This window comes from Ranitomeya imitator, chromosome 4 (assembly GCF_032444005.1).
Source record: "Ranitomeya imitator isolate aRanImi1 chromosome 4, aRanImi1.pri, whole genome shotgun sequence".
NCBI lineage: Eukaryota > Metazoa > Chordata > Amphibia > Anura > Dendrobatidae > Ranitomeya > Ranitomeya imitator.
Window position 1 is genome coordinate 585,881,014 of NC_091285.1, and position 72,089 is coordinate 585,953,102.

The window sequence follows — 72,089 nt, forward strand, 5'->3', positions numbered from 1 at the left end:
AAACACATTCCTTGCCTGGCTCACACCTTAAACCTGGTGGTGCAGTGCTTCCTGAAAAGTTATCCGGGGTTATCCGACCTGCTCCTCAAAGTGCGTGGACTTTGCTCACATATCCGCCGTTCGCCCGTACACTCCAGCCGTATGCAGACCTATCAGCGTTCTTTGAACCTTCCCCAGCATCGCCTAATCATAGACGTTGCAACAAGGTGGAACTCAACACTGCACATGCTTCAGAGACTGTGCGAACAGAGGCGGGCTGTTATGTTTTTGTGGGAGGATACACATACACGGGCAGGCAGTAGGATGGCAGACATGGAGTTGTCAGGTGTGCAGTGGTCGAAGATTCAAGACATGTGTCAAGTCCTTCAGTGTTTTGAGGAATGCACACGGCTGGTTAGTGCAGACAACGCCATAATAAGCATGAGCATCCCCCTAATGCGTCTGCTGATGCAAAGTTTGACGCACATAAAGGATCAGGCGTCTGCAGCTGAGGAAGAGGAAAGCCTTGATGACAGTCAGCCATTGTCTGGCCAGGGCAGTGTACAGGACGAGGTAGCGGGCGAAGAGGAGGAGGAGGACGAGGAGGATGATGGGGATGATTATATTTTTAATGAGGAAGCTTTTCCGGGGCCACTGGAAATTGTTGGCGCGGCAAGGCCGGGTTCTGGTTTTTGGAGGGACACAAGTGACGTGGATTTGCCTGAAACTGCCCCTCAACCAAGCACAAACGCAGATTTGAGAACTGGAACTTTGGCCCACATGGCGGATTATGCCTTACGTATCCTCAAAAGGGACACACGCATTACTAAAATGATGAACGATGACGATTACTGGTTGGCCTGCCTCCTTGATCCTCGCTATAAAGGCAAATTGCAAAATATAATGCCACATGACAACTTGGAAATAATATTAGCAACCAAACAATCAACTCTTGTTGACCGTTTGCTTCTGGCATTCCCTGCACACAGCGCCCGTGATCGTTCTCACACGAGCTGCAGGGGCCAGCAGACCAGAGGTGTTAGAGGGGCAGAAATCAGAAGTGGCGTTGGCCAGAGGGGTTTTCTGACCAGGTTGTGGAGTGATTTTGCTATGACCGCAGACAGGACAGGTACTGCAGCATCAATTCAAAGAGACAGGAGACAACATTTGTCCAGTATGGTTACTAACTATTTTTCATCCCTTATCGACGTTCTCCCTCAACCGTCATTCCCATTTGATTACTGGGCATCCAAATTAGACACCTGGCCAGAATTGGCAGAATATGCATTGTAGGAGCTTGCTTGCCCGGCAGCTAGTGTCCTATCAGAAAGAGTATTCAGTGCTGCAGGTTCAATACTAACAGAAAAAAGGACTCGTCTGGCTACCCAAAATGTAGATGATCTAACCTTCATTAAAATGAACCACAACTGGATTTCGAAATCTTTTGCCCCACCTTGCCCGGCTGACACCTAGCTTTCCTATGAAAAGGTCTTGCCTGTGGACTATTCTGAATGACTTTTCCAATCTCGTAATTTTCTGCACCTGATTGTCCAGCATACAACATGTTTACACCTCACCAAATGGCCAAACTCCCCACACGGGGCCATGGTATCGCCACTTGGCGCCAGCACCCGTGAGAGTGCTGTTTGTCTGAAGAGGTGGGTGTGCCCGCTTTTGGTCGACGGCACTGCCACTGGGTCCCTCATAGTACAATAAAGTGTCTCTGGCGGTGGTGGTGCGCACCCAACGTCAGACACACCGTTGTAATGTGATGGGCCCTGAGCTTGTACCGCCGGCCACAAGACAGTCCCCCCCCCCCCAGCTGAAACAGTGCTCTACCACTTGCAAAATTATCTCTCACAGCTCCACCAATGTTTAGTCTATGCGCTGACATCCTTCAATGCCTGGCACTGACAATACCATTGTATTGACATTTTTGTTATGTTAGGCCTTCGAAGCCTGTCTGCGGTCCCTCCTTCCACTAGGTCTCCACTGACCATTGTACTGCTGCCCGTGTACCCCTGGAACCAATTTTAAATTGCCAACAGCCCTATTTTTTTATGTTAGGCCTTCGAAGCCTGTCTGCGGTCCCTCCTTCCACTAGGCCTCCACTGACCATTGTACTGCTGCCCTTGTACCACTGGAACCAATTTTAAATTGCCAACAGCCCTATTTTTTATGTTAGGCCTTCGAAGCCTGTCTGCGGTCCCTCCTTCCACTAGGCCTCCACTGACCATTGTACTGCTGCCCTTGTACCACTGGAACCAATTTTAAATTGCCAACAGCCCTATTTTTTTATGTTAGGCCTTCGAAGCCTGTCTGCGGTCCCTCCTTCCACTAGGCCTCCACTGACCATTGTACTGCTGCCCGTGTACCCCTGGAACCAATTTTAAATTGCCAACAGCCCTATTTTTTTATGTTAGGCCTTCGAAGCCTGTCTGCGGTCCCTCCTTCCAGTAGGCCTCCACTGACCATTGTACTGCTGCCCTTGTACCACTGGAACCAATTTTAAATTGCAAACAGCCCTATTTTTTTATGTTAGGCCTTCGAAGCCTGTCTGCGGTCCCTCCTTCCACTAGGCCTCCACTGACCACACCACTGCTGCCCGTGTACCCCTGGAACCAATTTAAAATTGCCGACAGCCAGCCCAATTTTATTATGTTAGGCCTTCGAAGCCTGTCTGCGGTCCGTTCTTTCTACTACTACTACACTGACCAGGCCACTGCTGCCCGTGTTCCCCTGTGTGGAGACCAGACTGAACCAAAGGATCCATTTTGTCTCCCAGATGAAATCTGCTTCTGCACAGCAAACTTGACATTTCCTTTTATAGAAGTAATCACGCGTGCATTTCTCCTTGATATTGTAGCCTTTCACCCACATACCAGATATTGTAACTTTTCACTAGTATAGATTTGCTTTGTAAGTGATTATGAAATATGAGCGCTTGTGCGCATGTCTGTAAATGCCTAACTTCTTACTATATAAAGAAGGGGCAGCGCCCAGTGAGGCAGGCGTGCTCCGGGGCTACCCCTGTTTATGAACACACAACCTTTGTGCTGCGTGTCATTTACTTGGATTCCTCAATCCAGGAAGCCAGGGACGGAAGAGGACTCAACATTTCTTGGCGCCCGAAACAGGGACCCGAGGCGAGAGTGTCTACTCGAGATTCACCTGCGGATACGGACAACGGAGATCTGGGATAATGGACGGCAAATGAACTGAAAAACCTGGCCAGGTAAGAGACATTATTAGTTCTCTTTTATCTGCCCTGTATTATCCGAAAGATCTCTACGAGCCGTGTCACGCTGGGTTAGTCTAGTAGTGAGTAGATACCTATAAATCTCGGGTTACCATATTGTATAGATTTATGAGTCCTGTCCCTGGCAGTGTGTGAACAAGTGTGAAGGTTGTGGCATGTTATGAAAGAAGGATAAAAGTACGTAGAACAATAAATTGTTAGGACAAGTCTTATTAGTGAAGTCAGCCTAACTGGGTCATGTGGTTGCGTCCTTTCGGGGAGACCTCCGCCCATGCTTGACTCTCTTTGAGAAACTTGTTCCTTCATTTTTGGATAAGAGTTTGATAGAATGAGCCCAGGACACGAGTCCATGAGCCTGGGACAAGTATGATAACAGAGACGGAGAGTTTGGTGATCTGTTTGGTGTTGCTGATCCTGTTTGCGTGCATTGTAGGAATCAAGTTTATTCTGCACATTAGAAAGAACGGAGCAGATCAGCCCTTCAATATCTTAGCTCCCTAGGAGAGAAGGCAACGAGACATCACTCCAGAGAGGTGGTTGTCCAAACGTCACCTAGGGTAGATACAGCTATTATTGAAAAGAAAAATGGGAAATAAACAGACAAAAACCGTCTTAGGACAAGTAGAAGCAAAAGATATCATACAGGAAAGATGTGGAAAGACAGTCAGAAGGCAGATCAGAAGGGTAAGAGAAAAATTGGGAATTTCAGAAGCACTTATGTTTAGCACTGAATGGGAAAGACTGAGTAAAGAACGAGGTGGAATTATCAAAGACAATGGGTGGGAAGAAATCATACACTGTATGATAAAGGTCTCAAAAACAGCTAAAGAGGAGAATTGGAAGTATGATCCAGACACTTCCAAATGGAGTATGGGTACGGGAAAATGTTGTGCCACGACTCATTCAGTTCCTCCTCCTTACCTAGATCCGAATGTTCAACCATTTGTACCTTCTGAAGGAGGACAAACCAAACCAAATTTATATCCTGGGTTAAATGGGGTGGAAGGATGGGTGTGCAAAAATTGTGGCCAGCAGAATCCAGACTGGAGAACTGAATGTTCTGCCTGTGGGGCCCCCAGAGGTCATCAATTGTTAGCTCCTGTTAGGATAGTACCGAAACCCTTCAGAGAAACTGGTGTAGATGGAGCAATGGCAACTAGATATCACCAAACCCGACAATACTTCCCTTGGTCCCCCGCTGAAGGAATGTCTCTTCTACATAATGCACCAGATCCTACCCAGTACCCAGTTAGATTCGCACAGTATATACAGCAAATTATGCAGACTCATGCAGGAGTCTGGGCAGATGGAGAGGAATTATGTAGAATGAAAATGACTCCTGGTCTCTTCCAGGAACTGCTAACACATCTACAGGGACACAGGCCACAGGTGGGACAGGAGCTACAAGAGGGACAAGCGGGACAAGGTGCCTTACAAACGATAGAATCAGGAACACAATTTGTAGACCATTTAATAGTTTTCATGAGGCAGAAACAGAGGCAGAGAGGAACAACGGGAGTGGTGGCTCAGAGACCTGGACAATCGGTAGATGAATATTATCTAGGGGTAGAGAATAATTTTAGAGATGAAGGAATAGATCTAACCGCTCCAGGAATGATGAGGTTAATTACAAAAACCTTTATAGATGGATTGTCTCCAAAAGTAAAGGAAAAACTTAAGGCTGCAACTCCTGATTGGAGAACCTTGGAAGACCCACACTTGGCCAGGCAAAAAGCCGTAGGGATAGAGTTGGATTTAAGAGAAAATCATAAACCTGTCAGAATAGCGCAAGCAAACACAACAGGTGGAAGGGCAAGACATAATTTTCCCTGTCATTACTGCAAGAAACCAGGACATTTCCAGAGAGAATGTAGAAAGAAGCAGGCAGACATAAAATCAGGAAAATTTGTACCAAAGAATAAGCCCTCAGACATCCAACAGACATCCATAGTGGATGGTCCCATACCAGACTCAGATTGACTCAATGTGTTACAAACTTCCCTACCAGCTAGAAGACCTATAATACAGGTGAATGTAGGGGGGAGAGAGATTCCATTCTTGATAGATACAGGTGCAACTTCCTCAATTTTGAATCAAGATTTTCTTCCAAACCCGGAAGATATTTCACAACAAACAACTTTTGCTGAGGGTTATGATGGGGTAATTCGAACACTACCATATACTGTGCCCCTAGAGGTCTCCTTAGGACCTAAATGTTTTGCATCCAGATTTTTGTATGCCAGAGGTGCCCCAACATGTTTGTTGGGAACTGATGTCTTGAAGAAATTAGAAGCTAACATCAATTTTAGGGAAGATGGCACAGTCATGCTGACTATCCCTGATGATGCAGAAACATTAGAACAATATGTCAGAATTCAGGCTTTTGAGGATTATACTGAAGAAAAAGAGTACACCACAGATCTAGACCTCTCAACGGTCCCAGAAACACTGTGGGCACAGGGTGACACTGATGTGGGATTATTGCATATCTCTCCTGTAAAACTATCTGTGCAACCAGGAACTGTTCTCCCACAGCTCAGACAATACCCTGTGAGTGCCCAGCAGGAACTAGCGATTACAAAACAGATAGAGGGATATAGAGAGAAAGGGGTTTTGGTAGAGATACAATCACCTGCTAACACTCCTCTGTATCCAGTCAAGAAGAGAACTCTTGATAAGGGTTCTATGCCCAAATATCGTATGGTACATGATCTAAGAGAAATAAACAAAGTTCTAGATCCAATCACCCCAGTTGTACCCAATCCTCATACGTTACTATCACAGATACCAGCCAGTTCTCAAGTGTTTACTGTAATAGATCTTTCAAATGCATTTTTCTCGGTTCCTTTACACCAAGACAGTTGGCATTTGTTTGCATTTACATTTAAGGGCAAACAGTTGGCGTGGACACGCCTTCCACAGGGATTGATACACTCCCCTACTCTTTATTCAAATGCCCTACAAACAGTCCTCCAGAGGTTTGAACCCGAACCACAGGTAGTAATTTTGTAGTATGTGGATGACCTACTACTTTGCTGCCCAGATCTAGAAACTGCAGAAAGGTCCACTGTGAGTTTACTATGTTTCCTAGAAAAAGAAGGGTGTAAAGTGAATAGACAAAAGCTACAAGTTTGTCAGACCAAAGTGGTCTTTCTAGGTCATTGCATTTCTCAAGGTAAAAAGCATCTTACACCTCAAAGAACTGAAGCAATAAGACAGATGAATGAGCCTAGAAATCATAAACAGCTACGAGCATTTTTAGGAATAGTGTCTCATTGTAGACAATGGATTATACATGCCAGTCAACTAATGCAACCACTGTATGACTGTGTAAAAAGTGAACCTTATTTGTTGACAAAAGAAGGTCAGATTTCGTTCCAACAATTAAAAGATGCCCTTGTTTCAGCTCCAGCGTTAGGGCTACCAGACTACACCAAACCATTTCAGCTTATGGCTGCAGAAGTTGATTCCCATGCTACAGGAGTTCTTACCCAGAAGCATGCAGGGAAACAAAGACCAATTGCATATCTTTCAGCAAGGTTAGATCCCGTAGCTAGAGCAGCGCCAACCTGTGTACGTGTAGTTGTTGCTGTCTCACTATTGTTGGACAAAGCATCAGAAATTGTCCTAGAGCATCCACTCACAGTTCAAACTACACATGATGTTTATGGGATATTAAACCAGGTTCAACCAAAACACATTTCCATGGCCAGACATTTGCGGCTGCAGTGTTCTTTGCTGCTCCCCTCTACTATCACATTTGCAAGGCTTCAGACTCTCAATTTAGCTACACTGCTACCTCTCGAGTCTAAAGGGGGGAATAAGGACACTGATACACACACAAATTTTTTCCCTACAGATACACATGATTGTACAGAGCTCATTTTACAAGAAACGGTAGGCTTACCCAATGTATCCGAAACACCACTTCAAAATCCAGATTTAGAGCTGTTTATAGATGGTAGTAGGTTTGCAGATGACACAGGTAACTTCCATACAGGGTATGCAGTTGTGTCAGAATCTGAAACTCTCAAAGCAGAACCGCTTCCACCGAAACAATCTGCACAAGAAGCAGAACTAACAGCATTGATTGAAGCTCTAAAAATAGCTGAGAATCAGACAGCTAATATATACACTGATTCTAGGTATGCACATGGTATTGTGTTTGATTTTGGAGTAATCTGGAGAGCTAGAGGTTACATGACAGCGTCAGGACAACCTGTAAAACATGCTTCTCTGATCAAACAGATCTTAGAGGCTGCACAAGAAACAAAAGAAGTAGCAGTAATCAAGGTAGCTGCACATGTGAGACTCGACACTAGGGAATCTAGGGGAAATGATAGGGCTGATAAAGCAGCCAAAGCAGCAGCAGTCAAACCCTTACAACAGGTCCATACTGTAAACCTCACAGAAAATACTGAAGATAGACTGAGACAAGCACAGGAAGATGCAGGAGAAGAGGAGAGGGACAGGTGGAAAAAGGAAGGGGCAGAAGAACAAGAGGGAATTTGGAAGAAAAATGGACTAATATGTCTACCTAGAGCCTGGTACCCGATAGTAGTTGGTGGATTACATCACCCTACGCATGTGTCTGCAAATGCAATGACACTACTGGCAAAGCAAGTCTGGTTGGCTCCAGGTTTTGGCAACTACGCAAGAGACTATTGTGCTGCATGCGCTATATGCCTGACACATAATCCCGGACAGACAGCAAAGACCCCTATGAAGCACCACGTCCGACCTCTCTACCCGTTTCAACGGTTGCAGATAGACTTTATCCAGCTGCCAAAGAGTAATGGGTATGAGTATGTGTTGGTGTGTGTGGACATGTTCTCGGGGTGGCCAGAGGCCTATCCAGTTCGGAAGGCTTCAGCTAAAAACACTGCTGTAAAGCTAGTTACCGAACTGGTGCCCCGTTATGGTCTCCCTGAAGTGATCGAGTCAGATAGGGGTACTCATTTCACTGGAGAAATATTTCAAAATGTACTAAAAATGTTGGGTGTTGAAAGTCAGTTACACACTCCGTATCATCCTCAAAGTTCTGGTAAGGTAGAACGCATGAATGGATCCTTTGGTTCAGTCTGGTCTCCACAATTCCCCCCTTTGACATATTCTTTTATAATTTGTCATAAATTTTTGCATGAAGCTTGTGCATTTTCTTCTTTATGCGGCAGTATACTGAAATATAAAAGAAAATTAGTACGGCAATAATAAACTTTATACTCTTGCATCTATTACACAAAATTTATTTGTGCATACTGAGATACCCTTGAGTACAATCTTGAATAACACATATATGATTACAATAATCATAACTATATGTATTATGCTCTGCATAATCCCGGCAACCCAGCCAACTGGTTCAGAGGGATCGGTGGGTGGGTTGCCGGGATTATGCAGAGCATAATACATATAGTTATGATTATTGTAATCATATATGTGTTATTCAAGATTGTACTCAAGGGTATCTCAGTATGCACAAATAAATTTTGTGTAATAGATGCAAGAGTATAAAGTTTATTATTGCCGTACTAATTTTCTTTTATATTTTAGTATACTGCCGCATAAAGAAGAAAATGCACAAGCTTCATGCAAAAATTTATGACAAATTATAAAAGAATATGTCAAAGGGGGGAATTGTGGAGACCAGACTGAACCAAAGGATCCATTTTGTCTCCCAGATGAAATCTGCTTCTGCACAGCAAACTTGACATTTCCTTTTATAGAAGTAATCACGCGTGCATTTCTCCTTGATATTGTAGCCTTTCACCCACATACCAGATATTGTAACTTTTCACTAGTATAGATTTGCTTTGTAAGTGATTATGAAATATGAGCGCTTGTGCGCATGTCTGTAAATGCCTAACTTCTTACTATATAAAGAAGGGGCAGCGCCCAGTGAGGCAGGCGTGCTCCGGGGCTACCCCTGTTTATGAACACACAACCTTTGTGCTGCGTGTCATTTACTTGGATTCCTCAATCCAGGAAGCCAGGGACGGAAGAGGACTCAACACCTGGAACCAATTTAAAATTGCCTACAGCCATCAGTTATTATGTTAGGCCTTCGATGCCTGTTTGCGGTCACTCCTTCCTCTAGGCCTCCACTGACCACACCACTGCTGCCCGTGAACCCCTGGAACCAATTTAAAATTGCCTACAGCCAGCCCAATTTTTTTATTTTAGGCCTTCGATGCCTGTCTGCGGTCCGTTCTTTCTACTACTACTACACTGACCAGGCCACTGCTGCCCATGTTCCCCTGGAACCAATTTAAAATTGCCTACAGCCATGTGTTATTATGTTAGGCCTTCGATGCCTGTCTGCGGTCACTCCTTCCACTAGGCCTCCACTGACCACACCACTGCTGCCCGTGTACCCCTGGAACCAATTTAAAATTGCCTACAGCCAGCCCAATTTTTTTATGTTAGGCCTTCGAAGCCTGTCTGCGGTCCATTCTTTCTACTACTACTACACTGACCAGGCCACTGCTGCCCGTGTTCCCCTGGAACCAATTTAAAATTGCCTACAGCCATCTGTTATTATGTTAGGCCTTCGATGCCTGTTTGCGGTCACTCCTTCCACTAGGCCTCCACTGACCACACCACTGCTGCCCGTGTACCCCTGGAACCAATTTAAAATTGCCTACAGCCATCTGTTATTATGTTAGGCCTTCGAAGCCTGTCTGCGGTCCTTCCTTCCAATAGTTCTCCACTGACCAGACCAATGCTGGCCGTGTACCCCTGGAACCCAGCTGAAAGTGCATGTAGCCTCCTTTTTTTCTTTGTTTTATATTTAGAAAGCCCAGATGAACTACGCTGTGCAACGGTTCAAGCTACCCAGTCGACATTTCTTTTGCGAGAAAAGCCATCCCAGCCCTCCAGCGGCATGAAAAAGTCTGCATTGTCATAGCACTCAGGCAATCAAACAGTAGAAAGGTGCACCTGACAAGAGACGCATGGACCAGTAGGCATGTCCACAAAAAGTTACGTGTCCATTACGGCGCACTGGGTTAATGTTGGATGCATGGTCCACAGGGGACAGCCTACAAAGTCTGTCTGCAGTCCCTAATTCCAATTTTCCTCCGCTGACCACACCACTGCTGCCCGTGTACCCCTGGAACCAATTTTACAGTGTCTACTGCCTAATTTTGTTATGTTAGGCCTACTACGCCTGTCTGCGGTCCCTCCTTCCAATACTCGTCCACTGACCACACCACTGCTGCCCGTGGACCCCTGGAACCTATTTTTAATTGCATAGAGCATCCTTTTTTTAATAGTAGGCGTACAAAGTCTGTCTGCGGTCCACTATTGAAATTGTCCTCCACTGCCCAGAGCACTGCTGCTTGTGTACCCCTGTAACTTTTTTAAGCTGCAGTGAGCCACATTTTTGGTTTAAGTCCTACTACCTGTGTCTGTCTGCGCCACTCAATTCAGCTGTGTTCCTTTGAAAAAAGCTGAGCGTCAATAGTCTTGTTTTCAGCCTCTAGGAATTTTAAAACTGCATTGGGGGTACAACTTTGGTAGGGCCTACTAACGGTGTCTGCCTCCCCAAGGTGTGCCCCAGGTTTCCTCGCCATTGCTTCGATCTTAATGCTCTCGTTTAGTAGTTGTTGGAAACTACACTGCATTAGGCCTACAAATTGGGTATGGGGTGTAGAGAGATGGTGTGTTCCACTCCAAGGTGTTCCCCAGGTTTCCTCTCCATTGCTTCGATCTTCATTCTCTCGTTTAGTAGTTGTTGGAAACTACACTGCATTAGGCCTACAAATTGGGTATGGGGTGTAGAGAGATGGTGTGTTCCACTCCAAGGTGTTCCCCAGGTTTCCTCTCCATTGCTTCGATCTTCATGCTCTCGTTTAGTAGTTGTTGGAAACTACACTGCATTAGGCCTACAAATTGGGTATGGGGTGTAGAGAGATGGTGTGTTCCACTCCAAGGTGTTCCCCAGGTTTCCTCGCCAATGCTTCGATCTTCATGCTCTCGTTTAGTAGTTGTTGGAAACTACACTGCATTAGGCCTACAAATTGGGTATGGGGTGTAGAGAGATGGTGTGTTCCACTCCAAGGTGTTCCCCAGGTTTCCTCTCCATTGCTTTGATCTTCATACTCTCGTTTAGTAGTTGTTGGAAACTACACTGCATTAGGCCTACAAATTGGGTATGGGGTGTAGAGAGATGGTGTGTTACACTCCAAGGTGTTCCCCAGGTTTCCTCTCCATTGCTTCGATCTTCATGCTCTCGTTTACTAGTTGTGGGAAACTACACTGCATTAGGCCTACAAATTGGGTATGGGGTGTAGAGAGATGGTGTGTTCCACTCCAAGGTGTTCCCCAGGTTTCCTCGCCAATGCTTCGATCTTCATGCTCTCGTTTAGTAGTTGTTGGAAACTACACTGCATTAGGCCTACAAATTGGGTATGGAGTGTAGAGAGATGGTGTGTTCCACTCCAAGGTGTTCCCCAGGTTTCCTCGCCAATGCTTCGATCTTCATGCTCTCGTTTAGTAGTTGTTGGAAACTACACTGCATTAGGCCTACAAATTGGGTATGGGGTGTAGAGAGATGGTGTGTTCCACTCCAAGGTTTTCTCCAGGTTGCCTTTCCTGAGCTTCGATGTTCCGGCTCTCGTTTAGTAGTTGTTGGAAACTACACTGCATTAGGCCTACAAATTGGGCATGGGGTGTAGATAGATGGTGTGTTACACTCCAAGGTGTTCCCCAGGTTTCCTCTCCATTGCTTCGATCTTCATGCTCTCATTTAGTAGTTGTTGGAAACTACGCTGCATTAGGCATACAAATTGGGTATGGGGTGTAGAGAGATGGTGTGTTCCACTCCAAGGTGTTCTCCAGGTTGCCTTTCCTGAGCTTCGATCTTCCGGCTCTCGTTTAGTAGTTGTTGGAAACTACACTGCATTAGGCCTACAAATTGGGTATGGGGTGTAGAGAGATGGTGTGTTACACTCCAAGGTGTTCCCCAGGTTTCCTCTCCATTGCTTCGATCTTCATGCTCTCGTTTAGTAGTTGTTGGAAACTACGCTGCATTAGGCCTACAAATTGGGTATGGGGTGTAGAGAGATGGTGTGTTCCACTCCAAGGTGTTCTCCAGGTTGCCTTTCCTGAGCTTCGATCTTCCGACTCTCGTTTAGTAGTTGTTGGAAACTACACTGCATTAGGCCTGCAAATTGGGTATGGGGTGTAGAGAGATGGTGTGTTCCACTCCAAGGTGTTCCCCAGGTTTCCTCTCCATTGCTTCGATCTTCATGCTCTCGTTTAGTAGTTGTTGGAAACTACGCTGCATTAGGCCTACAAATTGGGTATGGCATGTAGATAGATGGTGTGTTCCACTCCAAGGTGTTCTCCAGGTTGCCTTTCCTGAGCTTCGATCTTCTGGCTCTCGTTTAGTAGTTGTTGAAAACTACACTGCATTAGGCCTACAAATTGGGTATGGGGTGTAGAGAGATGGTGTGTTCCACTCCAAGGTGTTCCCCAGGTTTCCTCTCCATTGCTTCGATCTTCATGCTCTCGTTTAGTAGTTGTTGGAAACTACGCTGCATTAGGCCTACAAATTGGGTATGGGGTGTAGAGAGATGGTGTGTTCCACTCCAAGGTGTTCTCCAGGTTGCCTTTCCTGAGCTTCGATGTTCCGTCTCGTTTAGTAGTTGTTGGAAACTACACTGCATTAGGCCTACAAATTGGGTATGGGGTGTAGAGAGATGGTGTGTTACACTCCAAGGTGTTCCCCAGGTTTCCTCTCCATTGCTTCGATCTTCATGCTCTCGTTTAGTAGTTGTTGGAAACTACGCTGCATTAGGCATACAAATTGGGTATGGGGTGTAGAGAGATGGTGTGTTCCACTCCAAGGTGTTCTCCAGGTTGCCTTTCCTGAGCTTCGATCTTCCGGCTCTCGTTTAGTAGTTGTTGGAAACTACACTGCATTAGGCCTACAAATTGGGTATGGGGTGTAGAGAGATGGTGTGTTACACTCCAAGGTGTTCCCCAGGTTTCATCTCCATTGCTTCGATCTTCATGCTCTCATTTAGTAGTTGTTGGAAACTACGCTGCATTAGGCCTACAAATTGGGTATGGGGTGTAGAGAGATGGTGTGTTCCACTCCAAGGTGTTCTCCAGGTTGCCTTTCCTGAGCTTCTATCTTCCGGCTCTCGTTTAGTAGTTGTTGGAAACTACACTGCATTAGGCCTGCAAATTGGGTATGGGGTGTAGAGAGATGGTGTGTTCCACTCCAAGGTGTTCCCCAGGTTTCCTCTCCATTGCTTCGATCTTCATGCTCTCGTTTAGTAGTTGTTGGAAACTACGCTGCATTAGGCCTACAAATTGGGTATGGCGTGTAGAGAGATGGTGTGTTCCACTCCAAGGTGTTCTCCAGGTTGCCTTTCCTGAGCTTCGATCTTCTGGCTCTCGTTTAGTAGTTGTTGGAAACTACGCTGCATTAGGCCTACAAATTGGGTATGGGGTGTAGAGAGATGGTGTGTTCCACTCCAAGGTGTTCCCCAGGTTTCCTCTCCATTGCTTCGATCTTCATGCTCTCGTTTAGTAGTTGTTGGAAACTACACTGCATTAGGCCTACAAATTGGGTATGGGGTGTAGAGAGATGGTGTGTTCCACTCCAAGGTGTTCCCCAGGTTTCGTCCACATTGCTTCGGTCTTCCGACTCTCGTTTAGTAGTTGTAGAAAACTACACTGCATTATGCCTACAAATTGGGTATGGGGTGTAGAGAGACGGTGTGTTACACTCCAAGGTGTTCCCCAGGTTTCGTCCACATTGCTTCGATCTTCCGACTCTCGTTTAGTAGTTGTTGAAAACTACACTGCATTAGGCCTACAAATTGGGTATGGGGTGTAGAGAGATGGTGTGTTACACTCCAAGGTGTTCTCCAGGTTGCCTTTCCTGAACTTCTATCTTCAGGCTCTCATTAAATTGTGGTTAAATGGAACAACTGCATTTGGCGTACTAGTTGGTTTGGGGCCTACTATCGGTGTCTGCCACTCCTTGCTGTTCTCCTGGTTTCCTGTCCTGAAATTCCATTTTCAGGCTCTCGTTAAGTAGTTGTTAATGTTAGACTGCATTTGGCCTACTAGTTGGGTTGGGGCCTACTATCGGTGTCTGCCACTCCTTGCTGTTCTCCTCCACTGAACAAAGCTGTGCCGCCTGTTTACTACGGTTGCCAATTTTGAACTGCATTTCGTCTACTTACTGATTTGGGCCTACTCTCTGTGTCAGCCTCTCATTCCAGTTGTCCTCCACTGCAATGCCCCCTGGTTAGTCCTGTGTTACCAATTTTGAACTGCATTTAGCCAACTTTATTCTTTGGGCCTATATCTGTGTTTCCTCCTCATCCTGCCCATTGCCCAGCCAGTGATAGATGAGTCTGCTGGTACATTGACCCATAACGCAAAATTCCCCGTGCACGCTACACAGCAAGATTGTGACCCTGCTGAAAGTCAGGTTCCTCTTCCCGCATACCATACCACCTTACACGGGGACAAAGAGGAAGGTGCAGATGAAAGTGCAGGTTCCTTCATCAGGTGGGGGGAGGAATACTAGATGGCGACGTCACTGGCACAGGGCCTCTCATAGTACGCAAAAGTGTTGCTGCCGGTGGGAGGCGCCCCCGCCGTGCAAACACACCGCTGTACTTTGAGGGGCCCTGTGCCAGTGCCAATGCCAACGAGTGGGCCCCCCCTGCTTGCTCAGGATCACAGCACTTGCAAAGTTGAAATACTTACCTCTCCCTGCTCCACTGCCGTGACGTGGTCCAGATTTACTGGGCCCACTAATTACTTGAACCAGCCCTACCCCCCACAACTTTAGCCAAATGACCCCCAATTTCAAATGCCTTCCAATTATTATAAGCTAAATTACGATTGACAAGCTTCTGTAACAAGAATGGATGTTTTTGCCATTAAAATGGGCAGTGTAGGTGTTTTCCTGGCCTCCACTCACTGCCGACTATGCTCCCCCATTGACTTGCATTGGGTTTCGTGTTTCGGGCGATACCCGACTTTTCGCCATAATCGGCCGATTCCACTCGACTCGACTTCTAAGATAGTCGGGTTTCGCGAAACACGACTCGACTCTAAAAAGGTCAAGGTCGCTCAACCCTTCTGTTGAGTATTGAGCTGCTAAGCTTATTTTTGCTCTCACTGGAGATCTTGAGGAAGATGAGTTTCAATGCTTCTTTCATTTGGTATTAGTGCTGTGTGATGGCCATTGTTGCTGTGGTTTTGTTCTTGTGGGGTGGTGCGGTTTGGAGTCAGGTGGATTCAATATTGCAGCATGGGTGCTGTGAGGCACCAAGTCGCCCACCCTCATGGTGCATTGTCGCTGCGACGGTGGTTTGCGCATGACGCCACTCCTTTAAGGCGATAGAAGCTAGGACCCATTTAGAGGTTTACCGTGATGTGGCAGTGGACTTCATACAGTCTGATCTGAATGTTAAATTAAGAACCTCATGTTCACATATATTTTTGCCTAATGGCATTAGATCAATGTATGATTTTTTGGAGGTGCGGCCCATGCTCTTTTTTTGTGTATTGCACAGTCTAGCACCTTTATCCTCACTTTCTTTAGCAATGTTGTGGTCACATTGGAGGTGTGTTAGCAATTGTTACCATTCACCTTTCGCAATCGTAGCTCCTCTCTTTCCTCACAGATTGCAAGCTTGGTATCTGTTGATTTATGTGATTATTGTTATGCTGTAATGTCGTTTATTCTCTGTATAAGTCCCCTGCAAAATGTAAAGTGCTGCGGAATATGTTGGCGCTAAAGAAATAAAATTATTATTATTGTGTTTGATGTATATGATTTGCATCCAGGGCCGGCTCCAGATTTGTGAGGGCCCCGGGTGAAAGAGTCTCAGTGGGCCCCCCTTTAACACATACCACGATTCATGATCGCATATAAACACAGCCATGTAGTATATAACACAGCACATGTAGTACACATGTAGTATATAGCACAGCCATGTAGCATATAACACAGCCATGTAGTGTATAACAGCCCACGTAGCATATAACACAGCCACGTAGTATATAGCACAGCCCACATAGCATATAACAGCCCATATAGTATATAGCACATCCACATAGTATATATCAAGGCCCATGTAGTTTATAGAACAGCCGTGTAGTATATAGCACAGCCCATGTAGCATATAACAGCCCACTTAGTATAAAACACGGCCCGCGTAGTATATACAACAGCCATGTAGTATATAGCACAGCCCACGTAGCATATAACAGCCCACGTAGTATATAACATGGCCCATGTAGTATATAGAACAGCCATGTAGTATATAGAACAGCCATGTAGTATATAGCACATACATGTAGTATACAGCACAGACCCCCTCCCCCAAGAATGGCCCCATAGTCCAGTACTCACTGTTAGTTACAGAAAAAAAAAACACTCCTCACCTCTCAACGTTCTCACGCCGCGCTGCTCCCTCCCTGCTCCGGTCTCGGCGGCTGCCGCTGCACTGCCTGACACACAGCGAGTGCGCGATGACATCATCGCGCACCCGCTGCGGCAGTGTCAGAGGCAGAGTGGGATATGATGGGAGAGGGAGTGTCAGGTGAAGCTCTCTCCTCCATCATTTGCTTTGAACTTTACCGGCATACAACGGTAAAGTTCAAAGAGGCGGCAGGGGAGTTGGCGCTTCTCTGCAAAGGGGCCAGGACGACTGATCCGGGTACATGAAAGAATGAATGGGGCCATGTATCGTGAGATTTTGAGTGCAAACCTCCTTCCATCAGCAAGGGCATTGAAGATGAAACGTGGCTGGGTCTTTCAACATGACAATGATCCAAAGCACACCGCCAGGGCAACGAAGGAGTGGCTTCGTAAGAAGCATTTCAAGGTCCTGGAGTGGCCTAGCCAGTCTCCAGATCTCAACCCTATAGAAAACCTTTGGAGGGAGTTGAAAGTCCGTGTTGCCAAGCGAAAAGCCAAAAACATCACTGCTCTAGAGGAGATCTGCATGGAGGAATGGGCCAACATACCAACAACAGTGTGTGGCAACCTTGTGAAGACTTACAGAAAAAGTTTGACCTCTGTCATTGCCAACAAAGGATATATTACAAAGTATTGAGATGAAATTTTGTTTCTGACCAAATACTTATTTTCCACCATAATATGCAAATAAATTGTTAAAAAAACAGACAATGTGATTTTCTGGATTTTGTTTTCTCAGTTTGTCTCCCATAGTTGAGGTCTACCTATGATGTAAATTACAGACGCCTCTCATCTTTTTAAGTGGTGGAACTTGCACTATTGCTGACTGACTAAATACTTTTTTGCCCCACTGTATCTCTATATGACACGTGAGTTTCGAACCAATATCTTCAGCTGCAGTAGATATTGTTGTATTGTGCATAACTGGCTGTGTCGTTCTAAGGTCTACACTGTGTTTCTGTGTGCTCATGGAATAAAGTTCATCTATGTCCTGATTTTAGCCAGGACTCAAATGTGTAAGATCCTTCAAGTCATGCATTCAAGAAGTGTAATGATGTAACCATAAATTTACTTACCAGGGTTCTTCTAGTGAGTAGTTACATGACAGTCTGGAAATAACATGATGTAGCTTGTTTATTTGGTGAATATATGTCACCCTCATTTCTCTATATACTGTCAATGGCTCATTTAAGTTATCCATGACTCATTTATTACTATTTGTTGACTGACTGTTTGCCGCCCTAAAATAACACCAGACTGGCTTACAGCTTTACATTTCTGGTTCTTAACCTCTACATGGAAGAAGTAAGACATTTGGTCAGTGAGTATGGGCTATGTATATGGTTTAGTCAGCACAAAATGTGACTACAAACCATTGCTGGCTTCCATGGTGGCCATTTCCTTATTTTGTTGCCCCACACCAACAGAACAAGCAATTGCTATTGCTAATTGCAAAAGGCTTTATTAATTTAAAGTGAACCTGTCACCAGGTTTGGCCAATAAAAGATACTGCCATCATCTCTCAGGGCTGAAATACAGCATTCTATAATGCTGTATATCTGGGTTTTAGGAAGTTTTACCCCCAGCAGTTCGCCCCCAGCAGTTCGCCCCCAGCAGTTTGCCCCCAGCAGTTCGCCCCCAGGTACACTTTGCCCCCGAACATTTCGCCCCCAGCATTTCGCTTCCAGGATGTTTCGCCCCCGCACATTTCGCCCCCGCACATTTCGCCCCCGCACATTTCGCCCCCAGCAGTTCGCCCCCGGATGTTTCGCCCCCGGATGTTTCGCCCCCACACATTTCGCCCCCAGTAGTTCGCCCCCGGATGTTTCGCCCCCGGATGTTTCACCCCCGGATGTTTCGCCCCCAGCAGTTCGCCCCCGCACATTTCGCCCCCAGCAGTTCGCTCCCGGATGTTTTGCCCCCGGATGTTTTGCCCCCGGATGTTTCACCCCCAGCAGTTCGCACCCGGATGTTTCGCCCCCAGCAGTTCGCCCCCGGATGTTTCGCCCCAGCAGTTCGCCCCCGGATGTTTTGCCCCCGGATGTTTCGCCCCTGGATGTTTCGCGCCCAGCAGTTTGCCCCCGGATGTTTCACACCCAGCTTTTTGCCCCTCAGATGTTTTGGCCCCAAATTAGGCAGGGAATTTTGGCCTTGTGTTTTAGCCCTAAGACCTCTTTCACAGTAGCCACTTTCCCAAGTGCTAAGCACTGGAAAATCGCTAAGAAGATTGCCAATTTTGAATATACTAGATGGTGGTTCACCCGAGGAGAAAATACATCTATTCGGATAACAATAGTTTCTTGCAACACATAAAATATTATTGTAGGTACGTCGATGATATATTAATAATTTGGGACGGGACAAAAGATGCATTTAGCGATTTTGTGGCGCACCTGATTCGGATCAATGATCTAAATATGGTTTTTACGTCAGTGTTCGGGGGTGAACGGCTTGAATTCTTAGATGTTGCCTTGGAAATTAAAGAAGGTAAGGTCTGCACTTCACTTTTTCGTAAACCGGTAGCGGCCAATACCCTGATGCATTACAACAGTTATCACCCCATGCATACGAAACGAGCAGTACCGTACAGCCAATTCTTGAGAGTGAGTAGGGTGAACAACACTGAAGAGGGGTTTCACCGTCAATCAGAAGAGATGAAAGTCAGATTTAGAGAAAGGGGTTACCCAGAGAGGTTGCTGACATCTACTTTGGACAGAGTAAAAAATGAGAGGATAGAAGGGGTTGTTAAAAAACCGCCCTCCCAGAGACAGGAGATTGGGAAAAGATTTACTTTTTGTTTTAAATATAGCAACATGGACCAGCAAATTAGGTTAGCTATTAAAAAGAACTGGCACCTGTTAGAGAGAGATAAGGAGTTAGCCGACGTAGCAGCAAGAGGGCCCTTAATAGCCAATAGAAGAAGTGCAAGGTTAAGAGATAGATTGGTAAGAAACCGCGTCACTAAATCAAATACTAATTGGCTAAATGGGATGTCCCCTAAAGGCAATTTTAGGTGCGGGCATTGCTCGTGCTGTCAGCAGCACCTTACAGAGCGGTTTCTCCGTATAGGTGCAGTGTCACACACGGTTAATGATTTCATCACGTGTAAAACTGATCATGTAGTGTATATTGTATTCTGTCCTTGCAAGCGATATTATATCGGCAAAACTATCCGCCCGATGTATGTCCGTTTTCGAGAGCATTGCAGGTCAGTAGCATCAGGAAAAGGTGTCCCGCGATTCATTTCCCATGTGAGGGAGAAACACGGTGGTAGGACTGAATGTCTTATCTTTGCTGGCATCGAAAAGGTGAATTTGCCTGCCCAAGGTGGTGATTTGGACAATCTGCTCTTGAGATGTGAAGCCAGGTGGATCCTGCGCTGTAATGCCATGGGTCCGCTTGGTTTCAATGACAGAGTCGATATGTCCATTTTTCTGTAGTTGTCTTATGAGCGCAGTGTCACGTATAGTGAACACAATTGACAGGTCATAGAGCAATAATTTGGTATAGCATTTGCTGACATCTCTTCAGTAGCGATTTGTGTTCCATGTCATATATGTACTCCATAAGCCATGTATTGTTTTTAACTTTAGTTTTTAATATGTGCTTTTTGTATTTCTATGGTTTGTGGGAGGGATTTGGTGGCGGGGTGTGTCTGGCCGGTGCACTATATCCGCTGTCTGTCCTGAGCACAAATCGACCCGTAGAAGCGCAGGCATAGCGCGAAATGGCCGTCGTCCTCCCCTGCTCACACGAGCTTCGGCTCCCTCTCCCCCGGCCATGACTTTTATCTGGAGTTGTCGTTGTTAATAAAGAAGTAACTTTACCGAAGACTGGTGAGTGCACTCATTTTTTATTTACAAGGAGCGCATGGATGGAAGTCTTTTTTCTATGAAGGAGCACCTGAGGTCCGGTGTTAGCGGCATAGCGAGGAGTCACATCTGATATCCCTGAATAGAGTTCATTATTACAGTTGATTAAGGGTCGGTGCCGCTCAGTTTTTTACTTTTTATTGTTTATTTTTTTTACTTTTTTGCGGTGATATATATATATATACACACTGTACGCCCAAACAGTGTGTGTATATATGTGTATATATGTGGGTGGGTGATGGTGGTCTGGCACTTTTGGAACTTTGTAATGCAATAAAGGATTTGTATAGGACTTCAGCAGTGCGGAGGTCTTTCTTCATGGATGCATGTAAAGTACGGGCGGAAACCAACCCCTGCTCTAGCAGCACACTGAGTCCTCAGCAACAATCTCAGTTGAGCCACTCTTCTTCCAGCTTTCTTGCATATATACAGTACAGACCAAAAGTTTGGACACACCTTCTCATTTAAAGATTTTTCTGTATTTTCAAGACTATGAAATTTGTACATTCACACTGAAGGCATCAAAACTATGAATTAACACATGTTTAATTATATACTTAACAAAAAAGTGTGAAACAAACAACTGAAATTATGTCTTATATTCTAGGTTCTTTGCTTTGATGACTGCTTTGCACACTCTTGGCATTCTCTTGATGAGCTTCATGAGGTAGTCACGGGAATGGTTTTCACTTCACGAGTGTGCCCTGTCAGGTTTAATAAGTGGAACGTATTGCATTATAAATGGTGTTGGGACCATTAGTTGTGTTGTGCAGAAGTCTGGTGGATACACAGCTGTTAGTCCTACTGAATAGACTGTTGGAATTTGTATTATGGCAAGAAAAAAGCAGCTAAGTAAAGAAAAACGAGTGGCCATCATTACTTTAAGAAATGAAGGGCAGTCAGTCCGAAAAATTGTGAACATTTTGAAAGTGTCCCCAAGTGCAGTTGCAAAGACCATCAAGTGCTACAAAGAAACTGGCTCACATGAGGACTGCCCCAGGAAAGGAAGACCAAGAGTCACCTCTGCTTCTGAGGATAAGCTTATCCGAGTCACCAGCCTCAGAAATCGCAGGTTAACAGCAGCTCAGATTAGAGACCAGCTCAGATTAGAGACCAGGTCAATGCCACACATAGTTCTAGCAGCAGACACATCTCTACAACAACTGTTAAGAGGAGACTTTGTGCAGCAGGCCTTCATGGTAAAATAGCTGCTAGGAAACCACTTCTAAGGACAGGCAACAAGCAGAAGACACTTGTTTTGGCTAAAGAACACAAGGAATGGACATTAGACCAGTGGAAATCTGTGCTTTGGTCTGATGAGTCAAAATTTGAGATCTTTGGTTCTAACCACCGTGTCTTTGTGCGACGCAGAAAAGGTGAACGGATGGACTCTACATGCCTGGTTCCCACCGTGAAGCATGGACGAGGAGGTGTGATGGTGTGGGGGTGCTTTGCTGGTGACACTGTTGGGGATTTATTCAAAATTGATGGCATACTGAACCAGGATGGCTACCACAGCATCTTGCAGCGGCATGCTATTCCATGCGGTTTGCGTTTAGATGGACCATCATTTATTTTTCAACAGGACAATGACCCCAAACACACCTCCAGGCTGTGTAAGGGCTATTTGATCAAGAAGGAGAGTGATGGGGTGCTATGCCAGATGACCTGGCCTCCACAGTCGCTAGACCTGAACCCAATCGAGATGGTTTGGGGTTAGCTGGACCGCAGAGTGAAGGCAAAAGGGTCAACAAGTGCTGAACATCTCTGGGAACTCCTTCAAGATTATTGGAAGGCCATTCCCGGTGACGATCTCTTGAAGCTCATCAAGAGAATGCCCAGAGTGTGCAAAGCAGTCATCAAAGCAAGAGGTGGCTACTTTGAAGAACCTAGAATATAAGACATATTTTCAGTTGTTTCACACTTTTTTTTGTTAAGTATATAATTCCACATGTGTTAATTCATAGCTTTGATGCCTTCAGTGTGATTGTACAATTTTCATAGTCATGAAAATACAGAAAAATCTTTAAATGAGAAGGTGTGTCCAAACTTTTGGTCTGTACTGTATAATGGCTCCAAGCTGCGCTATTAAAAAATAAACAAACCCAGTTATTCAACTCTCTCTGGTGTCCAGCGCTGTCTCCGGCAGTGCAGGGAATTCCGAAATCCCAACGCTATGCATTCTGGGTTGTGCATCACCACCTCTGCACATGTGCCGGGCTGTTCTGTGACGTGATGTGGTGCTTTCCCAGGACCGTCTAGTGAGCGGTCCTGGGATCACTCTCCATTGTAGTTATAGTACGGCAGGCACAGAGGCGGCGATGCGCCGCCCGGATTTCAGGATTCCCTGCACTGCTGGGCTAGGAGCCGGAGTCAGTACTGGACACTGGAGAAAGAAGTGAGTAACTGGGTTTGTTTATTTTTTAACAGCGCAGCCTGGTGCCAATTACTAAAGCTAAATATGCACACATGCTGTACGCCCGTACAGTGTGTGCGTATATATATATATATATATATATATATATATATACGCACACTGTTCGGGCATGTATGCCCGGACAGTGTTTTCAGATTACGGAGGATTCCGATTTCTAATTCTGATCATCATCATGATCTGGCTACAAATCGGATCGTAATTTAAAATAACGATCAGCCTGAAAATCGTAACAAATTACGATCTTCAGTGATCGGATCGGCCAGCACTAATTCCAAATATGCAGCATTGTACTGGCCATACCTGTCCTGGATGCTGCCCCAGAGTTCAGCCTCGCCTGTCTGGGGCATGCACGGGCTGAACTGCCATCGCCGGCTGATTCCTCGGCTCTCGTAGTTCAGTCCTGCAGATCCGTGGACAGGTTGGGCTGAACTCCGGAGCTCAGGTGAGAGATACGCCATGATTTGCAGAGGCATTTTGCCTGCTGCTTGCAAGCACTTTTTAAGCGCTTTGGCAAAACGCTTCTGCAAATAGGGGACGTGGCCAAGCTCTGCTATGGGCGTGGCCATGCCTTGCTATTGCCTAAACCGAGCGTTTTTCCAGTGGTTTGCAGGCATTTTTCAGGAGGTTTCCCTCTTGCCCATTCCCTTGAATGGGCAAGTTAAGCACGGGATCCACTGGAAAATAGCTTTAATGCTATTTTCCGGTGGGGCGTTTTCTGGCCCCAGCCGGAATCTGCCCATAACCCGCACCATAGACATGAAAGGGCGGGTTTCATTCAGGAAACACAGCACGGAATACGCCTGTAAATCCAGCTTGTCTGGATAAAGCCTGAGGCCTCGTGCCCACTGATGGAAGGGCATCTCCGCAGCGGCTGTAATTGCGGTAGCAACTGCAGATCCCACAGGAATCTATTTGTGCCTGCAATTGTGGCCACTATTGTGGTACCCTAATTCTGTATCAAAATCTTCACTTAACTCTATGGATTTAGGTGCAGGTTTTAGTGCAGGATTTCAGCCTCTTATCTAAATGGCTGGAATTTTCTTTGTAATAATGGCAGCATACATTGACATGCTGCACTGCATGTTTTTTTTTGTAAACAAAATTTTTTCATCAGCATGTGGATGGGATTTACACATTAATGCTGCATATGACCCCAGCCTAATGGACCATTCAGTTATGCCTTAGGCCAAAAGCACACTGGTGATTTTACTGGCGTTTTTTGCATCCTGCACAATCCTCTCAATGAGACAGCATAGTAACGAATAGGGTTGAGCGAAACGGGTCGAACATTTTCAAAAGTCGCCGACTTTTGGCTAAGTCGGGGTTTCATGAAACCCGATCCGACCCCTGTGCGGGGTCGGCCATGCGGTACGCGACTTTCGCGCCAAAGTCGCGTTTCAATGACGCGAAAAGCGCCATTTCTCAGCCAATGAAGGTAAACGCAGAGTGTGGGCAGCGTGATGACATAGGTCCTGGTCCCCACCATCTTAGAGAAGGGCATTGCAGTGATTGGCTTGCTGTCTGCGACGTCACAGGGGCTATAAAGAGGCGTTCCCGCCGACCGCCATCTTACTGCTGCTGATCTGAGCTTAGGGAGAGGTTGCTGCCGCTTTGTCAGAAGCAGGGATAGCGTTAGGCAGGGTCCATTAACCACAAAACCGCTTGTGCTGCAGCGATTTGCACTGTCCAACACCACCCTCGGTGTGCAGGGACAGTGGAAGTTTTTTTTTTTTTTTTTTTCCCCTCAGCGCTGTAGCTCATTGGGCTGCCCTAGAAGGCTCCCTGATAGCTGCATTGCTGTGTGTACGCCGCTGTGCAAACCAACTGCTTTTTTCAAAGCACAAATCCTCTTGTTCCTTCCTTTCTGCACAGCTATCTTTTTTGTTTGTCCACACTTTTTATTTCATTTGTGCATCAGTCCACTCCTTATTGCTGCCTGCCATACCTGGCTGAGATTACTGCAGGCAGGGAGATAGTAGCTGCCTGCCATACCTGGCTGAGATTACTGCAGGCAGGGAGATAGTAGCTGCCTGCCATACCTGGCTGAGATTACTGCAGGCAGGGAGATAGTAATTGTAGGACATTCCCTGTTTTTTTTTTTGTTTTTTTTTTGGTGGGAGATTAAGATTGGCAATTTGGCATTTCTGCTAGAGTGCCATCCCTGTGTGTGCCATCTCTCTCACATAGTGGGCCATAGAAAGCCTTTTCATTTTTCTGTATTTTTTTTTGTGGGGTGTATAAATTCTCCCTGATAAAAATACAGTGGGAGATTAATATTGGCCTTTGGGCTTGTGTGCCAGTCCTGAGTGTGCCATCTCTCTCACAAATAGTGGGCCATAGAAAGCCTATTTTATTTTTTTTGGGGTTTTATAAATTCTCCCTGAAAAAAAGGGAGATTAATATTGGCCTCTGGGCTTGTGTGCCAGTCCTGAGCGTGCCATCTGTGCCAGCCCTGAGCGTGCCATCTCTCTCACAAATAGTGGGCCATAGAAAGCCTATTTATTTTTTTTTTTTGTTTTATAAATTTTCCCTGAAAAAAGGGAGATTAATATTGGCCTCTGGGCTTGTGTGCCAGTTGTGAGCGTGCCATCTGTGCCAGTCCTGAGCGTGCCATCTCTCTCACAAATAGTGGGCCATAGAAACCCTATTTATTTATTTTTTTTGTTTTATAAATTTTCCCTGAAAAAAGGGAGATTAATATTGGCCTCTGGGCTTGTGTGCCAGTTGTGAGCGTGCCATCTGTGCCAGTCCTGAGCGTGCCATCTCTCTCACAAATAGTGGGCCATAGAAAGCCTATTTAAATTTTTTTTTGGTTTTATAAATTCTCCCAGAAAAAAAGGGAGATTAATATTGGCCTCTGGGCTTCTGTGCCAGTCCTGAGCGTGCCATCTGTGCCAGTCCTGAGCGTCCCATCTCTCTCACAAATAGTGGGCCATAGAAAGCCTATTTTATTTTTTTTGGGGGTTTTATAAATTCTCCCTGAAAAAAAGGGAGATTAATATTGGCCTCTGGGCTTGTGTGCCAGTCCTGAGCGTGCCATCTGTGCCAGCCCTGAGCGTGCCATCTCTCTCACTAATAGTGGGCCATAGAAAGCCTATTTATTTTTTTTTTTTGTTTTATAAATTTTCCCTGAAAAAAGGGAGATTAATATTGGCCTCTGGGCTTGTGTGCCAGTTGTGAGCGTGCCATCTGTGCCAGTCCTGAGCGTGCCATCTCTCTCACAAATAGTGGGCCATAGAAAGCCTATTTAAATTTTTTTTTGGTTTTATAAATTCTCCCAGAAAAAAAGGGAGATTAATATTGGCCTCTGGGCTTCTGTGCCAGTCCTGAGCGTGCCATCTGTGCCAGTCCTGAGCGTCCCATCTCTCTCACAAATAGTGGGCCATAGAAAGCCTATTTTATTTTTTTTGGGGGTTTTATAAATTCTCCCTGAAAAAAAGGGAGATTAATATTGGCCTCTGGGCTTGTGTGCCAGTCCTGAGCGTGCCATCTGTGCCAGCCCTGAGCGTGCCATCTCTCTCACAAATAGTGGGCCATAGAAAGCCTATTTATTTTTTTTTTTTGTTTTATAAATTTTCCCTGAAAAAAGGGAGATTAATATTGGCCTCTGGGCTTGTGTGCCAGTTGTGAGCGTGCCATCTGTGCCAGTCCTGAGCGTGCCATCTCTCTCACAAATAGTGGGCCATAGAAAGCCTATTTAAATTTTTTTTTGGTTTTATAAATTCTACCAGAAAAAAAGGGAGATTAATATTGGCCTCTGGGCTTCTGTGCCAGTCCTGAGCGTGCCATCTGTGCCAGTCCTGAGCGTCCCATCTCTCTCACAAATAGTGGGCCATAGAAAGCCTATTTTTTTTTTTTTTTGGGTTTTAGAAATTCTCCCTGGAAAAAAAAAGGGAGATTAATATTGCCCTTTGGGCTTGTGTGCCAGTACTAAGCGTTCCATCTCTCTCTCTCTCTCTCTCAGTCAGTGGGCCATAGAACGCCTATTTTTGGTTTTATTTGTTTTCTAAATTCTCCCTGAAAAAATCATTTTATTTTATTTGGTTTCTAAATTCTTCCTGATAAAATCACATTTTTTTTATTATTTTTTTTTCTAAAGTCTCCCTGAAAAAAAAAAAAAAAAACAGTGGGAGATTAATATTGGCCTTTCTGCTTGTGTGCCAGTCTTGACTCCTGGGTGCGTCATCTCTCAGTCAGTGGGCCATAGAACGCCTATTTTTGGTTTTATTTGTTTTATAAATTCTCCCAGAAAAAATCATTTTATTTTATTTGGTTTCTAAATTCTTCCTGATAAAATCACATTTTTTTTATTATTTTTTTTTCTAAAGTCTCCCTGAAAAAAAAAAAAAAAAACAGTGGGAGATTAATATTGGCCTTTCTGCTTGTGTGCCAGTCTTGACTCCTGGGTGCGTCATCTCTCAGTCAGTGGGCTATAGAACGCCTATTTTTGGTTTTATTTGTTTTCTAAATTCTCCCTGAAAAAATCATTTTATTTTATTTGGTTTCTAAATTCTTCCTGATAAAATCATATTTTTTTTATTATTTTTTTTTCTAAAGTCTCCCTGAAAAAAAAAAAAAAAAAACAACCAAAAAAAACAGTGGGAGATTAATATTGGCCTTTCTGCTTGTGTGCCAGTCTTGACTCCTGGGTGTGCCATCTCTCTCTCTCTCTCTCTCTCTCTCTCTCTCTCTCTCTCTCTCCAATTGTGGTCCATAGAAAGCCTACATTTTTTTTCCTTGATTTGGGTTCCAAAATCTACCAGAGAAAATAACTCCATCAATCATTGGTAGAAAAATATTGGCCTCTGGGCTTGTGTGCCACTCCTGATTCCTGTGTGCGTCATCTCTCACTCAGTGGCCCATAGAAAGCATATAGTTTGTTACATTTGTTTTCTAAATTCTCCCTGCAAAAATCTTTTTTTTTTTTTTGGGGGGGTTTCTAAAGTGTTCCTGAAAAAAATAAAAATAAAAAAAAAATAATAGTGTGACATTAATATTAACATTTGTGCTTCAGTGACAGTCCTGCGTGTGGGGCATCTCTCTAATTTGCAGCCACCAAAAAAAGAGTGTGTAACATTGGGCCTGATTTTCGCTGTGGTCTCACCAACCTGTAAAGGGGTAGCTAAATCATACTGAAGTTATAGCTCACCGTGTAAGTTGTGTGACTGCAACAAATAACGTTAGTTTGGTTACGTTTTTAAAACAATGAGGAAGTCTAGTGGAAGAGGTCGTGGCCGGGGGCGTTCATTGTCAGCTGGTAATGAGGGTAGTGGTAGTGGTGGAGCATCAGGTGGTCGTGGGGGAAAAAATATTGCACCTAAGTCTGGAGCTGTGGAGCCAGGTTCGTCGTCCGGCTACACAAGGCCTCGAACGCTCCCTTTTCTGGGATTAGGAAAACCGCTTTTAAAGCCGGAGCAGCAAGAGCAAGTTTTGGCTTATCTTGCTGACTCAGCCTCTAGCTCTTTTGCCTCATCTCGTGAAACTGGTAAAAGTAAAAGCAGCGCGTCGTTAGTGGATGTTCACGGTCAGGGACAAGTCACTTCCTTGTCCTCTTCAGCAAAAACAACAACAGAGAAGAATGCAGCAGGCGACACAACGGGTTACTCCATGGAGCTCTTTACACATACCGTCCCTGGCTTAGAAAGTGAAGCAGTTAACAGTCCATGCCCATTACAAATTGAATCTGACATGGAGTGCACTGACGCACAGCCACAGCCAGACTACTATGCTGGTCCTTTGACTCAGACCACAACATTGCCCTCGCAGGGTGCTGATCAAGAATCAGACCCTGATGAGACTATGTTGCCCCATCACGAACGCTATACCACCGAACGACACGGTGACACAGACGAAGTTGCGCAGGAGGTACAAGAAGAGTTATTAGATGACCCAGTTCTTGACCCCGATTGGCAGCCATTGGGGGAACAGGGTGCAGGCGGCAGCAGTTCTGAAGCAGAGGAGGAGGAGGGGCCGCAGCAGGCATCAACATCGCCACAGGTTCCATCTGCCGGGCCCGTATCTTGCCCAAAACGCGTGGCAAAGCCAAAACCTGGTGGAGGACAGCGTGGCCATCCGGTTAAAGCTCAGTCTGCAATGCCTGAAAAGGTATCCGATGCTAGAAAGAGTGCAGTCTGGCATTTTTTTAAACAACATCCAATTGATCAGCGCAAAGTCATCTGTCAAAAATGTTCTACTTCCTTAAGCAGAGGTCAGAATCTGAAAAGTCTCAATACTAGTTGCATGCATAGACATTTAACCACCATGCATTTGAAAGCTTGGACTAACTACCAAACGTCCCTTAAGGTTGTTGCACCCTCGGCCAATGAAGCTAGTCATCAACGCAACATCCCTTCCGGCAGTGTAGGACCACCATTTAGCGCACCACCTGCTGTATCTGTGCAGGTATCTTTGCCAGGCCAAAGCAGTCAGGGTCAGGGAATCACCAGTTTCGTAGTAGGAAACACTGCATCTAGGGCACCGGCGGCAACAATACCATCTCCCACCGTCTCTCAGTCTGCCATGTCCACCGGCACCCCCGCTAGTTCCACGATCTCCAGCTCTCCAGTCCAGCTCACCCTACATGAGACTATGGTTAGAAAAAGGAAATACTTAGCCTCGCATCCGCGTACACAGGGTTTGAACGCCCACATAGCTAGACTAATCTCGTTAGAGATGATGCCCTACCGGTTAGTTGAAAGCGAAGCTTTCAAAGACCTGATGGACTACGCTGTACCACGCTACGAGCTACCCAGTCGACACTTTTTTTCCAGAAAAGCCATCCCAGCCCTCCACCAGCATGTTAAAGAGCGCATCGTCCATGCACTCAGGCAATCTGTGAGCACAAAGGTGCACCTGACAACAGATGCATGGACCAGTAGGCATGGCCAGGGACGTTACGTGTCCATCACGGCACACTGGGTAAATGTGGTGGATTCAGGGTCCACAGGGGACAGCAAGTTTGGGACAGTTCTGCCTAGCCCACGGTCTAGTAAACAGTTGTCTGTAGCCGTTCGCACCCCCTCCTCCTCCTCCTCCTCGTCCTCCTGCAGAAGCAAGAGCTCGTCCACAGACCGCAGTCGCACAAACACTCCATCCGCACCTGCCACTGTTGCACACCAGGTCTCCCATTATGGGGCAGCTACTGGCATACGTCAGCAGGCTGTATTGGCTATGAAGTGTTTGGGCGACAATAGACACACCGCGGAAGTTCTGTCCGAGTTCTTGCAGCAAGAAACGCAGTCGTGGCTGGGCACTGTAGATCTTGAGGCAGGCAAGGTAGTGAGTGATAACGGAAGGAATTTCATGGCTGCCATCTCCCTTTCCCAACTGAAACACATTCCTTGCCTGGCTCACACCTTAAACCTGGTGGTGCAGTGCTTCCTGAAAAGTTATCCGGGGTTATCCGACCTGCTCCTCAAAGTGCGTGGACTTTGCGCACATATCCGCCGTTCGCCTGTACACTCCAGCCGTATGCAGACCTATCAGCGTTCTTTGAACCTTCCCCAGCATCGCCTAATCATAGACGTTGCAACAAGGTGGAACTCAACACTGCACATGCTTCAGAGACTGTGCGAACAGAGGCGGGCTGTTATGTTTTTGTGGGAGGATACACATACACGGGCAGGCAGTAGGATGGCAGACATGGAGTTGTCAGGTGTGCAGTGGTCGAAGATTCAAGACATGTGTCAAGTCCTTCAGTGTTTTGAGGAATGCACACGGCTGGTTAGTGCAGACAACGCCATAATAAGCATGAGCATCCCCCTAATGCGTCTGCTGATGCAAAGTTTGACGCACATAAAGGATCAGGCGTCTGCACCAGAGGAAGAGGAAAGCCTTGATGACAGTCAGCGATTGTCTGGTCAGGGCAGTGTACATGACGAGGTACCGGGCGAAGAGGAGGTGGAGGATGAGGAGGATGATGGGGATGAGTATATTTTTAATGAGGAAGCTTTCCCGGGGGCACGGGAAATTGGTGGCATGGCAAGGCCGGGTTCTGGTTTTTTGAGGGACACAAGTGACGTAGATTTGCCTGCAACTGCCCCTCAACCAAGCACAACCGCAGATTTGACAACGGGAACTTTGGCCCACATGGCGGATTATGCCTTGCGTATCCTCAAAAGGGACACACGCATTACAAAAATGATGAACGATGACGATTACTGGTTGGCCTGCCTCCTTGATCCTCGCTATAAAGGCAAATTGCAAAATATTATGCCACATGAGAACTTGGAACTAATATTAGCAACAAAACAATCAACTCTTGTTGACCGTTTGCTTCTGGCATTCCCTGCACACAGCGCCCGTGATCGTTCTCACACGAGCTCCAGGGGCCAGCAGACCAGAGGTGTTAGAGGGGCAGAAATCAGAAGTGGCGTTGGCCAGAGGGGTTTTCTGACCAGGTTGTGGAGTGATTTTGCTATGACCGCAGACAGGACAGGTACTGCAGCATCAATTCAAAGTGACAGGAGACAACATTTGTCCAGTATGGTTACAAACTATTTTTCATCCCTTATCGATGTTCTCCCTCAACCGTCATTCCCATTTGATTACTGGGCATCCAAATTAGACACCTGGCCAGAATTGGCAGAATATGCATTGCAGGAGCTTGCTTGCCCGGCAGCTAGTGTCCTATCAGAAAGAGTATTCAGTGCTGCAGGTTCAATACTAACAGAAAAAAGGACTCGTCTGGCTACCCAAAATGTAGATGATCTAACCTTCATTAAAATGAACCACAACTGGATTTCAAAATCTTTTGCCCCACCCTGCCCGGCTGACACCTAGCTTTCCTATGAAAAGGTCTTGCCTGTGGACTATTCTGAATGACTTTTCCAATCTCGTAATTTTCTTCACCTGATTGTCCAGCATACGACATGTTTCCACCTCACGAAATGGCCAAACTCCCCACACGGGGCCGTGCTATCGCCACTTTGCGCTTGGACCCTTGAGAGTGCTGTTTGTCTGAAGAGGTGGGTGTGGCCGCTTTTGGTCGACGGCACTGCCACTGGGTCCCTCATAGTACAATAAAGTGTCTCTGGCGGTGGTGGTGCGCACCCAACGTCAGACACACCGTTGTAATATGAGGGGCCCTGTGCCTGTAACGCCGGCCACAAGACAGTTCCCCCCCCCAGCTCAAACAGTGCTCTACCACTAGCAAAATTATCTCTCACAGCTTCACCAATGTGTAGTCTAGGCGCTGACATCCTTCAATGCCTGGCACTGACAATACCATTGTTTTGACATTTTTGTTATGTTAGGCCTTCGAAGCCTGTCTGCGGTCCCTTCTTTCTACAACTACTACACTGACCAGGCCACTGCTGTCCGTGTTACCCTGGAACCAATTTAAAAGTGCCTACAGTCAGCCCAATTTTGTTATGTTAGGCCTTAGAAGACTGTCTGCCGTCACTCCTTCCACTAGACTTCCACTGACCATACACTGCTGCCCATGTACCCCTGGAACCAATTTAAAGTGCCTACAGCCAGCCCAATTTTGTTATGTTAGGCCTTGGAAGCCTGTCTGCGGTCACTCCTTCCACTAGACTTCCACTGACCAGACCACTGCTGCCCGTGTACCCCTGGAACCAATTTAAAAGTGCCTACAGCCAGCCCAAGTTTGTTATGTTAGGCCTTGGAAGCCTGTCTGCGGTCACTCCTTCCACTAGGCCTCCACTGACCACACCACTGCTGTCCGTGTACCCCTGGAACCAATTTAAAATTGCCTACAGCCATGTGTTATTATTTTAGGCCTTCGATGCCTGTCTGCGGTCACTCCTTCCACTAGGCCTCCACTGACCACACCACTGCTGTCCGTGTACCCCTGGAACCAATTTAAAATTGCCTACAGCCAGCCCAATTTTTTTATTTTAGGCCTTCGATGCCTGTCTGCGGTCCATTCTTTCAACTACTACTACACTGACCAGGTCACTGCTGCCCGTGTACCCCTGGAACCAATTTAAAATTGCCTACAGCCATGTGTTATTATTTTAGGCCTTCGATGCCTGTCTGCGGTCACTCCTTCCACTAGGCCTCCACTGACCACACCACTGCTGTCCGTGTACCCCTGGAACCAATTTAAAATTGCCTACAGCCAGCCCAATTTTTTTATTTTAGGCCTTCGATGCCTGTCTGCGGTCCATTCTTTCAACTACTACTACACTGACCAGGTCACTGCTGCCCGTGTACCCCTGGAACCAATGTAAAATTGCCTACAGCCATGTGTTATTATTTTAGGCCTTCGATGCCTGTCTGCGGTCACTCCTTCCACTAGGCCTCCACTGACCACACCACTGCTGCCCGTGTACCCCTGTAACCAATTTAAAATTGCCTACAGCCAGCCCAATTTTTTTATTTTAGGCCTTCGATGCCTGTCTGCGGTCCATTCTTTCAACTACTACTACACTGACCAGGTCACTGCTGCCCGTGTACCCCTGGAACCAATTTAAAATTGCCTACAGCCAGCCCAATTTTTTTATTTTAGGCCTTCGATGCCTGTCTGCGGTCCATTCTTTCAACTACTACTACACTGACCAGGTCACTGCTGCCCGTGTACCCCTGGAACCAATTTAAAATTGCCTACAGCCATGTGTTATTATTTTAGGCCTTCGATGCCTGTCTGCGGTCACTCCTTCCACTAGGCCTCCACTGACCACACCACTGCTGCCCGTGTACCCCTGGAACCAATTTAAAATTGCCTACAGCCAGCCCAATTTTTTCATTTTAGGCCTTCGATGCCTGTCTGCGGTCCATTCTTTCAACTACTACTACACTGACCAGGTCACTGCTGCCCGTGTACCCCTGGAACCAATTTAAAATTGCCTACAGCCATGTGTTATTATTTTAGGCCTTCGATGCCTGTCTGCGGTCACTCCTTCCACTAGGCCTCCACTGACCACACCACTGCTGTCCGTGTACCCCTGGAACCAATTTAAAATTGCCTACAGCCATGTGTTATTATTTTAGGCCTTCGATGCCTGTCTGCGGTCCATTCTTTCAACTACTACTACACTGACCAGGGCACTGCTGGCCGTGTTACCCTGGAACCAATTTAAAAGTGCCTACAGTCAGCCCAATTTTGTTATGTTAGGCCTTGGAAGCCTGTCTGCGGTCACTCCTTCCACTAGGCCTCCACTGACCACACCACTGCTGTCCGTGTACCCCTGGAACCAATTTAAAATTGCCTACAGCCATGTGTTATTATTTTAGGCCTTCGATGCCTGTCTGCGGTCCATTCTTTCAACTACTACTACACTGACCAGGGCACTGCTGGCCGTGTTACCCTGGAACCAATTTAAAAGTGCCTACAGTCAGCCCAATTTTGTTATGTTAGGCCTTCGAAGACTGTCTGCCGTCACTCCTTCCACTAGACTTCCACTGACCATACACTGCTGCCCATGTACCCCTGGAACCAATTTAAAGTGCCTACAGCCAGCCCAATTTTGTTATGTTAGGCCTTCGAAGCCTGTCTGCGGTCACTCCTTCCACTAGACTTCCACTGACCAGACCACTGCTGCCCGTGTACCCCTGGAACCAATTTAAAAGTGCCTACAGCCAGCCCAAGTTTGTTATGTTAGGCCTTGGAAGCCTGTCTGCGGTCACTCCTTCCACTAGACTTCCACTGACCAGACCACTGCTGCCCGTGTACCCCTGGAACCAATTTAAAAGTGCCTACAGCCAGCCCAAGTTTGTTATGTTAGGCCTTCGAAGCCTGTCTGCGGTCCATTCTTTCAACTACTACTACACTGACCAGGTCACTGCTGCCCGTGTACCCCTGGAACCAATTTAAAAGTGCCTACAGCCAGCCCAAGTTTGTTATGTTAGGCCTTGGAAGCCTGTCTGCGGTCACTCCTTCCACTAGACTTCCACTGACCAGACCACTGCTGCCCGTGTACCCCTGGAACCAATTTAAAAGTGCCTACAGCCAGCCCAATTTTTTTATTTTAGGCCTTCGATGCCTGTCTGCGGTCCATTCTTTCAACTACTACTACACTGACCAGGTCACTGCTGCCCGTGTACCCCTGGAACCAATTTAAAATTGCCTACAGCCATGTGTTATTATTTTAGGCCTTCGATGCCTGTCTGCGGTCACTCCTTCCACTAGGCCTCCACTGACCACACCACTGCTGTCCGTGTACCCCTGGAACCAATTTAAAATTGCCTACAGCCATGTGTTTTTATTTTAGGCCTTCGATGCCTGTCTGCGGTCCATTCTTTCAACTACTACTACACTGACCAGGGCACTGCTGGCCGTGTACCCCTGGAACCAACATCAGAAAATATAAAAATAAGTATTTTGCTTATAAAAAAGAAAATACTGGTGAGATATCAAATGCAGACATTTTAACATTAAAAACAAACACACAACTAAAATCTGGTACAGTACTAAAAATGGCCACCAGCTACAATTACTTTCTCCTGCAAGTAGTTAACTGAAAGTTTTTTTAAATTGAAAACACACATATGGCATCCACCGAGTGTTGTCCTGTCGCGTCTTCTTTATATTATTGCCGAGAAGATGCAAAATAATGAAAATAATAAAATCATTAATTACCAAAATAATAGAGAAAGTCAACACCACATTGCAAATAAACATTCATTCCAAATAAAGAAGCAGGGCGCGTCCGAGGGTGAGTATATACCTAATAAGAATCTAATCACCCTCGGACGCGCAATGCTTATTTCCAACAGCCTTCCTTCCTAAGAATCAGCCCTTCCGTCGTGTAGAGAGACGTTGTGTTACACTCCAAGGTGTTCCCCAGGTTGCCTTTCCTGAGCTTCGATCTTCCGGCTCTCGTTTAGTAGTTCTTGGAAACTACACTGCATTAGGCCTTCAAATTGGGTATGGGGTGTAGAGAGAGGGTGTGTTACACTCCAAGGTGTTCCCCAGGTTGCCTTTCCTGAGCTTCGATATTCCGGCTCTCGTTTAGTAGTTGTCGGAAACTACGCTGCATTAGGCCTACAAATTGGGTATGGGGTGTAGAGAGAGGGTTTGTTACACTCCAAGGTGTTCCCCAGGTTGCCTTTCCTGAGCTTCGATCTTCCGGCTCTCGTTTAGTAGTTGTTGGAAACTACGCTGCATTAGGCCTTCAAATTGGGTATGGGGTGTAGCGAGAGGGTGTGTTACACTCCAAGGTGTTCCCCAGGTTGCCTTTCCTGAGCTTCGATCTTCCGGCTCTCGTTTAGTAGTTCTTGGAAACTACACTGCATTAGACCTTCAAATTGGGTATGGGGTGTAGAGAGAGGGTGTGTTACACTCCAAGGTGTTCCCCAGGTTGCCTTTCCTGAGCTTCGAAATTCCGGCTCTCGTTTAGTAGTTGTTGGAAACTACACTGCATTAGGCCTACAAATTTGGTATGGGGGAAACATTGGCGCATCTGCGGTCCCTCCTTCCTCTAGGCCTCCACTGACCTGTCTACTGCTGCCCGTGTTCCCCTGGAACCAATTTTAAATTGCCTACAGGCAGCCCAATTTATTATGTTAGGGCTTCGAAGCCTGTCTGCGGTCCCTCCTTCCACTAGGCCTCCACTGACCTGTCTACTGCTGCCCGTGTACCCCTTGAACCAACATCATAAAATAAAAAAAAAAGGATTTTGCTTATAAAAAAGAAAATACTGGTGAGATATCAAATGCAGACATTTTGACATTAAAAACAAACAAACAGCTAAAATCTGGTACAGTACTAAAAATGGCCACCAGCTACAATTACTTTCTCCTGCAAGTAGTTAACTGAAAGTTTTTTTAAATTGAAAACACACATATGGCATCCACCGAGTGTTGTCCTGTCGCGTCTTCTTTATATTATTGCCGAGAAGATGCAAAATAATGAAAATAATAAAATCATTAATTACCAAAATAATAGAGAAAGTCAACACCACATTGCAAATAAACATTCATTCCAAATAAAGAAGCAGGGCGCGTCCGAGGGTGAGTATATACCTAATAAGAATCTAATCACCCTCGGACGCGCAATGCTTATTTCCAACAGCCTTCCTTCCTAAGAATCATCCCTTCCGTGGTGTAGAGAGACGTTGTGTTACACTCCAAGGTGTTCCCCAGGTTGCCTTTCCTGAGCTTCGATCTACCGGCTCTCGTTTAGTAGTTGTTGGATACTACGCTGCATTAGGCCTTCAAATTGGGTATGGGGTGTAGAGAGATGGTGTGTTCCACTCCAAGGTGTTCCCCAGGTTGCCTTTCCTGAGCTTCGATCTTCCGGCTCTCGTTTAGTAGTTCTTGGAAACTACACTTCATTAGGCCTTCAAATTGGGTATGGGGTGTAGAGAGAGGGTGTGTTACACTCCAAGGTGTTCCCCAGGTTGCCTTTCCTGAGCTTCGATATTCCGGCTCTCGTTTAGTAGTTATCGGAAACTACGCTGCATTAGGCCTACAAATTGGGTATGGGGTGTAGAGAGAGGGTGTGTTACACTCCAAGGTGTTCCCCAGGTTGCCTTTCCTGAGCTTCGATATTCCGGCTCTCGTTTAGTAGTTGTCGGAAACTACGCTGCATTAGGCCTACAAATTGGGTATGGGGTGTAGAGAGAGGGTTTGTTACACTCCAAGGTGTTCCCCAGGTTGCCTTTCCTGAGCTTCGATCTTCCGGCTCTCGTTTAGTAGTTGTTGGAAACTACGCTGCATTAGGCCTTCAAATTGGGTATGGGGTGTAGCGAGAGGGTGTGTTACACTCCAAGGTGTTCCCCAGGTTGCCTTTCCTGAGCTTCGATCTTCCGGCTCTCGTTTAGTAGTTCTTGGAAACTACACTGCATTAGACCTTCAAATTGGGTATGGGGTGTAGAGAGAGGGTGTGTTACACTCCAAGGTGTTCCCCAGGTTGCCTTTCCTGAGCTTCGAAATTCCGGCTCTCGTTTAGTAGTTGTTGGAAACTACACTGCATTAGGCCTACAAATTTGGTATGGGGGAAACATTGGCGCATCTGCGGTCCCTCCTTCCTCTAGGCCTCCACTGACCTGTCTACTGCTGCCCGTGTTCCCCTGGAACCAATTTTAAATTGCCTACAGGCAGCCCAATTTATTATGTTAGGGCTTCGAAGCCTGTCTGCGGTCCCTCCTTCCACTAGGCCTCCACTGACCTGTCTACTGCTGCCCGTGTACCCCTTGAACCAACATCATAAAATAAAAAAAAAAGGATTTTGCTTATAAAAAAGAAAATACTGGTGAGATATCAAATGCAGACATTTTGACATTAAAAACAAACAAACAGCTAAAATCTGGTACAGTACTAAAAATGGCCACCAGCTACAATTACTTTCTCCTGCAAGTAGTTAACTGAAAGTTTTTTTAAATTGAAAACACACATATGGCATCCACCGAGTGTTGTCCTGTCGCGTCTTCTTTATATTATTGCCGAGAAGATGCAAAATAATGAAAATAATAAAATCATTAATTACCAAAATAATAGAGAAAGTCAACACCACATTGCAAATAAACATTCATTCCAAATAAAGAAGCAGGGCGCGTCCGAGGGTGAGTATATACCTAATAAGAATCTAATCACCCTCGGACGCGCAATGCTTATTTCCAACAGCCTTCCTTCCTAAGAATCAGCCCTTCCGTCGTGTAGAGAGACGTTGTGTTACACTCCAAGGTGTTCCCCAGGTTGCCTTTCCTGAGCTTCGATCTTCCGGCTCTCGTTTAGTAGTTCTTGGAAACTACACTGCATTAGACCTTCAAATTGGGTATGGGGTGTAGAGAGAGGGTGTGTTACACTCTAAGGTGTTCCCCAGGTTTCCTTGCCATTGCTTCGGTCTTCCGACTCTCGTTTAGTAGTTGTAGAAAAGTACACTGCATTAGGCCATACAAAATGGGTATGGGGTGGAGAGAGATGGTGTGTTACACTCCAAGGTGTTCCCCAGGTTGCCTTTCCTGAGCTTCTATCTTCAGGCTCTCATTAAATTGTGGTTAAATGGAACAACTGCATTTGGCGTACTAGTTGGTTTGGGGCCTACTATCGGTGTCTGCCACTCCTTGCTGTTCTCCTCCACTGAACAAAGCTGTGCCGCCTGTTTACTACGGTTGCCAATTTTGAACTGCATTTCGACTACTTACTGATTTGGCCCTACTCTCTGTGTCAGCCTCTCATTCCAGTTGTCCTCCACTGCAATGCCCCCTGGTTATTCCTGTGTTACCAATTTTGAACTGCATTTAGCCCACTTTCTTCTTTGGGCCTATATCTGTGTTTCCACTTCATCGTGCCCATTGCCCAGCCAGTGATAGATGAGTCTGCTGGTACATTGACCCATAACGCAACATTCCCCGTGCACGCTACACAACAACATTGTGACCCTGCTGAAAGTCAGGTTGCTCTTCCCGCATACCATACCACCTTACACGGGGACAAAGAGGAAGGTGCAGATGAAAGTGCAGGTTCCTTCATCAGGTGGGGGGAGGAATACTAGTTGGCGACGTCACTGGCACAGGGCCTCTCATAGTACGCAAAAGTGTTGCTGCCGGTGGGAGGCGCCCCCGCCGTGCAAACACACCGCTGTACTTTGAGGGGCCCTGTGCCAGTGCCAATGCCAACGAGTGGGCCCCCCCTGCTTGCTCAGGTTCACAGCACTTGCAAAGTTGAAATACTTACCTCTCCCTGCTCCACTGCCGTGACGTGGTCCAGATTTCCTGGGCCCACTAATTACTTGAACCAGCCCTACCCCCCACAACTTTAGCCAAATGACCCCCAATTTCAAATGCCTTCCAATTATTATAAGGTAAATTACGCTTGACAAGCTTCATTAAGAAGAATGGATGGTTTTGACATTAAAATGGGCACTCTAGGTGTTTTCCTGGCCCCCACTCACTGCCGACTATGCTGCCCCATTGACTTGCATTGGGTTTCGTGTTTCGGTCGATCCCGACTTTACGTCATAATCGGCCGATTTCACTCGACCCGACTTTGGACATAGTCGGGTTTCGCAAAACCCGGCTCGACTCTAAAAAGGTCAAGGTCGCTCAACTCTAGTAACGAACGTTCGCCCTGCCCACCCGACGACTAGCGCGCCCATCCGCTTGAATGGAGCACCTCATTCAGGCGGGCGGCCCTCCCAGTCGTTCATTCAGACGTCTAGCCGCACGCCGCGTCTGGATGCGGCTGTCAACTAGACAGCTGTTCAGCATGGCGGCGATCGGTCATGCTGAACGGCCGTCTAGTTGAAGGGTCTAAAGGTACCCTAAAAATGTGACCTATTTAAAGTTTGGAAGTAATTTTAATTTTAAACAAAAATATATCATTTTCCACTGGGACAATATATGTTGCAAAAAACTATTGGTTGGCCCCTTCACACTAGATTTTGCTTCAGTTTTTTTATTATGAAATCCGAAAATCTGGAGCAAAATGTGAGTTTTTAATGTGAGAAATGAACAGAGGCTTCTGATTAGGATTTTTTTTTTTGTGAATTTATCCCCAAATTCTCTGTCTGCTGCTTGTTACACTTTTCCTGTTATTTCCTCTACTAATACTTTCATTTTAAATTAGGAAATGGACACAGCCGTATGTTGATATTTGGAACAAGAGACAATCTCCATCTACTGGCACAAAGTAAAGAGTGGTTTGCTGATGGCATGTTTTTCACTACACCAGCCTTGTTTAAGCAACTTTACACAATCCATGTAGTCCACAGCGGCCTTGTTGTTCCGCTAGTGTACACCTTGCTGACAGACAAGAGCCGTTCTACATACCAGAGGTTGCTGCAAGAGCTGAAGAACTTGCAGCCTGGACTGCAGCCAGACAACCTGATGTTGGATTTTGAACTAGCTGCAATACAGGCATTTGAAAGTGAGTTCCCCAACCTTGTGAAGACTGGTTGCTTTTTCCACTTATCACAGTCGGTTTGGCGTAAAGTTCAAAATGAAGGACTCAAGATGCAATACCAAGGTGACCATGAATTTGCCTGTTGGATACGCATGATACCTGCCCTGGCCTTTCTACCACCACAGAATGTTGTGCAATCATTTGAAGAGTTGGTGGAAGATCCTGACTTTCCACAAGAAGCAATACCTATTGCTAACTATTTTGAAGACAGCTATATCGGTCGAATGAATCGCAGAGGACGTCAAGCACCTTTGTTTCCAATTCAATTCTGGAATGTGTATGAGCGAACATTGAATGATCAACAGCGAACAAATAATGATGTCGAAGGATGGCACCGTAGCTTTCGAGAAACATGTGGTACTCTTTTCCAAAATATATACCGGTTCATTAACTGTCTGAAACATCAGCAAGAGCTCCATAGTTTTGAAATTATTCAGATAATAGCAGGAAATCCCATTGCTGCAAGAAACAAAAAGTATGCTGCAATTTCAGCAAGGGTTAAACGTATCGTGCAAGATTTCAATAATAGAAGCTTGATGGATTATCTGAGAGGCATTGCCTACAGCTTTGAATTTTAGTTCATGGTCACATATTGTATGTTTTGAGAGCAGTGTTCTTAGCTGTAAAATAATTCAAGCATTATAACCTGTAATTTGTATTTTCTCTTTTTCTCTAATCCTTCCCCTCTATACCTTTTTATGCTTCTTGTTTAAACAGTTTTGATACATACAGTTAAAGCATAACTCTACAACAAATATGTTATGTTATAGTACCTGTGCCCATGATATTCATTTCCAAAGGAGACCTTCCAGCAGCTTCACTTCTGTGTGAAAAGTCTCATCCAAGTTAAAGCTCCATGTGCTGCAGGATTTCAGTGGTTGCTAAGGAGGTTGTTTCTCCTTAGTAGCAGTACTTGTGGATGGATTCTAGAGGGTGTGGCTGCACAGGAGCATGCAACTAACAATATATTCCCTATGATGTATAAAGGGCTGCTGGTTTACAGCCCTCTGCAAAGCCCCCCTATGTGTTCCATCCTGTAATGGCTTTACACAGGCAGGGGGAGCCCTCCTCTTGTCCAGGAAAGAGCACATGAGCGGAGGGTGAAAGGGAGCTTTGCATAGGGCTGTGAACAAGCAGCCCTGAATGTATCATAGGGAGCCAGGATCCGTTCTGCTACCAAGGGGGCACGACCTCCTTAGTAACCAATGAAATCCTACTATTTTCCTGTCTGTTTGTAAAATGACTCATCTAGAAAACAAAGTTTTAAAATAAAAAACTAATTTGATCAGAATTAGATATCTTAGACTCATATGGTGTATTATTAGTGATAAGCAAACCTGCCAATGTTCAGTTCAGGCAGGTCTTTCCCGGATGCGAAAGATCCAGGAGCAAATTGCTAGAGGCAAAACATCCAGGGATGAACTGCTGGGGGCAAAACATCTGGGGGTGAAACATCCGTGGGCGAACTGCTGGGGGCGAAACATCTGGGGGCGAACTGCTGGAGGCAAAACATCCGGGGGGCGAACTGCTGGGGGGAAACATCCGGGGGTGAACTGCTTGGGGACGAAGCATCTGGAGTTGAAACATCCAGGGGCGAACTACTGGGGGAGAAACATCCAGGGGCGAACTGCTGGGTGCGAAATATCCGGGGGCGAAACATCCGGGGGCGAACTGCTGGTGAGAAACATCCGGGGGCGAACTGCTGGGGGCGAAATGTGCGGGGGCGAAACATCCGGGGGCGAACTGCTGGGGGCGAAATGTGTGGGGGCGAACTGCTGGGGGCGAAACATCCGGAGGCGAAACATTCGGGGGCGAAACATCCGGGGGCGAACTGCTGGGGGCGAAATGTGCGGGGGCGAAATGTGCGGGGGCGAAACATCCTGGAAGCGAAATGCTGGGGGCGAAATGTTCGGGGGCAAAGTGTACCTGGGGGCGAACTGCTGGGGGCGAACTGCTGGGGGCGAAACTTCCAACTCCCGTATATCTGCCCCCAACCCGACCTGTAAGAGAAGAAAAATAACTTTTATTATACTCATTTGTGGGGCAGTCCAGTCCGAGGCGTGTTGGTGGTCTTGGTCCGGCACCTCCCTTCTTCTTACGATCCCCGCCCTCCTGCTTGCTTCATGTGGATTACGCGTCCCTTCATCATCCACACAGTCTCCTCAGCACAGCGCTCCTGCGCAGGCGTACTTCTCTGCCCTGTCGAAGGCAGAACAAAGTACTGCAGTGCGCATGCGCTGGGGCTCTTTGACCTTTTGCGGCACCTGCACACTGCAGTACTTTGCTCTGCCCTCAACAGGGAAGAGAAGTACGCCTGCGCAGGAGTGCAGTGCCGAGGCGATGCATCAGACACACAAAGCAAGCAGGAGGGCAGCATCACAAGAAGATGGGAGCCGCCTGACCAAGACCAGCAACGCCCATCGGACCGCGCCTACCCCGCAGGTGAGTATAATAAAAGTTATTTTTCTTCTCTTACAGGTCAGGTTGGGGGCAGATAGACAGCAATATAGAATGCTATATATCAGCTCTGAAAGGTGATGGTCGTATCGGACAAAACTGGTGACAGGTTCCCTAGGGTGGAAGGGGGGTGGAGAGGTAGCGGAAATGCCTAGGTTCTAGTTACTGAGGGGGCTAAAATGATCCTTTGCCTCATATGAGGACACCAGTGTTGTACACATGGCTTGTCATACTTTTTGTGCGAGACTTCACCAGACAAACTAAGGTGACGCCTGGGCCTCATCATCTATTCTAGAAGTCTGTGACAAAATTAAAAATATGACTCAATTTATTTAAATTTCTACCAAACTCTGTATAATATTAAAATTAGTAGAAAATTAGTTCATTATGTTGCTAAATCCAGGATTGAGAAAATAAAATGTTCAGCCTTTTACCTCTTCTGCAAAAACTAGCCTGCTAAGCTGCGCCTCACCAAAAACTCAGCACCCACGTCACAGTTTGAGTAGCACTGTAAGGATGCAATCAGATGGCCATATTATTCGCACGAGGATAGCATCGCAATCCTTGGACTGGCCGTTGACTCTCCTGACGTGAGCTTGCCAGCTGCATAGAAATACATGCTATCACACTCAGGTCAGGAGAGCCGACGGCCAGTTCGAGGATTTCATTTCATTGTGACCTGATCCTCGCGCGAAAACAAAGTGACATTCAGGAACCACAAATGAGGTGTACTAGAGAAGTGAAAAAAATAGACTTCCAGGAATCAAACATAATGGCTACTCTATAATAGTATGCCAAGTAGATATACTAAATCGATATGAAAGTATACAAAATATAATATTCATCCAACTATCTAGCTAATAGTTCATGTTGTCAGTCATTACCTCATATTATCCACACAGTGTGTTTATAGAGTGCACATGGGTTAGGTAAATAAAGGTTTTTCTGTGTGGAATGTATCAGGTAGTGAGTCTACTCCCCCTCACACGTGTTTCGCCTTGCTTGTTCTGGGGGCCCCTGTCTGCCATTTCATCAGGTAACATATATTTGTTTTAAAATTGCTTTGTTTTTTGTTTTTTTTAAAAAAGGGGGTCACCAAATACTGTCAGAGTTTCTGCCTTCCAAACTTCCATCACTGCTGTGTGATTGTAAACATGCGCCTCCTTCTCTCCATCGGTGTCCATTGTAGCAAAACACAAATAATGGATGTCTTTGACCTAATGCCTCTGTCAAATTAACAGTTGGCACTGAAAGCACATTTTTTTCTAGAAATTTTGTGAATATTGTTGCAAAATGACATCATTTTCCTTGAGATTTTTTCTATATTGTGATAACTATATACACTTTTTCCTTAAATATAGAAATAAATGCAGTAAAAATTATGCATTTTTACCATTATTTTCACAAAATTGCAGGAAAAAAGATGTGGCTTTAGCATCAATTTTAGCATTGGAAGATGCAAGGGACTGGAAGAGCATTGTGCTTGCTCCTGAAGATGATGAAGTGCATCATGGGAAGTATAGGAAAGGAAAAACTGAAGTGTCCATGCTCCCTGAGGCCAGTCTCACACGTCCAGATAATTCCGGTACCGGAGAAAACAGTACCGGAGTTATCCGTGTCCGTGTGCTCACGTATGCCATCCGTGTGATGTCCGTGAGTACGTTTTTAGGGTCCGTGTGCTGTCCGTGTGCTGTACGTGTGTCCGTGTCCGTATATTGCAACAATTTTTACCATTTTAACCCTATGACAGGAAAAATGCACACGGACAGCACACGGATGGCACACTGACAGCATCCGTGTGCGATACGTGTTTACACGGACCCATTGACTTTAATGGGTCCATGTGATCCGTGCACTCCCATGAACACTAACATGTCTCCGTGTTTTGCAAACGGACACACGGTCCGTGAAAACATGCTGACATGTGCAGAGACACAGTCAGTGTCTCCTGTAGGTGAGGAAACTGTCACCACACGTACCGGAGCCACTGACGTGTGAAACAGGCCTGAGACATGGAAAAATTGAAGTTGCACTGGGAGGCAGAAAAGTGTGAAAAGGCATGAGGCAGCACAGAAAAGACATGAAACTTGGACAAAACATGAAATCGGGTGCGTCTGTAGTCTTTATTTTTAACTTTTAATGAATAGTCAGTTATCCTTTAAGTCTTGCCTCAATCAGTCATTCTGTAAGACACGTGTAGGACATCAGAAATGCATTATACTTATGTATTACATATGCAGAATAGCATTACATTTATTCACTACATTACATAATGAATGCAATCACTGATCTCATTACTGAATAATTAATGTAATCGTCTCAATCACATAATTAGATGCATTAAATGGAGCGAACAATTCCATGGTATTAAAATGACATCAAAGCGAGCAGTCCAGACATAAGCAGTTGCCAGGCATAGTTTGCTGCACTTAGCTACCTGCCATTTCTGAGCAGATTAGTGGGGCACAACAGACCCACAAAACATGTACGGTTTATAACAAAGGGATTGTGCCCAAGAGCTTACCACAATGTATGCTGGGAATGGACTGGAACGTCCTGCTACCTACAAATCTACATTCATCACAAACTTAAAGGAAATCTGTCACCAGAAACAAAACAGATAATGGGGTTAATCTGCAGGTTAATAACATTACTAACCTGCCCGCTGCCCACATGTAGCCGAATGCTGTGGGGAGAAAATTAACTTTATTCCTCCCGCAGCGTTCAGGTTCTGGTCACGGGGCGGCGCCGACACTGGTTCACTTACCGCTTTGAGTATACAGAACGGTGGCTGTAACTACGCCCCGGCCCTGACTGACAGCCTGCCCAATGCAGAGCGACTTTCAGACAGGGCGGTTATAGCCTCTGCTCCGTATACTCAGAGCAATGACTGAACCGGCACCGCCCCAGTTACTGAAAGTGGACTGCTGCCGGGGAGAAGAAAGTTCATTTTCTCCCTGTAGTGTTCGGCTAAATGTAAGTGTAAAACACTGTGGTTGTATCCTGAGGAAGAAGTTGGATAATTACGAAACACGCAGATAAAATCGCATAACTAAAAATCACATCTTATTTATCTCTATCTCCTGAGACCATTCTTGGGATTCCACCAGCAGCGCAGGAAACCAAACTCATGATTTCCATGCTGCTAATCTTCTGGCCCGATGACCCGTGGTTTGCAGTAGCTGGTATACTGGTACATGAAACACTATCAAGTGAGCAAGAACCACTCTATCAAATTAATAATATCATCGGATAAAACCCTATTTGCGCTTCCTTGCTGCCCAGTTTCTTCCGACAAAATCTATTGATTAAAAAGTACTTTATTTATGGGATAAGCAATTTAAAGGGATTATCTGGGACTTTTGTAATTTTTGTCTATGTGACTAAGAACTATAAGGCAGGTAGATTTAAACTGTGTGCCAATTCTGCCCAGTGCCGATCTTTGGTGACTCAGAGTGGTCATAGACCGTTCCTGACAGTGATTCTGCCCGGATGGCAACCTTGTATTTGCTGCTAACCCATCCATTGTCTGTGGGACTGAAGCAAATAGCTCAATATAGCACACTGTGGTCAATAATTTCTTTTGACTAAAACCTGACTAGCATGCTTCACTTTCTCTACAGGTATTATGTAATGTTATTTTTGGATATATCACTATATGCCATACAAGTAGGCATATGCAAAAAGGAGGCAAGAAATAATGCAATAATCCTTTATACTTGCATTTACTAAAATACACATTAGGAGAGATGCCAGCTCCTCAGGCTGGGGCAATTGCGATGTAGCAGTGATAGATTTTGTGGCCAAAGTCATTGTGTAGCCCCAGTTTAAATTGGTTGTCTGGTCTAAATCGATAAGTGTGCAGTGACTGCAGACTTATGAATTCACCAGCGCATAGTGCCGGTTTATGAGCCGGGACCAGAGGGTATGTATGAGTTATAGAAAAAGAAAGAAATGTCCAGCTTCACCGAGTCCGTAAAAAAGCTTTTTCTTTATTAACAAACTTTGAACATGGAGGATACAGACTTCAGCACAACCATATGGGCAAGAATCTCAACGCGTTTCTGGAGACTAGGCTCCCTTAATCATGGTCATGGTCATGATTAAGGGAGCCTAGTCTCCAGAAACGCGTTGAGATTCTTGCCCATATGGTTGTGCTGAAGTCTGTATCCTCCATGTTCAAAGTTTGTTAATAAAGAAAAAGCTTTTTTACGGACTCGGTGAAGCTGGACATTTCTTTCTTTTTCTGGATCTTGCACGCCTGGACACAGCGGGTCCGTGCTCCCGAGGTTTGGTTGCTGAATCACGGGTGAGCTGGTTTATGTTCCTTCTTACTATGTATGAGTTATACCCACTCCCTGCCAGTGGGAGCAACCTCGCTTCCAAACACTTGTATTGAGCGATGCCACGCCCAGTGTAGTGATCCAGTGGGCATGTCTGAGAAGAAGGCACCGCCCCGCTTCATACACTTGTATGGGAGCGAGGTCGCGCCCTCTAGCCTGGAGTATGTATAACGCATATATACACTCCAGTCCTGGCTCAGAAACCAGCAAATCCCTACAGTGCACAGTGCTGTTATGAAAGGTAATTCAGTACCACAATGGACATAGAGGTCAGCGCACATACAGTGACCTGGCAATAACCCAAAAAACAAGAACGAGCTCTGAGACGTGGGAACTCTGTTGACCGCAATCCCTAATCCTCTCCAACCACACTAAAGGCAGCCGTGGATTGCACCTAACGCTCCCTATGCAACTCGGCACGGCCTGAGAAACTAGCTAGCCTGAAGATAGAAAATAAGCCTACCTTGCCTCAGAGAAATACCCCAAAGGAAAAGGCAGCCCCCACATATAATGACTGTGAGTTAAGATGAAAAGACAAACGTAGAGATGAAATAGATTTAGCAAAGTGAGGCCCAACTTTCTGAACAGAGCGAGGATAGGGAAGGTAACTTTGCGGTCAACACAAAACCCTACAAAAACCACACAAAGGGGGCAAAAAGACCCTCTGTACCGAACTAACGGCACGGAGGTACACCCTCTGCGTCCCAGAGCTTCCAGCAATCAGTAAAAAACAAATTGACAAGCTGGACAGAAAAAAAACAGCAAACAAATAGCAAAGAGGAACTTAGCTATGCAGAGCAGCAGGCCACAGGAACGATCCAGAAGGAAACAGGTCCAATACTAGAACATTGACTGGAGGCCAGGATCAAAGCACTAGGTGGAGTTAAATAGAGCAGCACCTAACGACTTCACCACATCACCTGAGGAAGGAAACTCAGAAGCCGCAGTACCACTTTCCTCCACCAACGGAAGCTCACAGAGAGAACCAGCCGAAGTACCACTTGTGACCACAGGAGGGAGCTCTGCCACAGAATTCACAACAGTACCCCCCCTTGAGGAGGGGTCACTGAACCCTCACCAGAGCTCCCAGGATGACCAGGATGAGCCATATGAAAGGCATGAACAAGATCGGGAGCATGGACATCAGAGGCAAAGACCCAGGAATTATCTTCCTGAGCATGACCCTTCCACTTAACCAGATATTGGAGTTTCCGCCTTGAAACACGAGAATCCAAAATCTTCTCCACAATATACTCCAACTCCCCCTCCACCAAAACCGGGGCAGGAGGATCAACAGATGGAACCATAGGTGCCACGTATCTCCGCAACAATGACCTATGGAATACGTTATGTATGGAAAAAGAATTTGGAAGGGTCAGACGAAAAGACACAGGATTAAGAACCTCAGAAATCCTATACAAACCAATAAAACGAGGTTTAAACTTAGGAGAGGAAACCTTCATAGGAATATGACGAGAAGATAACCAAACCAAGTCCCCAACCCGAAGTTGGGGACCCACACAGCGTCTGCGATTAGCGAAACGTTGAGCCTTCTCCTGGGACAAAGTCAAATTGTCCACTACATGAGTCCAAATCTGCTGCAACCTGTCCACCACAGTATCCACACCAGGACAGTCCGAAGACTCAACCTGCCCTGAAGAGAAACGAGGATGGAACCCAGAGTTGCAGAAAAACGGTGAAACCAAGGTAGCCGAGCTGGCCCGATTATTAAGGGCGAACTCAGCCAAAGGTAAAAAGGACACCCAGTCATCCTGATCAGCAGAAACAAAGCATCTCAGATATGTTTCCAAGGTCTGATTGGTTCGTTCGGTCTGGCCATTAGTCTGAGGATGGAAAGCCGAGGAAAAAGACAAGTCAATGCCCATCCTACCACAAAAGGCTCGCCAAAACCTCGAAACAAACTGGGAACCTCTGTCAGAAATGATATTTTCTGCAATGCCATGTAAACGAACCACATGCTGGAAAAACAATGGCACCAAATCAGAGGAGGAAGGCAATTTAGACAAGGGTACCAAATGGACCATCTTAGAGAAGCGACCACAGACCACCCAAATGACTGACATCTTTTGAGAGATGGGAAGATCTGAAATAAAATCCATAGAGATATGTGTCCAAGGCCTCTTCGGGACCGGCAAGGGCAAAAGCAACCCACTGGCACGAGAACAGCAGGGCTTAGCCCGAGCACAAATCCCACAGGACTGCACAAAAGTACGCACATCCCGCGACAGAGATGGCCACCAAAAGGATCTAGCCACTAACTCTCTGGTACCAAAGATTCCAGGATGACCAGCCAACACCGAACAATGAACCTCAGAGATAACTTTATTCGTCCACCTATCAGGGACAAACAGTTTTTCCGCTGGGCAACGATCAGGTTTATTAGCCTGAAATTTTTGCAGCACCCGCCGCAAATCAGGGGAGATGGCAGACACAATTACTCCCTCTTTGAGGATACCCGCCGGCTCAGATACACCCGGAGAGTCGGGCACAAAACTCCTAGACAGAGCATCCGCCTTCACATTTTTAGAGCCCGGAAGGTATGAAATCACAAAGTCAAAACGGGCAAAAAACAACGACCAATGAGCTTGTCTAGGATTCAACCGCTTGGCGGACTCGAGATAAGTCAAGTTCTTATGATCAGTCAAGACCACCACGCGATGCTTAGCTCCTTCAAGCCAATGACGCCACTCCTCGAATGCCCACTTCATGGCCAGCAACTCTCAATTGCCCACATCATAATTTCGCTCAGCAGGCGAAAACTTCCTGGAAAAGAAGGCGCATGGTTTCATCACCGAGCAATCAGAACTTCTCTGCGACAAAACAGCCCCTGCTCCAATCTCAGAAGCATCAACCTCGACCTGGAACGGAAGCGAAACATCTGGTTGACACAACACAGAGGCAGAAGAAAAACGACGCTTCAACTCTTGAAAAGCTTCCACGGCAGCAGAAGACCAATTGACCAAATCAGCACCTTTCTTGGTCAAATCGGTCAATGGTTTAGCAATACTAGAAAAATTGCAGATGAAGCGACGATAAAAATTAGCAAAGCCCAGGAACTTTTGCAGACTTTTCAGAGATGTCGGCTGAGTCCAATTATGGATGGCTTGGACCTTAATAGGGTCCATCTCGACAGTACAAGGGGAAAAGATGAACCCCAAAAATGAAACCTTCTGAACACCAAAGAGACACTTTGATCCCTTCACAAACAAAGAATTAGCACGCAGGACCTGAAACACCGTTCTGACCTGCTTCACATGAGACTCCCAATCATCCGAGAAGATCAAAATGTCATCTAAGTACACAATCAGGAATTTATCCAGGTACTCTCGGAAGATGTCATGCATAAAGGACTGAAACACTGATGGAGCATTGGCAAGTCCGAATGGCATTACTAGATACTCAAAATGGCCCTCGGGCGTATTAAATGCAGTTTTCCACTCATCGCCTCGCTTAATACGCACAAGATTATACGCACCACAAAGATCTATCTTGGTGAACCAACTAGCCCCCTTAATCCGAGCAAACAAATCAGATAACAATGGCAAGGGGTACTGAAATTTAACCGTGATCTTATTTAGAAGGCGGTAATCTATACAAGGTCTCAGTGAACCATCCTTCTTGGCTACAAAAAAGAACCCTGCTCCTAATGGCGACGATGACGGGCGAATATGCCCCTTCTCCAAAGACTCCTTCACATAACTCCGCATAGCGGCGTGCTCAGGCACAGATAAATTAAACAGTTGACCTTTTGGGAATTTACTACCAGGAATCAAATCGATAGCACAATCACAATCCCTATGCGAAGGTAGGGTATCGGACTTGGGCTCATCAAATAAATCCCGGTAATCAGACAAGAACTCAGGAACCTCAGAAGGGGTGGATGACGAAATAGTCAGAAATGGGACATCACCATGTACCCCCTGACAACCCCAGCTGGACACAGACATGGATTTCCAATCTAATACTGGATTATGGACTTGTAGCCATGGCAACCCCAACACGACCACATCATGCAGATTATGCAACACCAGAAAGCGAATAACCTCCTGATGTGCAGGAGCCATGCACATGGTCAGCTGGGTCCAGTACTGAGGCTTATTCTTGGCCAAAGGCGTAGCATCAATTCCTCTCAATGGAATAGGACACTGCAAGGGCTCCAAGAAAAACCCACAACGCCTAGCATACTCCAAGTCCATCAAATTCAGAGCAGCGCCTGAGTCCACAAATGCCATGACAGAATACGATGACAAAGAGCAGATCAAGGTAACAGACAGAAGAAATTTTGACTGTACCATACCAATGGTGGCAGACCTAGCGAACCGCTTAGTACGCTTAGGACAATCAGAGATAGCATGAGTGGAATCACCACAGTAGAAACACAGCCCATTCAGACGTCTGTGTTCTTGCCGTTCAACTCTGGTCAAAGTCCTATCGCACTGCATAGGCTCAGGTTTAAGCTCAGGTAATACCGCCAAATGGTGCACAGATTTACGCTCGCACAAGCGTCGACCGATCTGAATGGCCAAAGACATAGACTCATTCAGACCAGCAGGCATAGGAAATCCCACCATGACATCCTTAAGGGTTTCAGAGAGACCTTTTCTGAAAATAGCTGCGAGCGCACCTTCATTCCACTGAGTGAGTACGGACCACTTTCTAAATTTCTGACAATATACCTCTATTTCATCCTGACCCTGACACAGAGCCAGCAAATTCTTCTCTGCCTGATCCACAGAATTAGGCTCATCGTACAGCAATCTGAGCGCCAGGAAAAATGCATCGATATTACTTAATGCAGGATCTCCTGACGCAAGAGAAAATGCCCAGTCCTGAGGGTCGCCACACAAAAAAGAAATAACGATCCTAACTTGTTGAACTGGGTCACCAGAAGAGCGAGGTTTCAAAGCCAGAAATAGTTTACAATTATTTTTGAAACTCAGAAATTTAATTCTATCTCCAAAAAACAAATCAGGAATAATAATTCTCGGTTCTAACATAGAATTCTGAACCACAAAGTCTTGAATACTTTGTACTCTTGCCGTGAGCTGATCCACACATGAAGACAGACCTTTAATGTCCATTGCTACATCTGTGTCCTGAACCACCCAAATGTCTAGGGGAAAAAAAAGGTAAAACACTGTGCAGAGAAAAAAAAATGGTCTCAGAACTTCTTTTTTCCCTCTATTGAGAATCATTAGTACTTTCGGCCTCCAGTACTGTTATGAAAGGTAATTCAGTACCACAATGGACATAGAGGTCAGCGCACATACAGTGACCTGGCAATAACCCAAAAAACAAGAACGAGCTCTGAGACGTGGGAACTCTGTTGACCGCAATCCCTAATCCTCTCCAACCACACTAAAGGCAGCCGTGGATTGCGCCCAACGCTCCCTATGCAACTCGGCACGGCCTGAGAAACTAGCTAGCCTGAAGATAGAAAATAAGCCTACCTTGCCTCAGAGAAATACCCCAAAGAAAAAGGCAGCCCCCACATATAATGACTGTGAGTTAAGATGAAAAGACAAACGTAGAGATGAAATAGATTTAGCAAAGTGAGGCCCAACTTTCTGAACAGAGCGAGGATAGGAAAGGTAACTTTGCGGTCAACACAAAACCCTACAAAAACCACGCAAAGGGGGCAAAAAGACCCTCCGTACCGAACTAACGGCACGGAGGTACACCCTCTGCGTCCCAGAGCTTCCAGCAATCAGTAAAAAACAAATTGACAAGCTGGACAGAAAAAAAACAGCAAACAAATAGCAAAGAGGAACTTAGCTATGCAGAGCAGCAGGCCACAGGAACGATCCAGAAGGAAACAGGTCCAATACTAGAACATTGACTGGAGGCCAGGATCAAAGCACTAGGTGGAGTTAAATAGAGCAGCACCTAACGACTTCACCACATCACCTGAGGAAGGATACTCAGAAGCCGCAGTACCACTTTCCTCCACCAACGGAAGGTCACAGAGAGAACCAGCCGAAGTACCACTTGTGACCACAGGAGGGAGCTCTGCCACAGAATTCACAACACTGTGCATGCTGGGGGGATTCGTAAGTCTGCTGTCACACACAGACACTGCAGACTTATCAATTTAGAATGGACACCCCCTTTAAAGTAATATCCACATATAGCAGATGTCTTGCAAACACTTCTGTAATTGAAAGTATGATTGGGGTCTGGAGTAGGTATATGGTTTTCCACAAACTCCACTCAGATGTATGGAACAGTTGCAAAAATTTCTGCAACTAATCTGCCAAGTGTGAATACACCCTTACCACTGAATGATATCATTTTTCCAATGTAAGGATCTTATATGCAGTAATCGAGGCTTCTATTTCCTGGGTCTCTTTGGCAGCAAGTGCTCAATTTTCCTGCAGCACTCCCGGAGGCAAAATCAAATATTACATGTTGTTCAATGAAATCTTCTAGCATCTGCTCTCTTATTATTTAACCATCTTTATGAAGGCACATTATTCACAAAATCATCAATCTGGCTCCATTGTTGCTATGGTCCTACTGTATTCTTTTTATAAATGGTGACTGACAATCAGTGAGAATGACATATAATGCATTGTTTGCTCCGACCCTTCATAGACCCCTATTTATTCCAGGACTGAGCTCTGTTTGCTTAGCATTGATTTATTTCGCTTGCCTGACAATTAAACTTTCTTTTGCACTATGATTCATGATGGCTCTAGATAAAATGACCTTATGGGATTATTGATGTTTCATCTGTATTTAGGATTCTCGCGGTCTCTTTAGTTATTTCTATTCCTTCCTTTATTGATTTTTCACACTCAATTATTTCACATTACTTCAAAACACAAAGGGACCAGGTTTTCAGTTACACCTGAATGCTTTTTTTTTTAGAAAATGGATGACATAAGTCAATGGTTAGCAATGATGTATATGAAAAAGTCATAAATGATTTTTCTGATATGATTTGATCTTGTGTCATATTTTTTTATAGAGGTTTAGCTGAAAAGCCTGGCGTTGCCCAGGCATAGTAACTAACTGTGGTTAGTTATAACAAATTATAATGATTATATTGCACATAAAGCACAGCTTTTCGCCTTTATAGTCGCTTCCTCCAGCAGCACCTCACACTCCTCTTCCATATACAATTGGAAACACTTGACCCCAAGAGAAATTGCACTAATTGCAATAAAACGTATCATATACACAGCCTACTACTTCTGCAGCACCACACCTTTCTCCTTTAGACCTCGTTTACACGTTGTTTGGTCAGTATTTTTACCTCAGTATTTGTAAGCTAAAACTTGGAGTTGGAGGGAAAGTATATTAGAAACACATCACCACTTCTGTGTTTTTCTTCCACTTGTGGTTTTGGCTTATAACTACTGAGGTAAAATAATGACCAAATACTGAACATGTGAATGTGGCCTTATACACAGCCTGCACCTGCAGCGCCTCCCTCTTCTCTATACACAGCCTCATACTGCAGCATCACCTCACTTCTCTCATTTCCCCCCTCACGAATCTAATTTTCCCCCTCACATCTCTTATTTTCCCCCTCACTCCTCTCATTTTACCCCTCACACCTCTCATTTCCCCCCTCACTCCCCTCATTTTCCCCCTTACACCTGTCATTTTGAACTAAAACCTGGCATTTTTCGATCACTCCACTCTTTTCCCCTCACTCCTCTCATTTTCCACTCACACCTCTTCATTTTCACCTCACACCTCTCATTTTCCCCTCACTCCTCTATTTTCCCCTCACTCCACAATTTTCCCCTCACTCTTCTCATTTTTCCCTCACTTCTCTCATTTTCCCCTCACTCCTCTCTTCCCCTTACACTTGCACAGCAATTTCTGTTATGAGCACAGCGGTGTAATCCACAAGGTTCCTCCCTTTCCCTTGAGGTCATGCCTCACAGGAGCAACTCCATTATAGACATGATGGAGCTAGATGTGGCCTGTGCCTGTCGCGCACTGATACTCTGAGGGCAGCGGCCCTGATTGCAGCTCGCAGTGGCTGGGACGTCGCAGCCGGTGAGTTTTGCAGGGCAGCTTTCGAGGTGAATGTGTCTCCGTCCATGTGCGCTAACAACATGGGAAGTGTGGATGGGGCTTTGCGTGTGGCGTGAGTGTGGCTATGCGGAGTGGGTGGGGCTATGTGGAGTGGGCGTGGCTTGATACATACACACACATACATACACTCAGCTTTATATAAATAGATATTATTCTCTTTACTAATGCCTTCACATAGCCAGATTTGCCACATTTATGACTACATATGCATGTTAGGCTCTGTTCGAATTAAGTTTTTAGGTTTCCTTCATCAAATTATTCTGACAACATATAGTGGAATATGTTTCAATATCACCCCCGGTAAGGGCGGGCACTAGCCCTCAGGGTGCTATATTGGTGGTTGAGGAGTCCGGGGGTCAACTAGAAGAAGTAGAAACGGAAAGACATCTGTGTGCTCTGGTTCATTGTTGCACATGTACTGCACAATTTGCTTGGTTCTTCCTATGGCAACTTTGACCACTGATGGTGGCTGAATAGATAGCTTACAGCATTTCAATAAGGGAAAATGTTCTCACCTGAGACATTGCCTCCAACCTGAGATCAAATACAGTTAGGGACAGAAATATTTGGACAGTGACACAAGTTTTGTTACTTTAGCTGTTTACAAAAACATGTTCAGAAATACAATTATATATATAATATGGGCTGAAAGTGCACACTCCCAGCTGCAATATGATAGTTTCCACATCCAAATCGGAGAAAGGGTTTAGGAATCATAGCTCTGTAATGCATAGCATCCTCTTTTTCAAGGGACCAAAAGTAATTGGACAATGGACTCTAAGGGCTGCAATTAACTCTGAAGGCATCTCCCTCGTTAACCTGTAATCAATGAAGTAGTTAAAAGGTCAGGGGTGGATTCCAGGTGTGTGGTTTTGCATTTGGAAGCTGTTGCTGTGAGCAGACAACATGCGGTCAAAGGAACTCTCAATTGAGGTGAAGCAGAACATCCTGAGGCTGAAAAAAAAGAAAAAATCCATCAGAGAGATAGCAGACATGCTTGGAGTAGCAAAATCAACAGTTGGGTACATTCTGAGAAAAAAGGAATTGACTGGTGAGCTTGGGAACTCAAAAAGGCCTGGGCGTCCACGGATGACAACAGTGGTGGATGATCGCCGCATACTTAATTTGGTGAAGAAGAACCCATTCACAACATCAACTGAAGTCCAGAACACTCTCAGTGAAGTAGGTGTATCTGTCTCTAAGTCAACAGTAAAGAGAAGACTCCATGACAGTAAATACAAAGGGTTCACATCTAGATGCAAACCATTCATCAATACCAAAAATAGACAGGCCAGAGTTAAATTTGCAGAAAAACACCTCAAGAAGCCAGCTCAGTTCTGGAAAAGTATTCTATGGACAGATGAGACAAAGATCAACCTGTACCAGAATGATGGGAAGAAAAAAGTTTGGAGAAGAAAGGGAACGGCACATGATCCAAGGCACACCACATCCTCTGTAAAACATGGTGGAGGCAACGTGATGGCATGGGCATGCATGGCTTTCAATGGCACTGGGTCACTTGTGTTTATTGATGACATAAGAGCAGACAAGAGTAGCCGGATGAATTCTGAAGTGTACCGGGATATACTTTCAGCCCAGATTCAGCCAAATGCTGCAAAGTTGATTGGACGGCGCTTCATAGTACAGATGGACAATGACCCCAAGCATACAGCCAAAGCTACCCAGGAGTTCATGAGTGCCAAAAAGTGGAACATTCTGCAATGGCCAAGTCAATCTCCAGATCTAAACCCAATTGAGCATGCATTTCACTTGCTCAAATCCAGACTTAAGACGGAAAGACCCACAAACAAGCAAGACCTGAAGGCTGCGGCTGTAAAGGCCTGGCAAAGCATTAAGAAGGAGGAAACCCAGCGTTTGGTGATGTCCATGGGTTCCAGACTTAAGGCAGTGATTGCCTCCAAAGGATTTGCAACAAAATATTGAAAATAAAAATATTTTGTTTGGGTTATGTTTATTTGTCCAATTACTTTTGACCTCCTAAAATGTGGAGTGTTTGTAAAGAAATGTGTACAATTCCTACATTTTCTATCAGATATTTTTGTTCAACCCTTCAAATTAAACGTTACAATCTGCACTTGAATTCTGTTGTAGAGGTTTCATTTCAAATCCAATGTGGTGGCATGCAGAGCCCAACTCGCGAAAATTGTGTCACTGTCCAAATATTTCTGGCCCTAACTGTATGTAATTATAATATATAGTAACTATTCATAAATGGACATGTACCTGGCTAAACCTTTCTTTTGAAAGCCTGTTGGTAGCAGTCACATTGAGTGTGACTCTGTGATGACCTCTTAGAAGCAGCAGCATGGAGAGTTTGGTTACAATAGTCAAAGAAAGTAGCATATGGGTTAAATGCAGAGAAGACTGTTAAGACTGTAAAACACCGCCGTCCCTTTATATTTCTTCAAACCTGGGTTGCTTTAACCTTGCTTATGTAACCTAATCTTATGTAACAAAATACACAACATACCAAAATTGGGGTAAATGGGTTAGCCACAGCTTTATTGAACATCTAAAATCCATAGGAAAACAAGTCTCCATCCAAGCCCACTTTGTTCTATACTTTAATTCCATTTCTGTTAAACCAACTGAAAGCCAATTGCCAGCCAGCAGGCCTACCAAACAAAACACAATTGGGCATGGAAGGGAAAAATCCATGATGCTGTAGCAAAATTCCAAGTCCGTTACTAAACTTTGAAAACAAAAATCCCTCAACTGAAACAATGACTAAGATCACATGTGTATATGTATATATGTGTGTATGTATTTATACTGTATATATATATATATATATATATATAGTGGTGCGGTGACCCACGTTATAGCCAGGGGGTGCTGTGTGTGCGCTTCAAGATGCGCCTGGAGGCATAAATGTGATGAGACAAAGTCCGGCAGGAGTGTAAATGGACGGTGTGTGTGTTGCAGAGGAAGACACTCTGCGCTGTCAGTTTAAAGTTAAGTTGGTGTGCTGGGACCTGAAGTCCCACAAGTAATTGTGTAGTTCTAATAGGAGACTGGCAGGGCTAGTTATGAGAGATGGGAGGGTCAAACTAGCCACACACACCCACACTCCCACCCAGGGGAGTGGTTACAGGTATGTAATGTGACCAGGGTGTGGGTCTCATGGTCCCTGTGTATGGATCCGTTTGTTCCATGTGCTAGGTCCTGGACGGTCGGTGTTGGAGTCTCCTGGCATTGCAGGAGTCCTGGAAGCACCTGAGACCATGAGTCCTGCAATATCCTGTGTGTTGGATTGTCCTCGGGGATGGACTGGAGTCCTGGAAGCACTGCTGAGGCTATGGACTGAATGCTTGAGGGTGTTGGATTGTCCTGGTATAGACAGGAGTACTGCAAGCACCAGGGAAGAGTGTGAGTCCTGGATCCTGGAATGGTCAGAGTGTTGGATTGTCCTGGGATGGACTGGAGTCCTGTAAGCACCTGGTAAGATCGTGGACTGATGGCCTGTGTGTTGGAAGTACCTGTGACTGGACTTCCTGGAAGCGCATGTAAAGGCTGCATCTACAGAGCCTGGGACAGTTTCTGTGTTGGGGAAGCTACAGTTCCTACAGTGGGTCTGGACTATCCGAGGCGCCCTAGTCACAAGGACGGTGATCCCAGTGGGGCACTTTCCCAGTGAACCAGCACTGGCAGGAGTCAGTGTGTGGAGCCGAAGCTCCTGAGAGGTTACCCCTGGTATGGGAAAAACCTGTAATATACGGCAGAGACGTATCTGCCATTGGAAAAGACTGTCGGGGTTTAATATGTTCCATTGATGCATGTAATGAACTGTATTGGAGAGAAAAGACGTGGCTACCGAATGTTTTGTAAAGCCACACGTGTTAAAGTAACAGACTGTGTGCAACCTGGCTTACGGTGTGGTTTATGATGCTTTAATAAACCGGAACGGACTTAATTTGTGTGAGAAATCGTGCCTGTATGCGTTATTCCCGTGCAAAGTGAGTGTCCCCCAAGACCCGAAGTAAGGGAAACGCTACAATAAATATATATTGCTAAAAACATTAAAGGAAACACTAAAATCCCACATCCTAGATATCAATGAATGAAATATTCCAGTTGTAAATCTTTGTTCATTACATAGTGGAATGTGTTGAGAATAATAAAACCTAAAAATTATCCACGTAAATCACAACTAATATCCCATGAAGGTCTGGAGTTGAAATGATGCTCAAAATCAAAGTGGAAAATGAAGTTTCCGGCTGATCCAACTTCAGTGGAAATGCCTCAAGACAAGGAAATGATGCTCAGTAGTGTGTTTGTGGCCCTCCACGTGCCTGTATAATCTCCCTACAAGGCCTGGGCATACTCCTGATTAGGCGGCGGATGGTCTCCTGAGGGATCTCCTCCCAGACCAGGACTAAAGCATCTGCCAACTCCTGGACAGTCTGTGGTGCAATGTGACATTGGTGGATGGTGCGAGACATGATATCCCAGATGTGTTCAGTCGGATTCAGGTCTGGGGAACGGGCAGTCAGGCTACCTCTGGTGAGCACATGGAGGGCTGTGCGGACTTCCAAAGAAATGCCACCCACCACCATTACTGACCCAAACCGGTCATGCTGAAGGATGTTGCAGGCAGCATATCTCTCTCCATGGCGTCTCCAGACTCTGTCATGTCTGTCACATGTGCTCAGTGTGAACCTGCTTTCATCTGTAAAGAGCACAGGGCACCAGTGGCGAATTTGCCAATCCTGGTGTTCTGTGGCAAATGCCAAGCATCCTGCATGGTGTTGGGCTGTGAGCATAACCCCCATCTGTGGACGTCGGGCACTCCGACCATCCTCATGGTGTCGGTTTCTATCTGTTTGTGCAGACACATTTACATTTGTGGCCTGCTGGAGGTCATTTTGCAGGGCTTTGGCAGGGCTTTGGCAGTGCTCCTCCTGTTCCTCCTTGTACAAAGGCTGAGGTAGCAGTCCTGCTGCTGGGTTGTTGCCCTCCTACGGCCCCTTTCATGTCTCCTGGTGTACTGGCCTGTCTCCTGGTAGCCCCTCCAGCCTCTGGACACTACACTGACAGACAGCAAACCTTCTTGCCACAGCTCGCATTGATGTGCCATCCTGCATGAGCTGCACTGCCTGAGCCACTTGTGTGGGTTGTAGAGTCCGTCTCATGCTACCACGAGTGTGAAAACACAACCAACCTTCAAAAGTGACCAAAACATCAGCCAGAAAGCATTGGTACTGAGACGTGGTCTGTGGTCCCCACCTGCAGAACCACTCCTTTATTGAGTGTGTCTTGATAATTACCAATAATTTCCATCAGTTGTCTATTCTATTTGCACAACAGCATATGAAATTGATTGTCAAACAGTGTTGCTTCCTAAGTGGACAGTTTGATTTCATAGAGGTTTGATTTACTTGGAGTTATATTCTGTTGTTTAAGGCTACGTTCACATTAGCGTTTTGCGTGTTTGGTCGGGCGACGCAGTGGCAACGCATGCGTCATGCGCCCCTATATTTAACATGGGGGACGCATGGACATGCGTTGTGCTGCGTTGTGCGACGCATGCGTCTTTTTTGCCGCAAGCGTCGGGCGCAGAAAACGCAATAAGTTGCATTTTTCTTGCGTCCAAATTTCGGCAAAAAAGGACGCATGCGTCGCAAAATGCAGCGTTTTTGCCTGCGTTTTGGTGCGTTTTTATTTGCGTTGTGCGTTGTGTCGCCTGACGCAGCGGCGCACAACGCAAATGTGAACGTAGCCTTAGAGAGAGAGAGAGAGTTTTTGGAAAAGCCAGCTCACCGCTTTGAAGAGACAGGAATACATCCAACCTGTCGTTACAGTTCACACGGGAAGCAGATTGGGATAAATCTACACATGTAAAGAAAAAGGGAACAGGAGGAAAACACATGTGGTGTCGAAACATGACATCCATAAGGGATTGGATGTATGCAATACTGTTATTGAAGAAATCTGGAACTTTTTAATGGATAAATAAAAGGTATATTTTACTCTACCATTGGACTGATTGCTGGAGAAACAAAAATTTTCTTAGATATATATATACAGTGGGGCAAAAAAGTATTTAGCCAGTCAGCAATAGTGCAAGTTCCACCACTTAAAAAGATGAGAGGCGTCTGTAATTTACATCATAGGTAGACCTCAACTATGGGAGACAAACTGAGAAAAAAAAATCCAGAAAATCACATTGTCTGTTTTTTTAACATTTTATTTGCATATTATGGTGGAAAATAAGTATTTGGTCAGAAACAAAATTTCATCTCAATACTTTGTAATATATCCTTTGTTGGCAATGACAGAGGTCAAACGTTTTCTGTAAGTCTTCACAAGGTTGCCACACACTGTTGTTGGTATGTTGGCCCATTCCTCCATGCAGATCTCCTCTAGAGCAGTGATGTTTTTGGCTTTTCGCTTGGCAACACGGACTTTCAACTCCCTCCAAAGGTTTTCTATACGGTTGAGATCTGGAGACTGGCTAGGCCACTCCAGGACCTTGAAATGCTTCTTACGAAGCCACTCCTTCATTGCCCTGGCGGTGTGCTTTGGATCATTGTCATGTTGAAAGACCCAGCCACGTTTCATCTTCAATGCCCTTGCTGTTGGAAGGAGGTTTGCACTCAAAATCTCACGATACATGGCCCCATTCATTCTTTCATGTACCCGGATCAGTCGTCCTGGCCCCTTTGCAGAGAAACAGCCCCAAAGCATGATGTTTCCACCACCATGCTTTACAGTAGGTATGGTGTTTGATGGATGCAACTCAGTATTCTTTTTCCTCCAAACACGACAAGTTGTGTTTCTACCAAACAGTTCCAGTTTGGTTTCATCAGACCATAGGACATTCTCCCAAAACTCCTCTGGATCATCCAAATGCTCTCTAGCAAACTTCAGACGGGCCCGGACATGTACTGGCTTAAGCAGTGGGACACGTCTGGCACTGCAGGATCTGAGTCCATGGTGGCGTAGTGTGTTACTTATGGTAGGCCTTGTTACATTGGTCCCAGCTCTCTGCAGTTCATTCACTAGTTCCACCCGCGGGGTTCTGGGATTTTTGCTCACCGTTCTTGTGATCATTCTGACCCCACGGGGTGGGATTTTGCGTGGAGCCCCAGATCGAGGGAGATTATCAGTGGTCTTGTATGTCTTCCATTTTCTAATTATTGCTCCCACTGTTGATTTCTTCACTCCAAGCTGGTTGGCTATTGCGGATTCAGTCTTCCCAGCCTGGTGCAGGGCTACAATTTTGTTTCTGGTGTCCTTTGACAGCTCTTTGGTCTTCGCCATAGTGGAGTTTGGAGTCAGACTGTTTGAGGGTGTGCACAGGTGTCTTTTTATACTGATAACAAGTTTAAACAGGTGCCATTACTACAGGTAATGAGTGGAGGAAAGAGGAGACTCTTAAAGAAGAAGTTACAGGTCCGTGAGAGCCAGAAATCTTGATTGTTTGTTTCTGACCAAATACTTATTTTCCACCATAATATGCAAATAAAATGTTAAAAAAACAGACAATGTGATTTTCTGGATTTTTTTTTCTCAGTTTGTCTCCCATGGTTGAGGTCTACCTATGATGTAAATTACAGACGCCTCTCATCTTTTTAAGTGGTGGAACTTGCACTATTGCTGACTGACTAAATACTTTTTTGCCCCACTGTATCTACCTCCACATAACACAGACAGAGAAAAAACATTGGACTTTAACTCTCTCAGGCCACACTCTGGAGGTGGAGATATGGTGGGTAGGCGTCCTGCCCATCTCTGACCTACCCACCATGAAAGCTAGGCTCATATAGCAACTAGATTGCTCTCAGCACATATCATGCTGGAGAAAACATATGTGACTTTCACATCATGCAGGAAAGCAATCTTTACGACACATATCTCCCCTCACTTATGGCACCAGTGACTCTGTTACAATATATATATAAGATGCGGAAGGTGAAGGCAACAGTGATTCCAGAGGTGATAGAAGCACTTGGTGAAGTGACCCCTAAGTTGGGTAAATGGCTACAACAGATCCCAGGAGCAACATCTGAACTCTTTGTCCAGAAAAGCGCAATGCTGGGAACAATCAAGAACACTCACCCTGGTAGAGGACCCAAGAATGAGAAAGGACAAAAAAGACCATGTCCATTGGTGGGAGAGAAGGAAGTTTATTTGTACTTATTATATACTTTAGCTCATAAAACTGCCCAAAAAAACCATTTGATGTGTAGCTGTAATGTGAAAAAATGTGGAAAAGTTCACGGGGCATGAACATCAGAATATCTGTTAAACCTTGGATTCCTTAAAGAATTCCCTTTTTACTCTAATGACAACTTTACACACAATTGACACAATCATCAGCATCATCTATAAGTCACCTGGAATAACTTTCCAACAATCTTGAAGAAATTCCTAGAAGTGCTGAGCCCTTGTTGTCTGCATTGCCTTCACTTAGTGCTCTAACTGATCTAAAACAATCTCAATTGGATTGAGCTTGAGTGATTTTGGAGGCCATGTCATCTGATGCAGCACTCAATGTCTCCTCTTTTTGATCACATAGCCTTTATATAGCCTGGAGGTTGGGTTAATGTCCTGCTGCAACACAAATGATGGTCCCACTAAGTGCAATACATATAGGATGGCATGTTGTTGCAAAATAATTTGGTAGCCATGCTGGGTAAGTGTGGCTCAAATTTGGAATAATTCACCAACAGTGTCACAAGCAAAGCACCCCCACACCATCAAGCCTCCACATCTACAAAAAATGACAGTTGGTACAAAAAGATCTAAAATTTTGACTTTTCTGACCACAATACAGATTTCCACTAATTATATGTCCAGTCATTGTGTTACTTGGTCCAAATGGGTATCTTCTTCTTTGCATCTTCAGTTGTGTTTTTTTTGTTTCAGAAATTCAACCATGTAGGCCTGAGTCTCGTAGTAGTCTTGTCTAGACAACTGGTGTTGACATGTAGAACCAGAAACACATGGGCTACTTGCACAATGAACAAGTCTGTAAGAACCTGTTCACACACCACCAAAAAAAAATTCCCTCCCTGAACCCTGCTTATACAGGTACTATACAGATGATCAGGTTTTTAAATACATCAGATAGGGATTATATACATTAGGTAGGACTGCTCTATATGGGTATACCTTGACGATTGATGGAGCAGCTTAGTATACATTTTTTTTGCAAAAAAAGTAGCAACTAAATACCCTGTTTTTTCCATCTTTTTGACTAGCACTTGCTTATTACTGTGATTTTTTTTTTTACAATAGAGTATTTTTGACCTCACTGTGCTCTTTTTTTGTCTTGGTGTTGAAATGTATCTGATACATCATGTCCATATTTCATTTATGAGAGCTGTTATCTACGGTGCTTTCAATTTGCAGTTTCTGAGGCTGGGAACTTATCCTCTGCAGCAGAGGTAATTCTTGTTTTTTATTTTCTGGGACAGTTTTATGATAGCAATTGATAGTTTTCTTGACTGCACATGAGGATACCGTTAAGGTTCTAGAAATTTTCCAGATTAACTGACCTCAACGTTTTATAGTAATTACAGACTTTTGTTTTTTTTACTTAGTTGAGTGGTTCTTGCTGTATTCTGCTTTAGAAAAGCTGTGGAATAGAGTTCAGCACTGTATGGAACTGTGTACCAAAACTGCCTTTACAAAACACACGCAAACATTTTCTGAAGGCCATTGAATCCACCAGTGAGCTCTTACTGAAACATACCTGTTCACTGCAAGCCATTTCAGGAGACTACCTGATGAAGCTGCCTGAGAGAATGCCAAAGGTGTGTTAGGGCTAGCCGAATGCACCAAATAATTAGACAAAAGGAATAAGGTGTGTTCGCAGCCCGGGGTCCACCATGCAGAGATGAAACTTGCTGCTAAGCAATGACAGACTATATGGCGGTACAATGAGAATACACACACGGGTTAGCTTCAACCTGTGTGAAAGAAGCGAACCCTGTTGTGTCACAGGGCCGCAGTACCGTACATAACGGAAATAATAATAAAGTAGCACGAGAGTGCATGCGGTGCCGCACTGATGGACGCCACTAACTACCCAGACTTGGGTTTGGAAAGCGCGGTGATAGCGCATGGTGCCGCACTGGCGGTCACAGCAATAGACACTGCTTGTGCACTAAGTTGGTAAAGTCGGGCGCTAGATTACAATCATCCTCCTTACGCGAGCATTCAAACACCAGGGAGGGGATGATTAAAGAGCGACTTTCACTCACAACACACACATATAAACAAGTGTATGCTAGCGCATGGCCGTGCGGCCATGTGAACCTTTTATAGCTGCAGCAAGTTCAGGACCTTCCTAGAGGATCAATGAGAACTGCTAAAGTAACTGAGCAACTTCAGGACCTTCCTGGAGGACCAATAGAAGCTACTGCAGTACCTGAGCATGTGACCCCAGACCTCCACTGAGAGGTGTTCCTTTGGGCATGCTCAGAAGGGGAAAAGCAGGACTTAGTCCCAGAGACGTCTGCTCACCACTGATCAGTACAGGTAACAATGGCAGAGCCTGGAAAGGCAGCAGTAACCCTTTACACAGAACCAGACTGAGCGAGATGCTGGGACCAACGTCTGCACTGAGCAGGCTCCACTGCAGCTGATGCAGAATGAGAGACTGCAGCAGACAAGGTTCGAGATTCCCCCTGGGCAGTGGCGGGAACTCGACTCCTAATATTACCCCCCCTCCTAGGGCCCCAACTCCTTGGGCCTCGCTACACTCAAAGGCTGCAATGAGCAGCGGAGCCCAAATGTGCTCTACAGGTTCCCAGGTTCTGTCCTCAGGACCGTGGCCCTTCCAGTCCACCAGATAGTCTTTTTTGCCACGTACTCCCTTGCACCCCACGATAGCATTCACCTCCTACTCATCCGTGGACAAACCCGATGTCCCAGCAGTTGACTCAGAAAACTGGGACATATAGAAAGGCTTTAAGAGGGAAACGTGGAAGGTGTCGGTGATACCAAGGCGCGGAGGAATAGCCAAATGGTAGACCACAGGGTTAACCTTGAAAGGACCAATGTAGTGAGGCGCAAACTTAGTGGACTCAACTCGCAGCCTGATGTTACGGGCGGAGAGCCACACTAGGTCGCCAGGAGCGAAGGTCGGAGCGGGGCGCCGGTGAGCATCAGCAAAAACCTTCATTCTCTCCTTGAAAGCCCAAATGGCATCCTGTGTGTGGTCCCAAATGTCATGTGCCTCCACTGCCCAGTCTGCCACCCTGGAATCAGTGGATGACATGGGCTTGGGCACAGGGACATGCGGATGCTGGCCGTAATAAACCCCTTCATGACCCAGCCTATTTTGACCTTAATGACCTGGCCGTTTTTTTGCAATTCTGACCAGTGTCCCTTTATGAGGTAATAACTCAGGAACGCTTCAACGGATCCTAGCGGTTCTGAGATTGTTTTTTCATGACATATTGGGCTTCATGGTAGTGGTAAGTTTAGGTCGATAATTTTTGCGTTTACTAGTGAAAAAAATGGAAATTTGGCTAAAATTTTGAAAATTTCGCAATTTTCAAATTTTGAATTTTTATTCTGTTAAATGAGAGAGTCATGTGACACAAAATAGTTAATAAATAACATTACCCACATGTCTACTTTACATCAGCACAATTTTGGAATTTTTTTTTTTTGCTAGGAAGTTATAAGGGTTAAAATTTGACCAGCAATTTCTCATTTTTACAGTGAAATTTACAAAACTATTTTTTTAGGGACCACCTCACATTTGAAGTCAGTTTGAGGGGTCTATATGGCTGAAAATACCCAAAAGTGACACCATTCTAAAAACTGCACCCCTCAAGGTGCTCAAAACCACATTCAAGAAGTTTATTAACCCTTCAGGTGCTTCACAGCAGCAGAAGCAACATGGAAGGAAAAAATGAACATTTAACTTTTTAGTCACAAAAATGATCTTTTGGCAACAATTTTTTTATTTTCCCAAGGGTAAAAAAAGAAACTGGAACCCAAAAGTTATTGTACAATTTGTCCTGAGTACAGTAGTAAACCACTGTTTGGGCACACGGCAGGCCTCAGAAGGGAAGGAGCGCCATTTGACTTTTTGAATGAAAAATTAGCTCCAATCGTTAGCGGACACCATGTTGCGTTTGGAGAGCCCCTGTGTGCCTAAACATTGGAGCTCCCCCACAAGTGACCGCATTTTGGAAACTATACCTCCCAAGGAACTAATCTAGATGTGCGGTGACCACTTTAAACCTCAAAGTGCTTCACAGAAGTTTATAACGCAGAACCATGAAAATAAAAAAAATCATTTATCTTTCCTCAAAAATTATTTTTTAGCCCGCAATTTTTTATTTTCACAAGGGTAACAGAAGAAATTGGTCCCCAAAAGTTGTTGTCCAGTTTGTCCTGAGTACGCTGATACCCCATATGTGGGGGTAAACCACTGTTTGGGCACACATCGGGGCTCAGAAAGGAAGTAGTGACGTTTTGAAATGCAGACTTTGATGGAATAGTCTACGGGCGTCATGTCGCATTTGGAGAGCCCCTGGTGTGCCTAAACAGTGGAAATCTCCCAATTCTAACTCCAACCCTAACCCCAACACACCCCTATTCCTGAATGAAATGGATATTACACACGCGCTACCTCAGGCACCAAGAAAAAAACCCCAGCTGCAAGGAAACAAGGCAGGGAGGTGCCACCCCTGTCAAAGAACTATCAAGAATAATGAAAACAATTGAATCCGCGCTGAAAGGGCAAGACAGATGGAACAAACAGACCTATGAAAAGTAAATGTGACACAATAACACGCAAATCAAACCATACAAGCCCACACACCCCCACCTATAACAGAACAATCCCACCTTGAATAGACCTAGACCGGAGCCTAAACAAAAAGCCGCACCAGCGCTACCGAACACGTGGAGAGACTCACCAGCAGGGGATGTGCCGACGTGTGTCACGGTGGGTGCAGTCCAGTCAGAAGAAAAGGATCCGGCGTATAGAAACGCTAGCGGGAAGGTGGGCAGGCAGAGGTGATGAGCCGCAATGAAATAAGGTAGTACGGAAGCTACGTAGAGCCAGGGAAAGCCCCGGCCGGTGGCGTCCCTGGATACGAGCGGGGAAGGGGAAAATAGCTGGCACGAGGCTCAGCGTGTGACGTCACAAAGTAAGTACGGGGCAGCGCAGAGACCAAAACCGACGCGTTTCGAAGGAGAGGCGTCCTTCTTCATCAGGGTTACCAGTCTCTCGATGCGCCCGGACATATAAGCCCCAAGGATGTCACTCACAATAGCAGGCCTGCCCATTTAACCCATTGTGTTGGTGACCACTATAGTAATGACAGTTGCAGAGCCACAAAAAAAAAAAAAAAACCGCAACACTATGAGTAGAGATGAAAGTAAGAATACTGATGCATGAAATATGTTGCACGGGCAAGTGAAAAATATTAATAAAAAAGACATAAATATGTGTAAAAGTATAGATGTACTGTACCAATTCAAATATACCAGATTTATTAAAGTGGAAACAATACCACTAACACTATCTAAATTAACACAAACAATCGAAGCACACCTTTAATAAATAGCGATAAAAAACAGTAAATCCGGGGTTAAAGTACTAAAAACGTGCTAAAACGGTACTACGGGGGTACTAGAAAAAAAGGGGGGGGGAAAGAAATCGGGGAAAAAACCCCGCCATGCCATTAAAAAAATGCTAAAATAAAACTAAGCCTAAATATATATTGCCTAAACTACCTGACCTGGTTCCAACTAGAATAAACATAAAAAAGAGAGAGTAGGGACCAGAAACAGGAGTAGTGACAATACAATTAAAAAGCATATATTTCTAGCCCATGGTTGAGGCCTTTGGGGGCAAGGCTATCCAGGGTGAAAATCCACTGGGATTCAGACCTGGACATAGCTTTAATTAAGTTGCCACCTCTTGAGCTCTGTCTGATCCTTTGGATTCCCAAAAAGGTAACACACTTAATAGATTTGTTGTGCCTTTCGCTAAAGTGACGCGAAAGTGGATGACCCATGAAGCCTTTCTTAATATTCATCAAATGTTCTTTGACCCGGACCATAAGGGGCCTCTTAGTTCGGCCTACATACAGTTTGTTACACGGACATTCGATGAGATAGATAACCTTAGTAGTGGAACAGGTAATAGTATCTCTGATGCTGAATTCATTCATGGCGTCGGAATCAGTGAACGGTATCTCTTCTCGAAAGATGTGTGCCGGCACCCAAAACAAATCCCACAGGGTGTAAAACCTGCCCTACTGGTACCAAAAGCACCAGCCAAAGATTTATCATAGGAGGCATGTTTGGTAGTGGGAGCTATAATATTACCCAAAGATTGGGCCTTCCTGAACACAAATCTAGGTATATCCGGCAGAAGCTCCCCTATAATCTTGTCCCTTTGGAGTGCGGACCAGTGTTTCTTAATGATAGATCTAAATTTGGTATGCCCCACATGAAATTGGGTGACAAACGGTAACTGCCGGATTTGATCATGGATTGTGTTGGATTGATTAGTAGGTTTTATTCTATGTATCAGAGAATCTCTGGGTATCTCCATCACATCCCTCTTTGCTCGTTCCAACAAGGAACTAGGGTAACCTTTGTCCAGAAACTGTTGAGTCAAAATGGACGAGTCCCTGTTGTAGTCCTCCAAGGTGGTACAATTACGTCTGATTCTTGTGTACTGGCCCTTGGGAATGTTTGTCAACCAGACCGGTAGGTGACAACTGGAAATGTCAATAAAACTATTAGAATCCACCCCTTTCCTAAAGCACTTAGTTAGTAGCCGGCCATCCTTTATGTATATGGTGAGGTCCAAGAAGTTAATCACAGACATACTTATTGTAGGTGTGAATTCGAGTCCAAAACTGTTAGTGTTAAGATTTGATATAAATAATTCCAAATCTTGTTTGGGGCCATTCCAGACGAACACCACGTCGTCGATAAAGCGGCGCCACAGGACCAGACCCGTACGGAGATTACCTGAGGAAAAAATACAAGACTCCTCCCACTTGGCCACAAACAGGTTGGCATAGCTAGGGGCAAACCGTGTGCCCATAGCCGTGCCACAGGTCTGTAAAAAGAAGTCTCCTTCATACCAAAAGTAGTTGTGCTGCAAGATAAATTGAATACATTCTTCAATGAATGTGACCTGGGTATCCGGATAGGTCCCCAAAGTACGTAGGTATTGGCCCGCAATCTGGCAACCCATTTTTTGGTCAATCACTGTATACAGTGATTTTATGTCCAGAGTGCCTAAAAAATAGGTGGGTTCCCATTTGACACTCTCTAGAATTTGAAGGATGTGTCCCGTATCTTTGAGGTAAGCCGGTATGAGTTGCATGCACTTCTGTAGGTGCATGTCAACATACCGGGACAAATTTGCTGTCAGGCTATTGATACCAGAAATAATAGGCCTGCCTGGAGGACAGGTGGTACTCTTGTGAATCTTGGGGATATGGTAAAAGATAGCTAAACTCAGATCTCTATTGTATATAAATTGAAACTCTTTTTTGTTCAGTATACCCAATGATTGGCCTTTGAGACACAAAATCTTCAATTTGGTAGAAAAATGGGATGTGGGGTCACTTTTCAGCTTTCTATATGTAATGGCATCACTAAGTAGGCGAACAGATTCTTCATGATACATAACTTGATCGAGAACGACAATACCACCTCCCTTGTCCGCTGGACGAATAATGATTTTGTTATTCCTAACCCTACCCCTACCCCTAATCCTAACCCTCCCCCTAATCCCAACCCTAATCCTAACCCTACCTCTAATGCCAACCCTAATCCTAACCCTACCCCTAATCCCAACCCTAATCCTAACCCTACCCCTAATCCCAACCCTAATCCTAACCCTAGCCTTAATCCCAACCCTAACTTTAGCACCAACCCTAACCCTAATTTTAGCCCCAACCCTAATGGAAAAACTGGGGCTGGGGGCTGATCAGCGGGGCAGGGGGGTGATCAGCCGGGCAGACGGGAGATCAGTGGGACAGGGGGGACATCTGCGGGGCAGGGGGACATCAGCGGAGCAGGGTGCGATCCACAGGACAGGGGGGAGATCAGCGGGGGAAGGGGGGAGATCAGCGGGGCAGGGGGGAGATCAGTGGGGCGGGGGGACATCAGGGGCAGAGGGGACATCAGCGGGGCAGAGGGGACATCAGCAGGGCAGGGGAGGACATCAGCGGGACAGGGGAGGACATCAGCGGAGCAGGGGGCGATCCACAGGGCAGGGGGGACATCAGCGTGGCATGGGAGGACATCAGCGGGGCAGGGGAGGACAGCAGCAGGGCAGCGGAGGACAGCAGTGGGGCAGGGGAGGACAGCAGCGGGGCAGGGAGGACAGCAGCGGGGACATCAGCGGGGCAGGGGGCGATCCACAGGGCAG